At 41.7% G+C, this 71,826-nt stretch overlaps 4 protein-coding genes and 1 long non-coding RNA gene across 8 annotated transcripts; 3 read left to right on the top strand and 2 right to left on the bottom strand.

Moving 5' to 3' along the window:
- Positions 1-5,879: 5,879 nt before the first annotated feature.
- zgc:65811 (uncharacterized protein LOC393524 homolog) lies at positions 5,880-19,902 on the top strand. 2 transcript variants are annotated; one of them, XM_042087023.1, is made up of 8 exons: positions 5,880-6,114; positions 8,979-9,081; positions 9,276-9,373; positions 12,033-12,107; positions 13,983-14,084; positions 14,428-14,517; positions 18,344-18,427; positions 19,203-19,902. In XM_042087023.1, exons 1-8 carry the CDS (start codon positions 6,049-6,051, stop codon positions 19,284-19,286), a joined length of 702 nt encoding a protein of 233 aa, XP_041942957.1. In that variant the 5' UTR covers positions 5,880-6,048; the 3' UTR covers positions 19,287-19,902. The 2 variants fall into 2 exon arrangements, with proteins under 2 accessions (XP_041942957.1, XP_041942956.1); XM_042087022.1 differs by having other exon boundaries at positions 18,789-19,902.
- A 5,869-nt stretch (positions 19,903-25,771) lies between these two features.
- LOC121705533 lies at positions 25,772-41,433 on the top strand. The gene is made up of 4 exons (XR_006030826.1): positions 25,772-26,562; positions 27,535-27,722; positions 33,899-33,901; positions 41,423-41,433. It is a non-coding gene; the product is annotated as an uncharacterized LOC121705533 (long non-coding RNA).
- On the top strand, positions 33,331-38,859 carry LOC121705532 (epithelial membrane protein 2-like). Its single transcript, XM_042086557.1, has 5 exons — positions 33,331-33,438; positions 34,963-35,045; positions 35,589-35,697; positions 37,241-37,381; positions 37,710-38,859. Exons 2-5 carry the CDS (start codon positions 34,968-34,970, stop codon positions 37,868-37,870), a joined length of 489 nt encoding a protein of 162 aa, XP_041942491.1. The 5' UTR covers positions 33,331-33,438; positions 34,963-34,967; the 3' UTR covers positions 37,871-38,859.
- LOC121705531 (germ cell-specific gene 1-like protein) lies at positions 39,005-43,863 on the bottom strand. The gene is made up of 5 exons (XM_042086555.1): positions 43,499-43,863; positions 41,299-41,346; positions 40,843-41,007; positions 40,427-40,538; positions 39,005-39,976 (listed from the first exon to the last, which is right to left on the bottom strand). Exons 1-5 carry the CDS (start codon positions 43,800-43,802, stop codon positions 39,442-39,444), a joined length of 1,164 nt encoding a protein of 387 aa, XP_041942489.1. The 5' UTR covers positions 43,803-43,863; the 3' UTR covers positions 39,005-39,441.
- A 3,523-nt stretch (positions 43,864-47,386) lies between these two features.
- On the bottom strand, positions 47,387-61,588 carry tcf20 (transcription factor 20). 3 transcript variants are annotated; one of them, XM_042086283.1, is made up of 6 exons: positions 61,088-61,588; positions 48,988-57,500; positions 48,784-48,877; positions 48,323-48,372; positions 48,090-48,189; positions 47,387-47,795 (listed from the first exon to the last, which is right to left on the bottom strand). In XM_042086283.1, exons 2-5 carry the CDS (start codon positions 56,305-56,307, stop codon positions 48,130-48,132), a joined length of 7,524 nt encoding a protein of 2,507 aa, XP_041942217.1. In that variant the 5' UTR covers positions 56,308-57,500; positions 61,088-61,588; the 3' UTR covers positions 47,387-47,795; positions 48,090-48,129. The 3 variants fall into 3 exon arrangements, with proteins under 3 accessions (XP_041942217.1, XP_041942218.1, XP_041942219.1); XM_042086284.1 differs by having other exon boundaries at positions 47,387-47,790; XM_042086285.1 differs by lacking the exon at positions 48,090-48,189.
- Positions 61,589-71,826: the final 10,238 nt, after the last annotated feature.

Genomic DNA, 71,826 nt, shown 5'->3' with positions numbered 1-71,826 from the left:
GCCCTACCCTCCTTTTGGGGGGTCCATTCCAGCGGGGGGGCTACAGATCAAAACGAAAAACGATGGTTCCATGCTATCCATGTGGGGTTACATGCCCACCAAGTTTCGTGTACTCCGGTCTTTCAGTGTCCCGGGAATCATTGACAGAAATTTGGGCATGCGGGGAAAAAAAAGAGAAAAAAATCTGACTAAACCTATATGACCGCCGCTTCGCTGCTCGCTCTTGAGCTGTTTGCTCATTTGATGAATTTATGGGGATGGGAAAAGCATATGTGTAGATGAAGGAAAGTTTCTCCTCTCGCTTGTTGTAAACAAGTGTTGCTGTAATAACAGGACAGTAGAAGAGTTTACCTTATGAAGGTTTTTTCCCTTATTAAGGTTTAATCTATTTGATAATAACACTACGCTATTGGATTTGATTTAAGTGAGGGTTGGTTCAAGGGTGTAATAACTGTACTAATACAAGTGTTTTATGTTTAGCAGTGGTATTGGGAACAATTGCTTAAACTCATAGTTGCTGCTGTGTCAACTGGTTTGCTTACCCAGATAGCAATTTCCTTTGGGCCGGATCCGCATAAAAGCCATTAGATCCGCCTGTAGCGGACATACGGTATCTGACTGTGGGCCAGGTCTGCTCCTGATACAGGTTTCAGCTCTGCTGGCAATGCTGTTTTATCACCGGTTTACAGATTTGTCCCAGGTCCAATTTCCGCAACTCAACTGGAAGTCAGGAGATGCGTTTAAAATACAAAACACCGATTTGGCCCAAACCTGTGATACGGATATGAGCCGAAGGACCATTTGTTCACAGCAGACCCAGGTGGTAATGATATTAATTAAGGTGCTGATTCTGCTAAATTGACCTTTCCCTACTTCATTGTCAACTGGCTGCTAAAGAAAAAAAAAGGTATTTTGGAATGGCACAAATTTAGAAACCATGGGGGTGCACTATGTTCCCATGGCCACTTCATTTCTACAGTAAGGCTGGAAAAGAAGATATAGTTGGCTCAATATTGATCATATGCTCGTTTCATTATTTTTATTATTACCTAGCAGTGGTAAAAGTAGTCAATTGTTGTTTGTGTCAGATCAAACAGTGCTATGAGACAACCCCATATTCTTGCCACGCATGCAGAAGTCCAAGCAGTAACGTTAATCAAGGATCTTTGGTTTGCTCACTGTCAATCTTTTGACATGATTTGCCAGCCTGGACTAGGACAGCCCAACTTTTCAAGGTAGGCTCTGCTTTTCTGCTTTTTATCTCTGTTGGTTTATTCAGAGACAACAATAAGCAAACGAGCGATTGATAACTTTACTGTAAGGTTATACTATTATTTTCCAGCAATATAGGCTAGGCTACTAGCTTAGCTTGAGCAAAACAGCCATCACAATAACTAGCCTATTTTGGTAACAGCTAACGCCAACAGGATCACTGATGATAAAAAAAACGAGTGTAATTGTGACTTAACCTATTTTCAAAAAGGAATAAATGGCTCATGTTTATTTTTTGTTGTTTCAGATTGACCATGGAGATGACTGAGGAAGACAGCCTGAATATCGATGGGAACAGTGGAATTAACACGACTTAAACTTTGTCTGGGATTGCACTTCTACAGCCAGGTTGTTGAATAAAAAAAATAATAAGACACTTATGTGTAAAGTTTTTTTTACCCCCCCTTGTGTTTGTAGCCTAGCTTATGTTTATCAGTTGAGCTGTTGGGAAAACGTTACGAACTTTAGCCTGGGTGAACCTATAACGAACCTGTTAGCAAATGTGTAGCAAACAGATTTTTCAGGATAATTAGCCCTAATTACCAATCACATTTCACATGTCAAATAAAGCCGGCTGATGTCTGATAAACGGGTCCGTACCACACACAATTAGCGGACCCGTATTGCATATGATAAACAGATCTGGAACACGTCAGTAACACAGACTACCATACGGAACTGGGCCAGTCTTAGCCCTTATTGGTACCAGATCCGTCAAACGGATCCAGACCAATTTTGGACCGATGTGCGTTTGGATGCCGGATCAGGTCCATTATGCATATCCGTGCCGGACGTTGTGGTAGGTGTAGGGTTGCCAACTTTCTGATATGAAAATAAGGAACGGGGTTAGTGTGTGTGTGTGGGGGGGGGGGTTTCGATAATACACTTCAGTACACCGGCATCCACTTCAGTTAGTGGGGGGGGGGGGGGGGGGGGGTTGAAATTATGTATGTATTATTGTACTAAATAGTGCATCATTTTACAAAATTGTGAGCTATTATTTACTAAAATGCGCACATAATGTACTACATTCTATAGCCACTAGCCTACTCATTTTCTATCTGGTGCAAAACAAGAATCATTTCGATGCAAAAACACTTGATAAAGAAATAACTGTTTGTAGCCTATTATACTCAAACCAAATAACTCTGAAAACTGAACTGGTGGATATGCTGTCATAGAAAAAAATATATTGAACATAACAAGCTGCTCCAAAAGCTCTGAATTTGGTGAAGCCTTATTTTATTTCTGGCTTTTTTCTGTCTCTGCAGCAAGTAGGCTAGCCTATTTGTTTATCTTGCACAGATGCACTGTAAAATTCATGACAAGACATGTCATCTCACGCTACGCTATCAGCGTAATATACGTGACTCGCAGTGGCTCAAATGAAAAGTGCATTCTCTGTTGGGATAGTGACTGAGACTGAGAGGTTTGTTATTTCATACAAATCGTGAATTTTTCGTTCATAGTCTAACTTATAATACTGATCTGTCATGGATTTGCACGAGTTGATTCTCAATAATACGGAACAAAATGCGTTCCGTATCAGTTCAATACGGAACACATCTTTTTCCTTGCAAATACGGGACGATTCCGTATTTTACGGAACGGTTGGCAACCCTAGGTAGGTGTGGCCCAGTTCCGTCCCAGTGTATGTTTGCTATCTGGGTAGCTGACTGTTTGTAGTGTGACTCAGCTTAGCAGCTGTATTTTCTTGATAGTAGGGGATGTGTTAAAATAGTGATACATGGTTGATCTTGCTGCATAAGTGAGCACTTTGCGCTCAAAGGGGGGAATGTCGTGGGCTTTATTGAAATCCTTTAGTTTATATATCTTTTATGTAGTATCTTTATTCTGTGTAATATCATTGTTTTGTGAAACTGAAGTCTGTAGTATGTTCAGTGTGTGGGAAAGGAAGACTAGTTTAAGTGAAAGAGCAGGCCTGGCAGAAAATGGCATAGATAAGGTTTGGTGCCAGGAAATGTAAGCAAAACCTAAAGAATGGCACAACCTAAAGAATGTATGAATAACAGGATGAGAGGGCAAAGGTGAAGTTACTTGGTCAGTTATCTGTAAACATAGAGGGTCTTGTCTGGGATGACTTGAAGGGGTATAAAGGCTGGACAACAGCCAGAGGATGTTAGCTCACTTTGCTTAGCTTAGCTTTCATTTACTTGCTTGCTTCACTAATGCTCCGTAGTGCATTAAAGCCATCATCTGCAGTATACATCCACAGTGTGCGGACTTCTTTTGATGTTGTATTATTTAATTTGGATTTGACACCACATATGACTCAACTCGTGAAAGTTAAGGTAAGAATTTATATTACTACTGACATTGGGTGGCGTGTTCCTTTAAGTTAAATGTAAAAAAAAAAATAAAAAAAATTTGGACATTTTGCCATGTAAAAATCGGATGTTTCTGTGGAATGACCCTTAAACCTTTTGTCCCAAGTTTGGTCATCATGGGTCTGCTTGTTCATTTAAAGGAACAGTGTAGCCTACTTTTTATAGGCAAAGTCACATTCGGTAATGAGGAACATTTAGTGTGGACACAATCATTTTACAATAAATGTAATATTTCCTTTTGCAAAATACCATAAATATGACTATTAACCATAAATATAGACAAATTTAAACAACTCTGCATAATCTTCTTCAATTTATGTAAAAAGGACTTTTCATGAAATTAAAACAAACAATAGAATAATGGATCTGGACATATTTCGGTAATGAGAATTCACTGTGATTTTTGGTTAAATTGCTATAAAAGTGTTAAAATAATAATAAAAAGCATCTGTCCTTATAATGTTCTTTAGTGTCTTTGTAGAAAATATCATAGTTTCTATTAATAAAATATTGTTTTTGGAAAGTAGGACCCAGACATGTTCACTACAGCATCATGAGAATCACCCTCCTGTCATTTAAATACAAATGGCAGAAGTTACTGAATGCTACAATGACTTTGTCTGGAATCATAAGAACTGAAACTGATACCTCAAAGTCATGTGTCCTTTCACTTTCAATGGCCAATAATTTCTGACGGATGATGCCTTCTCAGCTTCTGCCTCATGATGGCCATATTTGCATGCAACATTTTTTAACATCATTGAGTCTGACACACAGTGTAAACCCAGTATTACCTTAATAGGGTTGAATGTTATTTAGGCACTTCTACACACTTTCACAAGTTGTTACAAATGTGTATAATTTTGTTTTACAAATTGTCTCTATATTGCCTTGAACTAGGGACCAAAGAAGACTATTATGTCTTCAAGTGCTTGATCCAGTAATGTAGTAATGTGCATATTTATTATAACCCATGAATGGCAAAATTATTTTCAACCCGTATCATAGTGACTTTAAGAGAACCCACTAATCTGTTCTACAACCTGGCTGAATGCTGGTATTCTCCACATTTTTATTTTCCACTAACTCACCTCCAGAGATGAAGAGCATGGAGTTCTCTTGGCTACTGAACTGGCCCAATGAGTAGGCCCTCAGTGCAGTGCTGCCAAGACAGACACATGACATATTTAAGGGACAAATGTACTTATCATGACAGTAAGTTCTCCATCCTTTTTGTGAAGGTGAAGTGGGGAGTCTAAAACTTATTTGTTCTAATGATGGAATGCATCTCCCACTCCCATAATGTAAGACACACTAGGCCAAGTTGTATCCCCCTTTCAGTGAGGCTTCAAATGAAGGCTCTGTTTTCCATGGACCCAGCTTACAGCCAAGATAAGTTATACACTAGATATTTGTTTATTAACAAAATAGCCACTATTTCTGTCATAATGTCAAGAAAATGTACTCTGCAACATAGCAATGGTGGAATTCAGATGGGAAGACAGAGTTTCGCTCATGCCTCCTTGAAGTAAATGAAGGCACCGTAGGCCTCTCATTGTCCACCTGTCCATCGTCCAGCTGTCCTTTAATCAGGTAGGTTGATTTGATCTTTGAAACAGGTGTAGCTGAAAGTCAAAGTCCCACAATTTATTGTTTCTACTGGTGCACGTAACATGGGTAATTTCAACCCATCTACCTGGCTGAGGAGTTGTGCCAATTGGAATCAGCTGGTAAATGATTGGAGATTTTCACACCTCTGTGGCTGGCTATCATGTCTACTGTATGCTGTGAAGGATTAGGCTATACTGCATGGTGTTCAGTGTGAATGAAGAAGACATCGCCAATGCTATGGCCAGGTCACGCTCCTTCATCATGTCACAGACATCAGTAGCTTTGTCTAACAGCTGAATTTTGGCAGATGTCATTTAGCCTAGTGCAGATTTTAATTTCAGCTGAAGAGATAAAAAAAAATCTATTTCACTCATTATTTTTTTCCTAAATGGGGTTTGGGAATAGATGATCTTTCAATAAGACAGATTTAATTCTCATTTTCATTTATCTAGGCTTAAGGAAATCCATATGCCTAATACTGTAAGATAGGCCTAGGCCTACAGCTCCAAAACCTTGAATATAGCTAGGAAATTGCCAATTTCAAAGAAATGAAAACTCAGAACAGTTTCGTTTCTTCGTTTCTTTGGCTGAACACCATCTGGATCACTCCCACTTCATTGGGATATGTTACTTCTCTTCACAGTCCACATCACTTTGCTCCAATCAGAGGACAGGGACAGTCACATGTAACGAAAGCGAGCAGTATTAAGGGAAGTGGTGACTGGTAAATTTAGATACGACACTAAATTTGATCGGAAAACGGTAGACTAGGCATTTCAAACAAGTCTTATACATCCGAAACACCAATTATTCAGCCATGGGAGTGGACGGTTGTGGACAAATGTGCAAATGCATTCTCATCCTTTTCAATGCCATATTTGCGGTGAGTAGGCTACATACACATATTTTTTTCGACTTAATATTGCTATCGACGAGAACACGAATCCAAGAGATAACATATCCTACACAAAGCGCATGGCGTAGGCTATATTTGTTTGGGGAGACATCCATCCGAGTTGGGGTTGCTGCAAAAACATTGTCGCTGTGTGCGAGCCTTTGCGTGTAATGTTAACATCAAAATATTTAATTGCATGGCAGCGTGAGGAGGAGACTGCTGGTCCGCCGAGCTGTTTTGAAATGCATACATAACAATATAACATAACAATAATAATTGTGATTATGATCATTTCAGGTCAAAGACGTTTTAGAAAGGCTGGCGAAGGCTACGCATGCCTTAGGCTACGAAACATGGACGCGTCCTGCCATAGAAAAAATAGGTCCCTGTCTTTCTCAAAGTTTCCTTTTCAACAGGAATGATCTGGGTTCACATGTGCCGCGCTCGCCGCTAGGTTGCTCTTGGTTGGGGTAATTTCGGTTGCAGACCGCAGTCGCACACCAACCAGTCTACCGCCGATCTACCACAGCCATAGACAGTAAAAGAAACCACAGCGTATCTAGTAATATAATTTCTGAGATTTAAGTCAGAATATCTGAAGAAAAGTCAAAATTGAGATTAAAAAGAAATTTTGACTTTAATCTCAGAAATTATCTGACTTTGTTTCTCGAAATGTTTGATTTATCTCAATTTTTGACTTATCTCGAAACATTTTTTTTTACAAAACGGTAGGCCTATATCAGAGCATGAAATTATGAGATTTTTGTTGTGCCTGACGCCGGGTTCAGCGCAGCTCAACATGGAATGTTTTCTGGAGGGAAGTTTAGGCAAGGCTGCACTTGAAATTAGGCTACTGACATAAAAGATAGAAAAGATTAATCAGTTTGCCTCGTTTATCTTGCTTGCCTATCACTGACGGCAGAACGAAAGTAGCCACATTTGTTTTTCTTCTTCATATTATATTGACTCGAGAGAAACTTGACTTATTATTAGGCCTACATGCTGCATATTGTTAGTCAGGAGCAGGGACACTCACAGAACAAAGCACACGCTAGGGAAGTACAGGGTTGGACAAAGCCACACCAACACAAAGGGTCACACAAACGGTAGAACTAAAAAGGGATTCACGCTACACTAAAACGCATACATAAACAGTAAAAAGACACAACCACATAGATAGATAGCAAACATACACTGGGACGGAACTGGGCCACACCTACCACAACGTCCGGCACGGATCTGCATAATGGACCTGATCCGCATCGGTTCAAAATTGGTCTGGATCCGTTTGACGGATCTGGTACCAATAAGGGCTAAGACTGGCCCAGTTCCGTATGGTAGTCTGTGTTGCTGACGTGTTCCAGATCTGTTTATCATATGCAATACGGGTCCGCTTATTGTGTGTGGTACGGACCCGTTTATCAGACATCAGCCGGCTTTATTTGACATGTGAAATGTGATTGGTAATTAGGGCTAATTATCCTGAAAAATCTGTTTGCTACACATTTGCTAACAGGTTCGTTATAGGTTCACCCAGGCTAAAGTTCGTAACGTTTTCCCAACAGCTCAACTGATAAACATAAGCTAGGCTACAAACACAAGGGGGGTAAAAAAAACTTTACACATAAGTGTCTTATTATTTTTTTATTCAACAACCTGGCTGTAGAAGTGCAATCCCAGACAAAGTGTTAATTCCAGTGTTCCCATCGATATTCAGGCTGTCTTCCTCAGTCATCTCCATGGTCAATCTGAAACAACAAAAAATAAACATGAGCCATTTATTCCTTTTTGAAAATAGGTTAAGTCACAATTACACTCGTTTTTTTTATCATCAGTGATCCTGTTGGCGTTAGCTGTTACCAAAATAGGCTAGTTATTGTGATGGCGGTTTTGCTCAAGCTAAGCTAGTAGCCTAGCCTATATTGCTGGAAAATAATAGTATAACCTTACAGTAAAGTTATCAATCGCTCGTTTGCTTATTGTTGTCTCTGAATAAACCAACAGAGATAAAAAGCAGAAAAGCAGAGCCTACCTTGAAAAGTTGGGCTGTCCTAGTCCAGGCTGGCAAATCATGTCAAAAGATTGACAGTGAGCAAACCAAAGATCCTTGATTAACGTTACTGCTTGGACTTCTGCATGCGTGGCAAGAATATGGGGTTGTCTCATAGCACTGTTTGATCTGACACAAACAACAATTGACTACTTTTACCACTGCTAGGTAATAATAAAAATAATGAAACGAGCATATGATCAATATTGAGCCAACTATATCTTCTTTTCCAGCCTTACTGTAGAAATGAAGTGGCCATGGGAACATAGTGCACCCCCATGGTTTCTAAATTTGTGCCATTCCAAAATACCTTTTTTTTTCTTTAGCAGCCAGTTGACAATGAAGTAGGGAAAGGTCAATTTAGCAGAATCAGCACCTTAATTAATATCATTACCACCTGGGTCTGCTGTGAACAAATGGTCCTTCGGCTCATATCCGTATCACAGGTTTGGGCCAAATCGGTGTTTTGTATTTTAAACGCATCTCCTGACTTCCAGTTGAGTTGCGGAAATTGGAGCTGGGTCAAATCTGTAAACCGGTGATAAAACAGCATTGCCAGCAGAGCTGAAACCTGTATCAGGAGCAGACCTGGCCCACAGTCAGATACCGTATGTCCGCTACAGGCGGATCTAATGGCTTTTATGCGGATCCGGCCCAAAGGAAATTGCTATCTGGGCAGTGTGAAGCGTCGTGGGAGCACACAGTCCAGCACCCACATTACAATATGTTTTAGTGCGTTTTTACTGTCAAGTGTCAACTTTTTTTGTAACCATATTTATTTTTTCTGTCTTTCCCTCTTTAGATTGTGGGATTTGCAATGGTTGGTTTGGGCCTTGGACTTCGACTTAGCTCAGAGACACGTGGGCTCTTCGACATTGAATTGAAAACACAAGAGTTTGTCATATGTAAGTGTGGCAACTAGTCAATCTAGTGATGATGTTCCATTAGCTGTCAGTAATAACATCAGCTGTAAGAAATAACATAATTCCAGAATATTTCAGCATGGGTCCCATTTATAGATTGTTTCTAGATCAAATTTGACCAGATTGAAGCAAATGGAGTTTCCTTTAATGTTCTTTTTTAACCCATTGTAACATAGTTGTGGTGGTGTTGATCGTGCTGGGTTCGCTGATGCTGATCATATCCATTTTTGGGTTTCATGGAGCTTGTAACGAGAACCTGTCGTCCTTAAGAATTGTAAGTACCGGTATTCAGATTGGTCTGACCTGGAACATTTTTGTCTTCTCAGAGATTTATAGTAAGATACATCCATGGTGGTCTTTTAAACGCTGTAAAATCATCTAATCACATTCACTTGTCAATTTTGAACACTGATATGAGTATCCAACTTAATCAGTGGTTCAAACAGACACCACTGTTTTAAAGGAACCGTATGTAAGAAATGTATTTCAATTAATCCGAAAATGGCCCTGATATGTCACTAGACATTAAGAAATCATGTTCATTTCAAATACTTATATTACTGACAACAGTAGTCTGGCCAGGATATTGTCATTTAAAAAGTTGCAGCCCTCAACTGATGATGTTTTCATGTTGTGTTTCGGCTTGATGCGCCACCCTCCATATCTACTAATCACAAAGTCAGTAGTGTTTCAGCATCCGGGTTGCCAGCTCTGCCAGTCAGGGGGGAGGGGGAGGGGATTCACCGCACTACAGTAATTGAAAGTGATTGCAGTACCAGTTTTGGCCACAATCTTAAATACGGTTCCTTCAACTACAGACAAGTTTAGTCAGGTTGCTGAGGCAAGTTTAGCAACAACATTATAGTAGGCTAGATCAGAACACCCAGCCCATTCCTGACATTAGGCCTACTCTCAGGCAATGTGGCCTCTCACTGTTCTTTATATAGCCTACCTGTGACAGGTTGCCCTAATGCTGACTGCACCAGTGAACCTATACTGGTGAGAAATGAGTGACAACATAACATGGAGACATAACCTTTCTATCAGCACAGAGCTGTACAGCTGTATGCTGGAAATTAAGTGACCTGTTTTGCATTACACAAAACTTTGTTGCACAAAACCCCCATTAAAATGAGGTTGACATTCAGACAAACAGAGAGCTAGCTCGCTACTCCCTCCCCCTCCCTCCCGTGCAATAGAAACTCTCCAAACACGCATCTCGTCAGTGATTTGCTGAAACAGTTTATGTTTTTATGGGCAAGGTTGGCCCAAGTTGTTTTGTGACCGTTTTTGGAGCCTAGGATGTCCACGGAGAATGCATTTTCTTACAGTGTATTCGGGGCACAGGCAGCTAGCAGATGGTGAGGTTATAGCTGTATGTAACAAAATGTTTTAGCTTAGAAACTGTGTTACATCGCTAATAGCACCTTTAATCTATAGTATAGGGATCATTCCCGTTCAAACAGCCTTGACAACATTGAAATAGTTTTTGGACACAAAATACTTTTTGCCGCAATTTTCTCCTAATGTATAAAAAGGCATATCTTAAGAACAAAATGAAATCGGACATGCCAGAAATCTAAGACCTTGGTGTCAAACCCAACATCTTAGTGTTGAGTTGCTCTGGAATTACCCATAGAGCACTCTGGCAATTTTGTACCACAGATTAAAGGGAAGTTTAGTCATGAGAATGGTTTTCAACTAGGGACAAGGTAAAAAAAAATTTTTAGAATAGTTTGTACAAGTGTTACATGCACACTATAGAGTCTCCCTCCAGACACGCGTTTGCTATTTCGAAACCTGGGTCCCTGAAGCATGGATCACGTGACCATTTCACACTATTGTCAGCATTGTAAAATGATTCCTTTGGTATAGTATCTGTAGTGCAGTTAATTTCTGCAAGTCCAGTAAAGCAGTAAAGTATGGCTCGTTTGCCATGACTGTGTTTACATGCACTTCAGTATCCCAGTTATGATCAGGAATTTGAAGTAGCCTACCCTGGTTTTGTGTTTGCGTGTGGGAACTTCCATGGGTTCCCATTAAAATTAATTGTCAACATACAGTAATGAACACAGTCCTACACAAAGCTTTGGTGTAAAAGAATCTTGCAATTCAAAAGTGCATGACTGTGCTTTACTGTACTTTATTGTTGTTACAACTTTTTTGTTGGTAACTGGGATACTAATGTTCATTATGTATAGGTAACAGGGATATTAATAACCAGGTTTCTCTATGTTCATGTAAACACCATATCCTGAATGTGATCAAAATCGGGATACTGAAGAGCATGTAAACGCAGTACATGTTACATTGACCGCTGGCAGGCTAGTAATGAAGTCAAAGTAAGTCTTGGAGAGTGGAGAAACATCAGACTGTCAAGATCCAATCAGGAAAGGAACATGGGTTTCTGCGTAAAATGTTTACATTAAAACTTTTCTAATGAAAATGGGGACGATAGTGTCTGTGCAGCTCTTCTACACTAATCATAACACAATCGTTTTGGATTACAATGAAAAGTGAATAGTGTGGATATAGGCTAAGGCAGAGGGCCTGTTTTCATGTGAAGATTGCCCTGCATCTCTAATCAGACAAGGTGTCAGTTTTACATTAACAACACTAACTCAACACCAGACTACCCTGATAAATGCCATTATGGCCATTTAAAGCAGATGTCTTTTGACCCAAATAATCTACTCGGGCATAACAGAACAACATTTCAGAAATGCTGATCCTAGAAAAGCTACCCACTCCCTTTGATGCTATCCAAAATAATTTGACTCTGGCTTTTAGCACTTTGTCCATTTAAATACACATGTAAATGCATGGAAAGTCTCAGTGAAGATGGAAAAGTAGCTCTTATGTCTATACATGTGACCAAGTGAATTGCTTGTCATTTATTGTATCTTATTTTCTTGAAATTTGTCTTCATGTAGTTTGCCATATTGTTGGTCATCATGGCAGGTGTGGAGATTGGCACTGGAGTGCTGGTGTTCATGCGCAGCAAAGAGGTGAGGAGGGGGAGGAATTCAGTGGTGGGGGAAAAAACCTTGAATTGGGTGGTTAGAGAATGGGAAACTTCTTCCCATGACCTGCTTTGATAAAGTTGTTGGCAAGCTCCAAGGCCATGTTCTAGTCCACACATGGATTTCCTCTTAGTTTGGTGATCTTTATTTTCCAATACCTACATTCTCTGTCAGACTTTTGATTAAAGTTCTGAAGATATGTATAATATTCTAAATTAAATTAATAAAAGAAATTAATAAGTCATTGTTAATAGTGATTGCACTAATGTGGAAATCATGACAATCTAAAACTTCAATGTGGAAATCATCCACAATCATCAAACTTTAATGTGGAAATCATGACGATCTAACGATCTAAAGTGGTCGTCTGATGAAGGTCATGGGCTGAGCTAAGCTACATAGCAGTCTATGGGATTTTACAGTATCTCCTAATGAGATGATTTATTCAAAAATCTCCTGTCAAATGGTCCTCAAATAGGGCATAGTTCTATGTGTAGCTGTGCAACATTGTATAAATCATTAAAACACATGTTTTGATAATGGCAACCATGAAATAATAGAGGCTTTCGGCTGGAATTATTGTTGATTTCCACCATATGACAACAGTCTCAGTAACCAGATAAGACTGCTCCAGAGTTCAAATTCAGTTGTACCAAAACGTAAGAAATACAATGTATGCGAGTTCTAAGTTTCTTAAAATCGTGGGCGGCTCTAAGGAGCACTGCTGTGTGTTGTCAGTCATGACCGCGAACAGGAAACGGGTATGCTGAATTCTAGACAAAAGTGGAAGTTTCATTACGCTAGTGCACAGCCCACATATCGATGATCTCACTAGATGACTGGGACGCCTAGAATACCCTGCTCTACTGAGCTTTGTTAGAGAGTAGGGAGACTCCTATAGAAGTTCTAACGGGGATAAAGAAAGGTATCTGTAATAAACAAAATAACAAACAAAATAAATTGTATCTGTTGTAAAGTTCTCTATCCTAGGTTCTAGGTTAATGTAGCCTGGGAATACCCATAAAACCTTTCGGCAAATTTGGAATTTGCTCTGGAGGTCCGTCTGGCCAAGAGGCCATTGAAGCCCAATGTCCAATGTCCCTAAAACACGGGCACGCAAATACAATCCCTAATCCAGCATGGGCGTGTATTTCTTTGGACTTGAGTAAACAACTACATTTAAACCTTCGTTTACAAGATTGCTACACTTTTGAAACAATAAAGGCCCATTCACACCAAGAACGATAACGATAACTATAAATAAATATCGTTCTCGTAAATATGAATGACGACGTTCACACATAAACTATAACGATAACGACATGATGAATGATATCGTTGGGGATCACTTTCAGAGCGATTTTCAGAACGATAAAAAGCTAATAGCCAATCAGAACCCATTGAATTTTAACCGTCACATTCATTAACATAAGGAGAGACTTTGTTTATCGTTGTTCAGTGTGAACGCCTTTATCGTTATGGTTATCGTTATCGTTCTTGGTGTGAATAGGCCTTAAGAGTTTAGTGCACCAATTTGAATTTTATTTCACTGCTAGTTACACCCTTGCTGGAAGTCGTAAGTCGAACCTTTTCCAGACCCACTCCCAAATGTACAGCTGTGAAGGTCTGGGTGTTAGTTAATGTATTCCAGTGATTTATTTGATATGTTTTATAAACTGTTTAAACATTTCTGTGGGGTGTCCAGTCTAGAGTACATACAGAGGCCAGTGGGGATAACAGTGTAACATAACCACATAATCACATCGTTAACATTTATATTTTATGTTGCCTGCAATAAAATGTTAAAAACTTGCATAACGTTGCTTTAATGGTTCCCTGTTTGTGTTCCATGGTTTCCAGGTATCTGAGCATATTATCAACCTGTATGCCTCCGTTTACGCACAGTTCGTCAACACTCATGATCCAAGCCTTGCTACCACCCTACGCATTATCCATGAAGCGGTAAAGAACAGGAACAAGCAAAACCCTTGAAACATTCCTAATATAACATAATTTCTTCATCACTTTAAAGGTGCTCAAATCAATGTTACTATGGTAAACGGCCTGTGTTGTTGCTGTTTTTGGAGCATGGGCTGTCTACAGACTGTTTTCTTTTTTTTACACTGTATTTAGGGGACAGGCATTGTAAGGCGATGTTTGCTGTATGTGACAAAATGTTTTAGCTTAGAAACTGTGTAACATTGCTCAGAGCACCTTTAACATAGGCAATCAATTAAACATCTGATCTGCCTTTCAGTGTTATGTCATGTTCTTTATATTTTATGTCATCTTTCTTGTGTTTTAGTTCGATTGCTGTGGGGTTGGAGGGCTACTGGAGCCGCTTGTACGAGAGACCTGTCCTAAAAAGGATTTCTTGGGGACCTTGACTACTTCCGTAAGTACAACTCTAATCACAGAAAACTCACTATTGGGTTGGGAAGGAGCTCAAAGTTTACATTTACATGTATTAATTTAGCAGAGACAAAGTCAGTGTTCAGAAGGTTACTATTAAAATGTATTCCACTACAGATTACTGAGTACACGCCCTAAAATGTATTTTATAACGTATTCCGATAGATTACTAGCCTGACGAGCCAGACCCACATCAAGATGTAGGGTCTGAGAACTCACCATTGGCAGTGCTCAATCCGAGCGGCGGGATAAATAGTTTTCTTTCAAATTCCCTCTGCACACAATAGGATAGCGCTACAACTCATGAGTCCCATGCGTTTTTCCACCAGCGGAACTAGTTGGCTAGCTGATCAAACTTTTGCCAAGTTAAAAAAAAAAAGCCTAACTCGAGTCTCGATTCATAGACCGCTTTTCGCCAGCAGCAGGGTCCGTGTATCATTCGTTCAGTTGATATTCAATTGAGAAATTCAAAATGGAAAAATAAAAAAAAAAATACTTTTTATTACAGTGCATGAAAATGCACTGTTCTGTTATCCGAAGTCTTCTTGTTCTTCCCACCAAATTTCTGCGTCTAATTCAGCTTTAACCGTTTAACGTAGAAACTTCGTTCAAACTTTGTAACGTAGGTCTTGAAAAGGACACGTGGGGAATGTATTTTTCACTTTTGTAAACTTTATACTTTTTGAGATATTAATAAAAAACAAGCTTATTTTTCCCCATAGACTTTGCATTAGCACTATGACATCACAATGGACTAATTAACTTGATTTGCACCTGTATCAACTTCCAGCTGCTCACTACTAGGACCCATCAAAGGGCCAGTTAAACTGATTGCACCTGTATCAACTGCTTTCTGCTTAACTAGGCCAACTCTCTCTGTGTCTCTCCATTCTACAAGGATATAAGGCACATTCCATCCAACTTTCTATCCATTCATCCTCTTCAAACCATTCACTCATCCACCCATTAAACTATACATCAGCATCCATTAAACAATCTGCCTATCAACATCCATTCAACTTTCTGTCTATCAACATCCATTACACTATCTACATTCAACTTTTAAACTATATACTCTGTCTCAGGCTTTAAGCATACAATCTGGCTCTCTTAAAGGAGAATTCCGGTGTGATATTGACCTAAAGTGTATTGAAACATGATACCATTCCAAAAATAATTCAGTGGAAATGCATGGATTCCAGTTTTTTCCAGTAGCAGCAACTGGAATCCATGCATTTCCACTGAATTATTTTTGGAATCTGATCCCTTGTCATACCTGTTTATTCTTACTCGTCGCTCGACTTATCGTGACTAAATTCAAGATGGCTGCAAACGCTAAACTATGTGAAGATACTGTCTGTATAAATCGCCTTGTAAGTAAACTACCAGTGCTTTTTTCAAAGTTCTCAATGTCTCGTTTTAAATGTCAGGGCCCTCGGAAGTCTACCAATGAAGTGTGGAGATACATTGAGCCTCGTAAATGGTGTAAAACAGTGATTTATTTGCATGGCTAGCCCGATGCCGAAGCACCACCATTGAAAAAGCTGTTGATAGCATCGGCTAACTAGCGCCAGATTTTGGAGTGCAGGGGACAAGCCGAGATGGGCTATGAGACATACGTTCACACTCGGTATCATGTTTCGATACACTTTAGGTCAATATCACACCGGAATTCTCCTTTAGGACTACTATTTCCTCTGCCCACAACTGTTTCAAAATACATGTCCTCACTACAATAATTCACTATTAAATAATTTAACTATTTAAACTACTCAACTATTTAACTGTTCAGCCATTTCAACTGTCAGTTGTTATCAACTATGACTCCTGCCAACTGTTTCCAAATAAAAGTTTGTTTGGCATTTTATGTTAATATACAGTATGTTTATATTTTCATGCACTGGTAATTTCCTCGAAATTACATTTTATAGTTTCATTATTTGTTTATGAATGTGATACAAACAAACAAATAACGCTTTTATTTTTCAAACTTTTGATTTCATTAGTTGTTTATGAATGTGATACACACAAACAAATAACGCTTTGTTTTTCAGACTTTTGATTCCATGGTCACATCAAAAGTAGAACGTTTAACAAACGGCCTCAGGGCCAAAACTTGCAAAAAACAAACTGATTTTTATATATATTTTGTCCGATTGCTATGACCCGGAAATTATTTATTGACTTCCATTGCCAGCTTCTGCTTCTGTTTTGCACTGTTAAATCAGACTACCAGTCCAATTATAACTTTACCACACACAATTTAACCTAAAGACAATAGCTAGCCTATATTTAAATGTCCACTTTGACAGAGCGAAAGAATCTTTTTTTTTTTCCCTCAGCCGACAATCTAAACGAATTGTTTTTTCTAACCTGTTGGCCTCGATTTGAATTATTTGCTCTGTTTGTGAATGAAGTTGTAGCCCACTTTCCTTTGATCAATGTGCTTGTTGAATGATGTGTAGTAGTTTCCCTGTCATAGCTATACCTCTTGTCTCTGGTGTAATCTCATCAGAAGTTATAGGCTACTGCAGCTGACTGCCTTCCAATGACGTTGTCAACAACAGATCTGAACTGATAGATCTAACATCTACTTCCGTGCAATAACATGGGCTGATACTACATAGGCCAGTAATTACCTCTATAATCATGGGGCATCATGGGGTTTTTCTGACGATTCAGAACGATTGCCATCGTTGCGCAAGTTGCCCAATTTCTCACTAGTTGTTAGACAATATTTTCTGTCGCTAGGAATGGCCAAAATTAGTCGCTGAATCTAGCAACAAAGTCACTAAATTGGCAACACTGAGCACTGACAGGTCTAGACCAAAGAAAGTGACTTCGGATTGACTTCCAGGTCACAGAAATCGGAACAAATAAATAGGCTTTCAAAATCTGTTTCGGCCCTGAGGCCGTTTTTTAAACGTTATACTTTTGATCTGACCATGTAATGAAAAGCCTGGAAAAGATGTTATTTGTTTGTTTGTATCACATTCATAAACAAATAATTAAATAAATAAGTGTTTTTTATTTTCATTTTTTCAATTTTTGATTCTCAATTGAATATCAAATGAATGAATGATACACGGACCCAGCAGCATCCATCATCTTTGTTTTCAAGTATCAGAGATTGGTGAAGTTAGTTTCACTTTTCCAATGAGTTCAAATAATAGACAAGTGCAAATGCGTGAATGCTATGCTAGGTTTTAGTAAAGCATGGTTTAAGAATTATTCTATATGGTCTCGCAAGCAGCCTCCTTCAAATGCGCTGTTGAATGGCAAAATACCGATGCATTTATTTGACATATCGCGCTTTGCGCCGGTAAAGGGAATGACAGATGTCATTCTCATTGGTTTAAAATGATGTTACGCCCCAAACCACCCATATGACTGATTAAAAAACCTAGGAACACCTTGTTACGCCATGCGCTCCACGTTTGATATCGAAACCCCTCCCAATGTGAACTGGACATCCTACTAAATTTGAATAGACTTTTGACGAGTGACTATGCACTTTAGAATGTCATGATAGGGCCCAAAGTATAATGTTTTTAATGAATTTCAACAGCACAAGGGTATACATGTGCCTGAAAGATCTTCCAGCTTTGGCGTAGCAGCTGCAGTTAACTGTGGGATGTTAGTTTGGGGACAAATTTGAGATCATTGCTGATGGTCACTGTTCTCTCCTCTTTATCCCCCACCCCACCCTCACCCCATACCACCTCTACCTTTTTATCCACTCTCCAAAACTGACTCTCTGGACTGTCTGAAATGCTTCCCTACACCTCAAAACCCCCTTTAAAATGCAGGCCTGCCCCGCTGTGATCTTAAACCTTTTCCAAGACAAAGCTCCACTCATCCTGGGCTTCTTCCTCACCACTGCAGCCCTCATGGTAAGAAATTAGGTTGTCCAGGTCTACACAGGCTTTTGGGCTGAGCTAGAATTAAAGGGATACTTTTTCATTGGCAGCTTAGTCATACTTTGTCCACAACAGGTCACAGGTCTGTAACTTGAAGTGTTAAACTTTATCCAGCTCTCAAATAATACATTTGATGGGTTAGTCATAAATATTATCTATTTAGTACTGCATTTTTAAGATCAAAGCGTAAGTTTGCATGAATACTACCTTGTTTAATCAAAACCTTCCCCTGTGCATTTCTCACTGTCCCTAATGTCTGTTACATTTCTGCTTGCACAAATGAATGTCCTTCACTCCTTGCTTCATCTTTTTCCACATCTCTTTATTCTGTCAGATCATTGCATTGGTTTGCAGCTCTCTTCTCAAAAAAGCAATCAAAGAGGCATCGGTTTCTCCCTATGTGCTCCTCACAACCTCCATCTATAACGCATCTCCAGCTGTTACTGTCTACCCTACCCTCACTATGCCCATAGAAGTGGAAACTTAATGTTCCAACACCCACCTCTAAGCAAGCTACATCTGTAGAGCTTTCCACAACCTCCCTTCACCTTCCCACCCCCATTCACTCGCACACTCCTTTGCTTGACATACGTAATCCCCTTGAGTAATTGGTATTTTCTTAACATTCTAGTGACCTTGGCTAGCTTTTTTTTCTTCGTGTACTGCCACAAGTTGAAATTTACCCTCCCTGCTCCACTCACCCACCCCCCCCCCTTTCATTCTTCCTACTCTTCCTCCTCATCATCAGGTCATAGGCCTGACCTGCTACTGCCTCCTGGTCAAAGCCATCAAGCAGAATCGACAGGCGTACAGCGCGCCCCATATATTCTGAGATGATGAGAATCCCCAATCACTGGAGGTCCTCTCATATCTCAATATGTTCTCTCACCATTTGGACACAATCGAAGATTGCCATAGCCACCTTTATTAGGGTGGAGGATGCTCTTACTGTAAATGGTCCGTATCCCTGTTCATTTTTTACCATTACATTTCTAGTTGCCTCTGGGAAGAGGGACCATTTTATTTTTTGTAAGGCTGTGAGTTCTGAGTTAATCTATAGCTGAGTTGAGGCATTTCTGTGTATTATTTAGTCTTATATATATATATATATATATATATATATATATATCCTTGGTCAAAATGTCTTAAATGATACATATTTTATGTTTGTTCTAAGGCACATTTATTTTTTAATACTTTTATACTTGTTGAAGTTAATTTGCTTTAATGCTACAAAAAAAAAATTAGCTTTCCGCATTGTGACGAGAAAACTGGCTGGTTCTGTGCTTAGATACTGTAAAGGGAAACTAAAGGGAACTAATTTCATTTCACATTGTCTTGTATCACTACTATACCATCTTGGTAAATTCAGCATAGTATGGTACTTTCCGAAACCCATGTGTTGTGTGAAACTGAGCACTGTTAAATAAAATGAATAGTTCTGTGTGGCTTTTGCTGATGGTGTGACTTATTTTCTTAAGAGCCCAAAGGCAACAAAAATATTTTTCCAAAAGAAAAGTCTGGATTTCTCATTTTGAAATCCACCAAAACACCAGTCTATACGCAGCCAGTTTTCCAAACATGAATTAAGTCTAAACCTCCATTTTCACAAGACCACAAGTGCATCTCACACAGGAGGGGTGATTAACTGTTTTTAGCTGACACAGTGAAACACTACACAACACCAAAAAGATTATTCAGCCTCCTTACAATAACTGCAAATAATGCATGCATGAGTGTTGTACCCAACATCCCGGCATTGAAGATACCACCTTGGTCTGGTTTGTAGGAGTAACGAAATAATGCTGTTTTCAGTTAATTATTTTTGTGTCTGCGCATAAGAAATTATTAATTGTATTACCGCTCAGCACAGGGGCCAGTATTACAGGGCCACTGGCCCCTGTTGGCCCCTATGTTGGGTTTTCATGATTTAAAGGGATGTAATCATGGGTTTCATAAGGGTTTATACTATTGCATAGGTTTTCATGTTTTAGAAGAAGTCTTAATGCGACTGCATTTGCTGTGAGCAGGGTGAGGTCAATGTATCTTGTGTAGGCCAGACCAACTGTCGGAGGAGTGGGGTGAGTGGAAAAGTAATGGGGGTACCAGGATGAGAGCATCTCCTCCTTACATGGTCAAGGAAAGGGGGGTGTTATCCAGCTGGTGAGGACAGGACCGGGAGTAGGAGGCCACTGTGTCTTATGAGGGCCTGTCCAGCTAGGAAGAGAATCAGATAAGAAGGCCCTATTTCCCCAAACTGGAAAGAACCAGAAAAACTCAAAGGTTACACTGTTTTACATATGTTTTCTATGCATTAGACTGGTTTGCATATAGTTTTATGTATGATGGGAAGATGGTTTCCACCAATGTAAGCAGCCCTGCTTAATGCTTATTGGTGAAAGGTGTTTTTGGAGATGGCTTGAGAAGGCGGCCCTGATCCTTGACAAATGCCTTAATAGCTGTTTTCAGTTCATTTTTTGAAAGTTATTACGCTGTCAATATCTTGTACAACAGATGTAATAGGGAAATCTAAAAGACTACCATCTCTAGCAAAAACTTCTTCTTTGTTGTAAACAAAATCAACCGAATTGCGTTCAGAATGGCTAATACTGCCTTCATGCCGTTTGTAAGCTTGGAGGACCCGACTTTAAAATCCCGACCTCCCAAAAGAGTGTTCATGATATTAGCTCGGAAAACAAATACGGGAAATGCATAGAAAAGTTAATAGAACTGTTTACTATAGTTTAGCAAGAAGGAAAATGTCTCGGATGAGTGTTTCTATCTGTAGTGTTAATTTAGTGATAAATTACCTTGCCTGTTTGTAATGAGTGCTCACCAGTCCATTATTGTATAAAGCCGTCCAGACAATTTCATTGGTGCACACTGCGCCCAGGTCTCAGGCGGGCATAGAGGCTTCTCAATGGAGCATGTCCAGACCGAATTTCCCAACCTCAAATTTTGTGGACGGGGTTATATTCGGCCTGACTTCCAGGGGTGTGTTTCCCAAAACCATAGTTGCTAACCTGTCCTGTCACTAGTTGGTTGGCAATGGGAAATTGCATTGCAACCAACAAAGTTGCTAACTTACTGTAGTTAGCAACTACGGTTTTGGGAAACGCGCCCCAGGCTAGCATTGCATATAAAGTAGCATATGCAAATAAAATTGGGAGTAAGGATCCGATAATTCCATTTTTTCCAAGATATTGCTGTCTCTCTCTCTCACTCATTCAACTGTGTTCACTGCCATACTTATACAAGATCGGACGCAAATATGGCAGCGTTCTCCTTAAGTGACGTAGTTGGCATCTTTGAATTCAATGGGCTCTATTTTGATGATCAGAAATGCGGCTCAAAGCCCGACGCAAAGCTTATTCTTATCTTACACCCAGCCAGTGGCGGATTTTCGCGTCATGTGCTTCACTTTTAGCTTTTACTTTCCACTTTTATTAAGCCTTGGGCCCAGGGGTGTGGCAGAAGGTGTGGTCTGGCGCATGATCCAAAATTTGCTATCTTACAACCTCTAAAAATCATTATGCCACAGACCAAGAAAAACCTTGTCTATAGCGAATGGCGCATAGAAAGCCCAGCTGAAGATGCACGGTCACGAGATGTAAGCAGCAAGATTTTTATTCAATCATTCGAACATTATCGGGGTAGGCCCTAATTGTTGCTTTTTTCAGGATATGTTTTCAATGGTAACCCCTTGTCAGTCAATAGTGAAAGTAATTAACTGTAGAACTGTTTTGTTGTTGACTATGAGACCACAGTGAAGTTAGTTTCATTTTGTTATGAGTTCAAATAATAGACTAGTGTAGATGCCTGTAGGCTATACTCTGCTATTCATAAACAGGTTTTAGTAAAGCATGGTTTAGTAGTGGAATAACTGTTTCATACGGCCTCGCGTGCAAGCAAATTCCTTCAAATGCACCGCTGACTATCAAAATACAGATGCGCTGTTTGAAGTTGCGCTGCAGACAGATGTCATTGTCATTGGTTTAAAGGATGCTACGCCCAAAACACACCCATTAAGAAACATAAGAGCAACTTTTTTACGCCAAGCACCCGACGTTTGATAACAAAACCACGCCGAATGTGGACTGGACACACCCCTAAATGTGTCCTTTTGTAATAAACATTATTTATGTACATACTGTAAACAAATGTAATTTTAACTTCATCAGCCCGTCTGCCTCATATTTGCATTAACTGCTGTGCCTGGTAAAGACACGCCTCGACCATTTGCAAATCAAGTCTTTTGTCATGTACGACGACCCAGCTTTTGTCTTATGCCAGACTTCACCATAGGTGGTCGGCGCCAATTAATGTTTCATGTTTTCCTCCGAGCCGGCTTGTAATAAACCTGGGAGCGTCTCCCTTTCTTAACACATCTCAGTTCGGTTTTGTTTCCACGTCATTTTTAATTCTCACCACACTTTCGCCTCTGACCATCCGTTTCTGATCGTCAAGATAGAGCCCAAAATATGCCGGCTAACATGTAAACATCTATAACATGTATTCTATCTCAACCCTTCCCATAACCACTCATTTACGGTATTGTGGCACATAGTTAACAATGAAAAAGCAAAACTGAGGCTCTGTGATCGCAGGTATCTTTGACGTGTTCAGAACTGCACGAAATTTGACCTCTAGGATCACTATGACACCCTCTGAATGCATGCTGAGGTTTGTGGAATTCCGTTCATGGGGGGGCATACAATAAATTAATTTATGTGTACATTTAGTGACAAATCGCCTGCGAATGGTGGTATGGATGAAGTTGAAATGTACACACACACACACACATAAAGACACACACACATACCACACACAGGCATGCACAAAGACACACAGGCACACACACAAACACACCATTAACCCCCCCCCCCACCACCACCTCTCACACACTCACAAGCGAACACACACACACAGAAATACACAGAAGCAAACACACTCATTTACATACACAAAAATGGCAAGAGTAGGAGATGGAGACAAGCGTGATTTATTTTTGCAGATTGAATGCGCAGGGCTTGGCGGTAGTCATATTTTGTACCGCTCTGCAGTACATCTACTTCTAAATATTGCTATAAACAGAACATGGGCGGAATATGGTGTGCATGGAAACATAGTCAGTGAGTGTTTGATTCAAGATAAACAGGTGTGTTGAATGCTGTGTTGTTAGTGCAAGTGCAGATATGTGTTAATGTACCGGGGGTATTTTCAACGAAAAACCAACCACACAGGATATTGATAGCATTGCAGACTTCTCTTCGTGCACTTTAGCCCCAGTGTTGTCAAGATGAGTAAGACAGCATGCACACAGAATGCTTATCTGAGCCATGCTGCAGTGTCAATTTTGATGCAGGGCTGATTACTTTTAGTTTTTTAAAGATTTTGAAAACACCTTTGTTTTATATTAGATTAGATTCAACTTTATTGTCATTGTGCAGAGTACAAATACAAAGACAATGAAATGCAGATTGTGTCAAACCAGAAGGGCAAAAAAGCAGAAAAGTGCAATGTGATATACAAAGTATATACAGGTGGTGCAGTGTAGACAGTAGTATACAGTTGGTTTACAGAAGGTGGTTTAGAGTAGTATAAATTAAATATACATATTTGCAGTGTATTAGCAGTGTATTACCTGTGTATTACCTGTAACGCCTCCCGCAGAAGGGTGGGGTGAACAGTCTGTGGTTCGGGTGAGAACAGTCTTTGATGACGCTGCGCGCCTTACGCTGGGACTATGAATATCAGTTACCAAGTCAGCCTGTGTTTTTAAAGGTATTCAATACAGTTTCAATATCAAAATGACTTTGAAACTGTTATATTAAGGTAAAAAAAACACTTGCATAGGATGCCTGTCCCCTCTTGACTTACATAATTGCACTATATGTTAGTGATTTAATAGGAAGGTACCTTTCCACAAATGCATACATCATAACTTTAATGGTTCTTGAAAATCCAGTAACCATTACACTTGAACACTTGCAGGTTGTTTGTGAGTATAACATTTTGGAGCAATGTACAATACATATGGGAAAAGTGTATGTATGTGGGGGTGAACAAATGATACCCTCTTGTGGCAAATTTGTAAATTACATGTCTGTGAGAGACATTGCTTTTCAAAGTCGATTCAGCATGTTCATGTTCATGTTCAGCACTTCAAAGACTAAATATAAACACTCTGTTGTTCTGGTGAAATGTAGTAAATGAGAACTATACACAATTTGCCTTGTTTTTAACACATCTCTGTGTCCAGATAGGGACAACACAGTTTGTTGGCATTTTTATTTGTTACACAATATGTGTTAAAAACATTCATTTTAAGAGTGTATGCATCTTCACAACCTGTTGGCCTTACTACGACATCTATATTCATGTCACCATGAAGGCAGGAGACCTTAAAAAAAAAGTATAAGTCATTAAAAAATAAAGGGAAAGATTTTCTAGTGAATTTTGTAAATGTACATTTCAGGACTTGACCAAAAAACATGGTTGAGGCAGCAAGAATCTGAGGGGGCTATATTTCCATTATGGAGGAAAGTTCTATGCTTCTACAAAGTTCTAAAACTGTGAGTGAGTGTTATTCCCTTACAAAAATTAAATGTTTGCGGCAGATTTACAGCAAACTTGTGATGATATTGGATTTGTGGGAAACAAATGAGTTCACTATAAAATATTGCCAGAATTTACCAATGTTGGCCGCTGAGAGGCAAACTTCCAGCAAAGTTCTGGCAACAAAGTGTGTTCACCAGTGATTTGCCACCACACTCAGCCAATAATGGCAAACTTCCAGTGAACTTCTCGTGACAAACTTAATTTGCATATGATATTGCTGCAATAATTTGCGGCAACTGTTCGCTAAAAACCTGAAATGTCTGTAAGGGTTTCCACAAGTCCATCAATGGTATACCTAGCAGATTGCCTAACTGGCTGAACTGAAAAGCCTTGAACTCTGGCCTTGTCAACTATCCAAGCAGACCTTAAAGGCAGTGGAAGCACAACAAGGAGACACTCTATTGACACTCTACAGTCACTGATTACTTCGGAAAAAGGTTTCAAATTGTAACCTCTTAATTTCCTTTCTCCTCCTTTCTCAAGTCTTTGACATGGAAATCAACCAAATACTGCACTGTAAGATTCTTGTTTTCTTGCACTTCAATTTTTCACAAACACAAATTTGACATAGTCCTATACTAAAACATAGTGGTAATGCTCCATAAGCACTAAATTAATAAGTGTGGTTGTACAAAGGACCATTGTAAATGATGCATTTATATTTCACTTGTGGTCATTGTGGATTAAGTAAAATCACGTTGCCCATATGAATGAAATTCTCATCACAGAGCAGCTGATTATTATTATTAAGTTCTTCATCTTCAGCTTCATCACATCAGCTGTGCAACTAATTGACATTTTTACAGGAGCTCATTTGGCAAATATTCTTGGTGATGATTCCTCATTGTATTCAGAGGGACTTGTGTGGCACAGTATTGTGCACAGTATTACATGTGTGCAGTTTTTTTTGTTTAAAACGTTCAAAAATGACCTAGACATATCAACAGATTGTGAAGACACACCCGTTTTGACCTAGTGCCCACTAAAATATAACCACTAAAATTAGTATGCAATCCAGCTAGTGTTGTAGTCTCTTGTAATACCACTTTGCACCATATGTAGTGCTACAATATATTAAATACAGTGCTAGTCAACAGAGGAATGAATGTGGCTGTGGTGACGATAACTAGATCTTACAGAATAGCACAAGCTGTCGTCTGCAAAGAAAGGTGAATGTAAGTTTTTATAGTCTTAGTAAGATTAATAAGTCATTTTCATGGCCGCCAGCCTGGCTGACACCAGATCGCTGCTCAAATCTCAATTGAGATCAGAATGGGTCATGGGACATCCTAATCCCACCTCCTAATTAAAGCGTGAAAGGAAACGAGGACAGAATGCAACAAGAATGGAGGAGTCAAGGACAGACAGACATGAGAAATGCAGTAAGGGTCAGATCTCTGTTACCAGATGAGATGAGGAACAAGTGGCGAGAGAAGAGTGGTGCATCCTACGCATCTTTAGTCAGAATGTGCGATCATTGGGCCAAGGTGAAAATCTTGCTCTGTTTTTCATGTCTGTCAACCTTCAATTTAAAAATCACCTAGAATGGAATTTTTTTCCCCTTGGCTTTGTTGAATAAGGAGAGTTCTATGCCTGGCCACAAAATGGGATACACAGTTGTTTCCTCCTTTATCTAAATCTCAAACTTTGAAATGACCATTACAAATGGGCGAGTCTGAACAACAAAAGACTGTGAAGTAAATAAAGACTGTGATGTAAATACAGACTGTAACACAAATCATCCTTTTGATCAGCCTGAGCAGTCTTTGGCTGCAAGGCAGCCAATTAGCGTAAAGCTCACTTAATTATGCATGTAGGTGGTAAATAATCATGAGGGGGCGCTAGATATCTGCTAAAATCAGCTGCTGGCCATTTTATTCCCTAGCCTAATTGTAGGGTTGTGAATGGGCTTGTGAAATAGTATCTGAGCATACTTTTGACAAACCAAAGTTTGCACACCTTCTATGTTAACATAAGACAACAAGGTAAAACACTCCGATCATCCATTCTATGTCAACTTTGAAATAAATGTATTGCAATATATGGATGGATGACAATGAAAGACCAATCATACCAAGAAAAGATATTAATATACGCTTTAATTGTCATCGTTAACAGAACCAATAACAGATTTTTGTTTTTGTTTTATAGGTATATAATAGGTTTATATTTTTAGAGTCATGTATAGGTCAAGACTTTCCACAGATGTGGACATAAAGTAGCCTAAATTAATTCAGAGCTGAAACTTCTTAAAATGCTGCTTTTGAGTCAATTGAGCATACAGCTTCCATCCATCATACAGTATCAGTCAAGCTTTGAACTGAATCAGGCTATTTTATGTCTGAATGTGTACAGAGTTTTGTAGAGAATACATAGCCTGGCCCCATCCTAACCTACATGTCTTTTCAGGGAGATAGTCTGGAACACCATAATTCACTAATGTTTCCATTGGTCTGCAGATTACCTGCCCAATCAGCAACAAGAGGGGATCGAAAGTGGCAGTGGTAAGTGGTGGTAGCAACACCTGCAAACATCAAAAATTGCAATCGGAATAGTGTGTACATTTATTCACAGCAAAGGTAGGCCAACATACATTGTTTCCTGACTGCCAATTATGTTTATTGTCTGTTTGTAAAGTTTAGGCGAAGTAGGAGGTAACGTTAGGAAACCCTGATCAATGTGATTGGTTAGGCTGGACCAATGATTTCAAAGTTAATGTCTATGCCCATCACCATGCTAGAGTTGGAAAGGATTCTCAATTGTGAGTGTCCAGACTATTCACAAAGTAAATGAGTTTGGTTTTAACCAGGCTAGATTAGAACATTTAGGCTGTATAACAATGGTCCGTTTATTGAGATGATGCTGAGATGAAGAGATGAGGCTGCCACTTCATCAATAACTGAGTGATGCATGAGAAATGAGACATTCTTCATGACATTGAGCTTCGAACGATTTGTGGGGCAAAATCCAGAGAACGGAGGACGCATGTAAATAGGGGAATGAGAACCCTGATGACCCAGATGAATTGACTAGCCATCACCATTCATGAAATCAAATGAGCCTTGAATTATTGTGATCAATATTTTGTTAGTCCAAAGAACTTTACAGCAGTAATCTAATTTGAATTTGTATTGTTTCCTGATATGACAGATGTTTTCTAATTTTTTATATTTATCTGTTTACCTACCATTCACCATCTCATACCAAAGTAATATGTTAGGAAAACATATGGGATCCAGACTTAACACACATTATAGGTTATGCATTGGCACTCAAAAAATAACTGCCTCAGGGTTGCATTGTTATGTGAGGTCTACAAATACGGTTGCTTTTGACAGAAAACATCACATACAAACAAACACCACCCACATTTTGACATTACTAATTGAAACTGTATCCATGGTGGACAATTTCTAATAGCCAGGCCAATCCCTGACTGTTGTCCCCCTGCTACTCTACACTAGAGGTCAGCAGAGCTATGTTAGACACATCTGTTGTTCTCTCCAGAGTGTTTCAGCTGCATTTCCCCTCGTGGAGCCTCTGGGCAGCCCAGCCCTGTGTGAGAACAGAACAGTAAGGAAGTAAGGTACAGTGGCAGCTGAAAAAAGCTAAGCTAAGCTAAGGGTAATGAACAAACAAACATAAACCGTTTTAGTGGAGTATCTCTGTAAGATTCATTATTAAGTTTACTGTGTGGCGATAGGTGGTGCAATACCAGCTAATATATGCCGCTCTATCTCTGTCTTAGTTGTACAAACATACGCCATCACGCCGTCACCCAAAAGCATAACCACATGCATTCCCACACCCACACACACATAAACACAGTACAAACATAACTTTTCTTTATGATTGATCCACAAAAATGAAACTCCTTCATAGTGTGTACACTGTTGTCTGACTGAACAATACCACAGTAAAGAAAGACTGAGTGAGAGATTAAGAGAGTGAGAATATGAGAGAGGAGAGGGGGTGGGGGATGATGGGTGCGGCTGAATGATGACTCATATTTTGGGTTGCCTAGCTACTGCGAGGAGCTGTTTTCTTTTCAAAGTTTTCAAACCAAAATATGTATGTCTGGATTTCATTGACAGAAAAAGGCTCAGTGGCTGTGGTGGCGAGGGGTGTGGCACAGAAAGAATAGGAGGAGCACGGCCGTGTTCTAGGCAGAAGACAACGAATGATCATCCAGAGTTTAATGTGATAAAAATGTACACACTATAAAAAGATGAAGACCAAGCCAAAAGGGGAAGCCAGGGCAAGGGAGTGGATAAAAAGAAAGGGGTCACCATGGCAACGAACAGCCTAGACGAATACGAGTAGTTTTTCTTCTTTCTGGAATGTAAATACTCCCTCAAACTTACCAACTGAGTGAAAGACTTTGGCCTTTTCATGTGGTAAAATGTTTGAACCAAAACAATGTATACAGTCAAGTGGATAGGCATGTCAAGGGCAAACACAGCATGAAACATAAACAAAAACTGAGACGGTACCATTTTTTCTTGTTTTTAATCATCTTTATCTTTGATGTATGGCATAGTGAGTATGAAGTGCTGCTAGATGCAGGGGTAAATTTGGAAGAAAGTAATTCAAAAACTGAGAAAAAAGCCCATACTGAACATAGACCACATTTTAAGGCTCAAGCAATTATCATTATGTTAAATAAATGAACTCAACACCGTAGTTTTTCCATGTTGACTTAAATCAAAAGGGAAGTTTCATTTCAATTTTTTTAAATAGTCCTAGGACATTTGTGCATGGCATTGTATATACTAGCCTTTGAAAACTGGAAAAGTTGTCAGATGTCCTGACTGGCTTCTCCTGCATGGTGAGAGATTAGTCATTTTACTCTCTGAGAGACTTCAGATGAAAAACAAAATCTCAAACTAGTCACTGATTACTCATGTGCAAATTATGTTTTCAGTGGTAAGAAAAGCCATCATGAAGAAAGCATTGTATTTTCTTAACTGACTGTGCTTGAAAGGTTAAATGGAAGTGTTCCCATCAGGTCTGTCACACCCTCATAGTACGCTCAGTTCCAACAACCTGCAAGTCCTCATCTGACTGAAAAAAAGTGTTCTTTGTAGGATTTCTTATTCCGGCTGTGTAGCTGGCCAGGGAAGGTAAGGTCTAGCTGAGACGTTAAGTCTTTGAACCTCTACTTGATATTGATTCTGCTACTGGGCCATTCTATTGTGTTTACCCTTTCATTGTGCATCTACAGGACTAACGCACTATGAATAAGCTATGGGCTGCAGACTACTACAGAAGGACAGGAATGGAAACCCACATTAACAGGAACCAGACTTAGCAAGCCACTGGGCCCTCGGTACTGAACACCCGCCAGTTTTCTTAAGGCCGGAGAGGCCACCATTCACACCACACCCGACGGAAGACGGAGAGGCAAGCTGTCCCCTTCGAGGAAAATGGGAAGTAGTTGGTTGCTTTGGATGTGCCAGCTGTTCTGTTGGCAGAAGTTGTGTGTGTATGTGTGTGTGTGTGTGTGTGTGTGTGTTTGTGGGGGCGGGGTGGATGGGAGTGAGCTTGCATCACAAACCCAAAGAGTTCATGAAAAAAAAAAAGAGAGATTCTGTATTTCGCCATACTGTGTGTGTGTGTGTGTGGGTGTGTGGGTGTGAGAATAAGTGGACGAGAGAACATTGCACAATCGTGTGTGGGAAAAGGGAAAACAGGTAAGTTTACTACTGTTTCCACAGATGGCGAAACACCATTACCCAACATCGTGATACATAGTGAGGTTTTATCAACTTTGTTGGGGGGGAGAGGGGGGTTAGGTATTATTTCATGTTTTTATCTAGATCTACTGTAGCAGCATGTTTATGACTAATGATTGATAAGGCCAATGAAAAGGAAGCAAATATAAACAGAAACCATCTAAGTCTCCAGTAGTCAGCTACAATAGTGGAGCTAGACTTAGTGAGGGATGGATAGAGAGGGGGAAACCCTTTACAATGAGACAGTTTTATGGAGGAGAAAAAAGGAAAAGAAAAGGGTGGTTTTTAGTCACGCTTACTCACTTGGCGTGCAGGCACTGCTCATTGTCCTGCGCATGTGTGGAAACATTCTGTCACTGAGGCTAGTGAGTAACCCCACAATTGAGTCACATGGGCACTGAGACTACTCATGCAGAGTACTCTCATCGAGTAGTGTAACACACCCTCAAGCATTCCCATAGTCCCAATGGGACGCAGAGATTCCCCACACCTTGGAAATGTTCTGCACAAGGATGATATGCAACTCTGCTCTTTGCCAGATTCGGTTTTCCGTGGGCCCTGTTTGTGCTGTTGGAATATGAGTTTGTGTTCGGCCATTCCAGTTTACTGATCGTTAGAGAGGGCCACACAAAGCTGTGATTGTCCAGGAGGCAGGCCGTGTAAGAATGGCCTCGGCAGCCAAGCCTTTCAAAGGTTACACGCGCACACAATTTACATGTTATGCCTGATAGTCAGCTGGGTCCTTTATTTCGGACACACCCTCGCCCTAAGCCCCTCAGAATTGAAGGTTTGTGTGTCTGTGTAATTGTCTCTCTTGCTCTTTTTCTGTCTGTAAGAGTTGTTTTTGTGTGTGAGTGTATGAGAGAAAGATAGTGAAAGGCAGGGTCTCCATTCAAGCTAGCTATATACAGTTTGTAGTGTAGATATGGCCCCACAAAATTTTTCTTTTCTTCCAGTCTTTTCTATGAGGAACTTTCTAAATGTCTCTCTTTCTATCTCTGTAGGGCTGTTTGTAAGAGTGAGAGATAGAGAATGTGTGTGTGAGAGAGAGAAGACTATTATGAGGCTGTGTCTTGAGTAAGAGTGAGAGATAGAGAATGTGTGTGTGAGAGAGAGAAGACTATTATGAGGCTTATGAACAGGCCCCATAGGCTACTTGTAATGGTAGTCTTGTTGACTGACATGCAAAACAACTAAACATAGACCACCTTGGTAATAATAAACAAGTTGCTGCTTTGGGTAATTTAAAACTGTATAAATGAAAGAAAGGAACATGCCAACTTTTTGGGATGGTGTAAGCTCATTTTCCAAAAAGTGGGTGTATTCCCAAGTTGCACTGGTGTTGCTTAATGCAGTGTCCATATTAGCAAGACTTTGTGGGAGCGACATCTGAGGTTGAATTGAGCGAATTTGGAATACAGAAAAGGAGACATAGTGATTCTTTCACAGAAAGGAGGGGGGGGGGGGGGGGGGTCATCATTGGGCATGATGAGTATCTGCCTGAAGCCCTAAGGATCCTACCCAACTGAGGTCAGAGCATAACAGAATGCCACAAGCCTAGGGTCAAGGTCAACATATTGTGCAGGCAAGCTGCTCTTCAAAGCAGTGGCAGATCTCACCTGACCCCCATCTAACCCATCCATTCACCCACCAGCCACAACCACCACCAAAGTGAAAAGGCGGCTGGGACAGGAACAGCGTGCATTCACTTTAACGCAGTTAATAAGCCAATGCTTCAAAGCTTTAGTCATAGTGACATTTGCCCTTGGAATGAAAATGATACATTTTTCAAAAATGTGCTGCTCTCTCTCTCTCTCTCTCTCTCTCTCTCTCTGACATGCCCTCCCTCTTCCAGTTCTTCCCAGACCAACTACATTCTTTCGTTCTGACTACTCCTCTCTGGCAAGGATGGGAATGAAGCGAGGAGGAACAGTCAATGGATTGGAGAGCAGATTGTAACGCTACACCCAAATCCTGGGGCGGGCTGTTATCACACAACAGCATTGCCATGATTACTCTGGGAGCTACACTGGTCTCCATGGTAGCACGGATGACTTTAATGACAATATTTTGAGCTTCCTCAAGCGCCAATGAGTCATATGGCTTCCTCTGAGCGCTTTCCTGGACAACAGTAGTAAACAATGAGCATTACAGCGAGACAATATTAGGGCGAATTATAATGGCCCAATCTCTGTTAGTTAAATAGTGATGTGTTACAGTTAGAGATGTATTCATTTACAATGAGGTGAGACTTTGCTCACCATAAATCTATTGTGCGCTTCAATTTAAACTTCAAATAAATCAATGCGAGAAAATATTACCATGGAGTCACTATGGATGCAGCTCAAATGTTTTTCTCGGCTTTACCCACGCCCGCCATGAATTCTTTCATGTAGGCCTATAATAATCCACTTGAAAGTCAAAATGTATATGTTTCGTGTGTGTGTATGTGTCAGAGAGAGAGGAGAGGGGGAGGAGGCTGTCTGGAGGTTGGTCAGTGGGTGGGGATCGTTTTGGAGAGTTTGAGTGCACGCTCATATGAGGCGGGAGTACAGTGGGCTGCAAAGTTGTAAAGGAGTGCGCAGAAGTCCTGACAACAGTTAAGAGAGTTAAGAAGCATCAAACAAGGTAAGGCTGTTATTTTAGAAACGCGTTAAAATAGTCAACAAAGAAATGCATGGAACGATTAAAAATTGACTACCCCTATAGGGTATTTCTATTCCTGGCTTGAAGTGCTTATTTTATTGCTTTAGGCTATAGCCTAGTTTAGTTTAAAATAACATAAACTTAAAAAGTAAATTACCGGCTTTATCGTAATTTGGTTTGCCAAGTGCCAAGGTGATTTGAGAACAGCTCGTGGATTTTGGCTTGTTGAAACATTGTGTTTCGAATTACAGGTAAAAATGACACATATTCAAAACAAAATTGTCGTGTAATTGAGAGTTTCTGAACTAGGAGGAGGCTACGCCTTAAATAAGCCTCACTTTAACGCTGGTGTGAAATCATGGGTGAAGTCTCGCAAAATCAGCGCACGCCCTTTCAAGTGATCTCGACACATCATGTTCGTATGTCAATATTCTTAGTCTAGGATGTTGGTAAATTTTCCATTTTGTTTTATCTTGAGTGAACTTTAATAAAACGTATTTTTGTCTATGTCGGGCTGCCATTCTATCTTACACCAGTCTTCAATGAAATAAGGGTTTAACTTCATTTGAAGAGGGACAGGGTACCTTCAACAGAGCCACTATTGTGAAGGCCTGCACAGGTCAGTCTTAGGTTGTTCCTGCTGGGTATAGCACAGGAATGTATCCTCTCAGAACGTTTCAGTGTCGGCCTATGCAAAATATTTACGCAGACGTTCGTGCAATCAATGTGTTAATGCCATTTAAAGGCTGGCATTTAACACCTGGGAGCGCCATGTGAGCCTAGCGCCTCAGCCATGATCATGATGAATCGTAGTTGTTTTGACGGTTTGGATAAGAGCTGACTGTCTCTATATTGTCATTGTTGGTATGTGGTGCCTTGGGAGATAATGACACGTAGGCAAGTAAATCAGTGTATACATTTGATTTCTTTGGTTTTGGTTTTTACATGTGTGTTTAATGTTTAATACCATAGCATCACATGTGTATTTGAGAAAGTTTATAAATGACTTGAAGTCTAAAACATATGAAGTGCATCTATTGGAGGCCGACCTTGGGGAGGTGTCTCTGGGCAGGGGAAAGAAAAGGTATTCTGGGCGGTTAAGGTGTGGCTTTTTTTTTCAATAGAAAGACCAAGGCAAGTTACAACACACCTTGTCTACCACCACTCCCCTGCCATTGTGAATATCACACATCCTGTTTTAATACAGCAAACAGTCAAACACTCCATTTTAGTCTACTTAAATATGTTGTGAGCAGTTGATCTAACGCACAGCTGATAAACGTGCTAATAAATAAGTTAGAGTATAAAGTCATACGCTGTGCAATGCCACACCCTATATAGGGAGGCAAGGTTGCAACATGTGAGTTTAATTCTGTGGGGCAATTCATCAACCTCCAAATAACATATTTATTCAGCAATGGGGTGTGTTCTGTTTGGTTTAACACTGCTAAAAACCAGTTTCTCCTCCCTATTTAATCTCATGCTCTCTCTCTCTCTCTCTCTCAGTCACCATGTTGGTACTTCTAGCTGGAATCTTCCTCCTTCATCTCACTGGCATCATCCTCCTCCTTGTGGCGACCATTAACAATGTAAGCACACACACAAGCATCACATTATCACATCTCCAAATCTCCTCACCTCAGTTCTCAGGTGAAGATTTACTGTGATCCGCTAGATGTTGGATATTGTAGTTAAAGATATGATCTACACAGTCTGTACCTGGAAGGTTCATTGAGTGTCTCATATCGTTTACCTTGCTGCATTTCTCAGCTTGCTGTCATACCAGAGCTGTGACAAGTCTGTCAGTGTTTCATCACTGAAATCTCACCTTGAGTGAATGAGTCTTCATGTTTGAGTGTCTGTGTGTGTGATGTGTGTGTGTGTGTGTGTGTGTGTGTGTGTGCACTCTTGCCAAGCCGTTCACATGCAGGCACACGCACACATGTGTGTGGCAGTGCAGCAAATACCGGACACCACTGGAGTTCTGTGCATTCCTCCCTGAGACACCTGTCTTTCCTGCTTCAGGAGATCACGCCCAAACATGCTCCCACACACAAGAATGTGAAAGAACGTGAAAGACATATTGTCCATTATTGTCTTATTCCCCTCTCCCTGTCTGTCTCTCTCCCTAGGCCTGGTGGGTCACAGACACCATCTCCACTGATATCTGGGCTCGTTGGGTGTGGATGAATGGAGCATGGAACTATACTGACCTTCCTGATATCCACACCTACAGTGAAGGTATATTTGAATATGTATATTCTGACTGTAGCCTCTGTATCACAAGAGATATATATATATATATATATATATATATATATATATATATATATATATATATATATATATATATATATATATATATATATATATATATATATATCTGTTATTACAAATACAGATTAGGTTTGGCCCATAGTATCCAGCCAGAACTATTTGCTCCTTCTATAACCCTAAGGTAAAGAGGGTTATAGAAGGAGCAAATAGTTCTGGCTGGATAGGCTACTATGGGCCAAACCTAATCTGTATTTGTAATAACAGAATCTTACACTCCACACATTTAGCATAGACAAAGTATGCTTATTTTTTGTTCATTAGGGTAAATCTTTGTTGGTGTTTTACACCTGTTTTTCATAAGGAATTATTTGGCCTACCACAATGTTCACAGTCGGACTAGATGCGATGGTGTGTAGTTGAGGCACATTTTCGTGGTTCTTAAATTGTTATTGGGATTATTATTAGTTTTAGTATTAGTATTAGTGATTAGGAATTAAGAGATATTCACATTGCCAAACCGCATTATCATTTATTTCATTGACTACAGAAATGGATTTTTCAAGTTCCCCTAGCTCTCCTCCTGAAATACATGCAACAGAAGTATGTAGTATTACTGTTAATTACTGAAGAAGTAGTACTAAATGTGGGTGATTGGTTGGTACGCACAAACACACTGCTGGAGGGTTAAGATATAGATGTGCTTGGCTGGGAATCGGGGGTTCAGTGTAATTGAGTGGGTGTGCTTTTGTGTTTCAGTTATTTTTGTGATTCACATCATGTCACACAAGCTTTTATAGCAGCTCTGCAGCTATGACAGTGTTTCTGCTCCTGTTTAGAAAATAGATTGAATATGGAGGGCTGAAATGAAGCTGTATTGCTTTGTGATTTCTGTGTCAGACAATAATTATTTAGTGAATCACAAATCTGAAGTATGTTGTGACAAACCAGCTACATATTTTTGCTGGGATTTTAAAGGGAGGGCCCACCAGTCAACGCCAAGTATTTCAGAAGCAGCCATCTCAAAAGTCTTAGACAAGACTTGTGTTGGGTGTGTCCTTATAAACACTCCAACAGCTATTCTTTCATTAGGGTGTCAGCAGAGGCTTCTCTCTCACAGAATATCATAACCAACATGTGCATCACGCCTCATGATCAATTTTCAAGTTAGTTCTGAATTCCAAGTGGTGTTGATTGGGCGGTGGTAGTGTAGTGGTTAAGGAGCTGGGCTAGCGTGCAGTAGCCTGAAAGTTGTCAGTTCAATTCCCGGCTTCCACCGCTGTGCCCTTGAGCAAGGCACTTAACCCCAAGTTGCTCTGGGGACAATGTGATCCCTTGTAATATAGCTGACATATGTAAGTCACTTTGGTCAAGAAGTGTCTGCTAAATGTAATGTAATATAATGTAATATAATGTAATGTAATGTAATGTAAATAGAAAAGCTGTTGTGTTTATGCCAACATCAGTCCTCCTGGTGAAACTCAGTGTCACTATCTGTCGCCCCCTACAGAGTATCTCCAGGCAGTGCAAGCGAGTTCAGTGCTAGCTTGTATCTTCTCCATCCTGGGCCTCTTTGTATTCGTGGCCCAGCTTTTCACCCTCGACAAGGGAAGGAGGTTCGCCTTCTCTGGCATCTTTCAGCTCCTAGCCTGTAAGTATCATCCCATTCACATGCTATGTCCTACTTATGCTTGTTTTCTGTGTCCACACACAGATACGTACCTTGTGTTTGTAGGCAAAACACACTTTCACTTGTCACATAGCTGGAATTTTACCTCCATGCACTTGACATCCATACAAACAATTTATCTCATATGTAGTTATTTGAATTCTCATAAGCTAATTGGCTAACATAAAATCTCTTTTCTCTCTAACATAAACTACTCTTTTCTTTCTCTCTTTCTCTCTAACATAAACTACTCTTTTCTCTCTCTGTCTCTCTCTCTCTATTCATTTGTTCATCCCTTGCTTCCACACAGGCCTGTGCATCATGATCGCCGCGTCCATCTACACAGACAGGTTTCACAAGAACGAGGCCAATGGCTGGTATGGCTCCTCATTTATCCTGGCCTGGATCTCCTTCGTCCTCACCTTTATTTCCTGCATCATTTACTTTGTTCTGCGCAAGAAGACGGCGTGAGCCTCCGCCCATGAAGTGCACTACACCTAACAAATGATAAGGCTTGATATTGTTTGATTTCGTTCTGCGATGTGTTTTTTTGTTTATGTTTTTGTATACATGTAAAGACGGATATATAGGTGGGGGATTTGAAGAGGTTGTATTTTTATACCTTATCCATTTTCCACCATGTCATTTGATTAATGTATTAATTATTTCAAAGTGAATACAATTTTAATAGCATTCAGAATTGCCAGATGGCGCCCGCGATGGAGAAAGAGAGATTAAGAGAGAGAGAAAAGCGAAAAAAGAAGGAGAGCAAGAAACATATTATTAAGCCAGGGATGCATCACTTCAGACGTTCTCAAGCTATTATCGCATCCTGCAAACATTTGATTGATTTTTCAATTATTGCCCCAAATAAAACCAAGTCAAGCCACGCAAAGCCCTGCAGGAAGACAAATAGAAGACTCTCTTGGGTGTGGAGAATAGAATCCAATCTCAGAGTGGGAGTCTGTCCCCATCATTCTCCCCGGCTTAGTGACTCACAATACCCAACAATACTGACTCTATGGGAACAAGCCACAGGGTTGCCCTCAGTGGCACTATATAAACTAGTCAATATATGTGCACAAATAACAGAACAACAAGTGTAATACTGTATGATAATAATAATGACAAACGAAACATTAATACTAACCTCAGACTCTAAAACTGGATAGGTCAACCCGTGAAGTGTTTAAGGTTAAGCTTCTGATAAAAAGCTTTGTGGTATTCTTTTTTTTAAATGAAATATTGAGTTGGACAGGTGAGGAACACTGTTAGGAGGTACTGGCGTGATCCTTGTCTACTTGACCTTAATCATGTGTCTCCATTTACCGCACTCTGACTCACGTGTACATATGATCGTGTTTTATTTTCTTGTTCGAGCGTTGTATACCTAATACAGACTTTTGTGATTTTTGTGTCATGAGAATAATAATTTGTATTAAAGCTTGAATCATTTTGGACATATGGGCTGAACATTGTTTTAATTGTGTGCAAATTTTTGCTCGGTCACTTCATAAATCTCACTGCTGTAGTATTTGGTATATCAGTGATGTAATATTCAAAAACAAATACAGTTACAGTGATAGCATTTAAGCCTTGCATAAAAATGACTCGTGTCTTAACTCTCTTTATTATGGGAAAACAGTAGGGGTTAGAAATGGCCAAAAGTGTTCACTCTCTACACAGCATGACATTTGATCTGATTCGCAGGAGAAAACAGAAGTCATGTTGGGGCTAGCACACACACTTGAATCCCAGTTGAGAGAGAGGTCCATTCACCCTTGTAGTTGTGCTATGTTTTATCTATGCATAACCATAAACAGTACAAGAGAAACGTAAACATATTGCTACTTTACATACTACATCATAAATGGCCCAGAAAAAGAAACCGTGCCGTCGCCAGACTTTTTCAGTCTTACATTAGTGAGAATTATAACCACATGTGTGTTGTCCACTCATTGCAGACAAGGCTCAGGGCCAGACTGGGGTAGTTGTGTTGAGGGTTGGTACAGTAGTGATGGTGGTGGGGTTACGTAGGCCAATCAGAGTGGGCTGTACTCCTCCTCGGAGTATTGTAGTGTGTAGCTGTGGCCGGACACAGACGGCGAAATGGAGGGGGAGGAGTGGGCGGCTCTGGAGTAGTACGGGTGCTGCAAGGGATGCAGCGCGGGAGGCATGGAGGCCTGGTGCTGCAGCAGCTGCTGCTGCCGCTCCTGATGCTCCCAGCGCTGCTGCTCCTGCTCCTGCTCCTGCTCCTGCTCCTGCTCCTCCTGCTGCTGCTGCTGCTGCTGCTGGAGCTCGGGGAGGGGAGAGGCCAGGGTGTCCCCAGGGGAGGTGTTGTAGTACGGGGAGAGGGGAGACAGGGGCGGGGAGGGGGGCGACGGAGGTGGGACCGAGGGCGGAGGGGGAGGGAGGCTGTAGTAGGTGGTGGGCGGGGGCTGCGGGGGAAAGGTGAAGTTGCGGCAGGGGTAGACCAGGGACTTGTGCTTGGGCCCCCGCATGATGACCTTCTTGGTGTAGTTGTTGAGCGTGGAGACGCCCGAGGACATGCAGAACAAGAAGCCGACCCAGGCCACGCTGAGAGACAGAGGATGAGAATGAGAAACAAAGAGGGACAAAAAAACAGAAGGGGGGCAGAAAGAGGCAACTAGATGAGAAGAGAGTCATCTCAAGTGCAGTTCATTTGAGGATGCCTTCACTCATGCAACAACCAAAGAGCCCTTGAATGAATTGACGGAGCTCCAGACTCACATGAGAGGCCCTTTGATCTTGAGGACCCCACAACCCAGTGGGGTTATTGAGGGAATTAGAAAAGTGTGGATAAAAACTAAGAATGAGCAAATGCTGTGTATTCACCAGGGCATTGTAAGTGTATACTGTGGAACACAATATTTATGTATATTTTTACACAGTGTAGGCTGTGTGTGTGTGTGTGTGTGTGTGTGTGTGTGTGTGTGTGTGTGTGTGTGTGTGTGTGTGTGTGTGTGTGTGTTTGCATGTCTGTGTATCTTTGCAGTATCAACTCACTAGAAACCCCAGGAATAGAAATAACTGTGTGGTTTGAAGTCCTCTGGCCCAGTGGAAACAGTGACATGGAAAACCTGCATAAACATCATGTGAGCCACCATGCCAAGCAGCCCTGGGAGAAAATGAGAGAGTGAAGGAGAGGGAGAGAGAGAGAGAGAGAGAGAGAGAGAGAGAGAGAGAGACAAAGAGGGAGAGAGGAAGGAGAGTCAAAGAATGGGACTACTCATGGAGCTTGATTTTTCAATATATGAAACACTTACACACTGTTGACACATGAAACACTTACACACTGTTCTTACACATTTTTTACCAGTGAAGCTAAAAATTCTGTGTGTTTGTGCCTGTGTGTGTGTGTGTGTGTGTGTGTGTGTGTGTGTGTGTGTGTGTGTACGTGCGTGTGCGTGTAGTAAACGTACCGCCTAGCACAGTGAAAACTGCAGAGTAGGCATTGACCAGCTGACCCCAGCGCTGTGCAGCAGGGAACCAGGCAGACAGACACAACTGTAGCAGCAGCAACATGGAGCTGATCAACAGCAGGCCTATGTACATGAGCTCCATGACCACCGACAGCCATAGAATTCCTTCAAAGAAAGAGAGAGAGAGAGAGAGAGAAAGAAAGAAATGGGGGATATAGGGAGAGAGAGGGTAAGACAGTAGAAAGAATGAGTAGGAGTATCAACAGAGCAGCGCCTGCATACACAGTATATTTAGACATTTGAGAGACAGAGGGAGAGCGCCTGGCATACAGACGATAAGAGAGGCAAAGAACAACCTCATTACTACTGGAGGGAAAGGCCACGGAAAGAACAAAGGGCGGAATGCTTTTACTGTTGGCTTGGGCTTGAGTATAGTGAGGTAGTGCGCACATCTACCTCTCTCTGATGCGGGAGTAAGAGCATTGAAGCTGCGACATTTCTCTTCTGCAAGAAAACAGAGAATTAGAGTGAGAGAGAGAGAGAGAGAGAGAGAGAGAGAGTCAGTGCAGATGCAAGTCAGGGAAGAATCCCCTGATTAAACAACACTGAGTCATCAGCAGGCGCATGATCAATGTGCGTGATCCCTTGGCTGCCATCCCTAATTAATCCTCTCTCTGAGGATGGATGTGTGTGTGTGTGTGTGTGTGTGTGTGTGTGTGTGTTTGCGCGCATGTGTCTGTGCGTGCTTGTGCGTTAATAATGTGTGTGTGTGGGGGGGGGGGGGGGGGGGGGGGGGGGGGGTGCGTGTGTGAGCTTTTAAACAGCTACAGCAGTCTGGGTTTGAAGCAAACAGAGACATCTCAGAAATGTCTGCATTCATAAATAAAGGACTCTAGGAGCTGGCAGTTCCCTCTTCATATTCTAACTCAACTCATAACTCAATCAGTTAGGACTGTAGGGCCAAACAGAGACCAGATCTGTACCAGAGATGAAAATGAGCCCTGCCAAAGACAAGGTATGAAACAACACAGAATACAGGAACTTGGACATGACCAAAATAAGATGGATAGGGCTGCTTCATTCTTGCTTTACAAACAGAGCCTCTCTCTCTCTCTCTCTCTCTCTGCCACTCTGTATTTCTATAAAATTCCTTGTGCATTGCATTTCCTCTAAATAATCACAGGAGAGAACAGCTTAGCCGCTGCTGAAAACAATGCAATAAAACAAGGTCAGGATTTGCAGTGACCGCCTAGGAAAAATCTATTTTGCACCTTTGCATCACACAGTGAAATGTTGAGTGCTGGTACCCTGTGATGAAAATATACATGAAAAAAAGAATAAAGAGAATCGAGGACACAACAGAGAGAAAACAAGTACGCATCCGAGAATCCACAACCGGCAACCGTTCTCTGTAACGGTATTCACACTAATCCATTCTCCCACCTAGAGGAAAATCTGTCTCTATCAGCTTCTCTCTAGGCTGGGCATAGGCTCGGACCAGTTATTCCCCCAGGGCTTTATTATTAAATTAACCTTTCTCCTTTTCTGCATATAATCCATAATTGAGTTCCACTGTTAGAACCCAAATCTCCACGAACAGCAGGGTGATAATAATCCTCTTTAGAGGACCTTTGGCATGGACACATACAGCACACACAAATACACATACATGGACAAAGGCATACACACACACACACACACACACACACACACACACACACACACACACACGCACACTTTCTTCACACACAATTTTTCTGCAGGACCCTAGTATAAATACCTGCACACATATTATGCAGAGTGGTACTTATGTAAGCAGTCACGCACACATGCAGATGTATGTAACACATATCCATTGTACCTCTCTACTGTAGTTTTGTCGTTCTACTGCAACTTATTTGCCCTCTTGAACCCCCACAGGTTATGTGTGTCCTAGTCTCTTGTCTCTGGTGTCCAGTCCGGGTGAGACTAGAAGGCACTAAACCAGCTGAGGTCATCAGAAACAATAAACTGGAAAAACTGTTTTGAAAAAAGAACCACTGGAGCACTGTGTCCCACAAGGTTAGGAGATCTTTGGATGACATTATCGGTCAAACACTGACCTGACCTATAAGGTCGACATCAGTAATGCCTCCCCCAAGCAACACACACACACACTCACACACACACACACACATTCCATCTATTTCTTTCTCTGTCAAAAACCCAATATAAGCCCAATATATCTGTTAATTCACACACACAAAGAAACACACTATGGCAGGAGAATCATCTTACATTCAGAAACAGTTTAGACACACACACACACACACGTGCGCACACAAGCAAGCAAGCAAGCAACACACACACACACACACATACACACACACACACACACACACACCACACACACACACATTCTATCTATTTCTTTCTCTGTCAAAAACCTAATATAAGCCCAATATATCTGTTAATTCACACACACAAAGAAACACACTATGGCAGGAGAATCATCTTACAGTCAGAAACAGTTTAGACACACACACACACACACACACACACACACACACACACACACACACACACACACACGCGCACACAAGCAAGCAAGCAAGCACACACACACACACCCTGACCCCCCCCCCCCCCTGCCCCAAACACACACACCAGCTCTCACCGTAGGCATCCTTGAGGATGTTCTCCTGGCAGGTGACCCACAGGCCTGAGTGAAAGGTGGGGAAGACGAAGCGGTCATCGCCCGTCTCCCAGGAGAACGTATCATCAGCGGCCGTGCCATTGCTCAGGTCCTCCACCTGGATGCACATGAGCTTCTTGACAGGGGAGCAGAGGGGCTTGGGCATCTTCTGGCTGCCCTCCACCCAGAAGGGGGCGATGACGGCCGCCGTGCCCAGCAGCAGTGACACCAACGTCAGCACGAAGGTGAGCCGCGGGGAGCGCAGGCGTTCCAGCAGAGACATCATCGGAGAACTGGGAGAGAGGAGTGGAGAGAGAGGTGGGGAAGGAGAGAATGAACTGATAGGGAAAGAGGACAAGAGAGGAGAGGAGAGAGAGAATGGAAAGATAAGGAAAGGAAGAAAGGAGAGAAGAAGGAAAATAGAAGGGAAAGGAGGGACAGATGAGATAACAGGAAGAAGAAGGCACAGAGGAATGAAAGTCAAGGAAGAAAAGTTGGATTATGAGAGAGGGATGAAGACTGGGAGAGAGAAAGTTTCAGAGAACAAACGTAAGAAAATGGGAGAAAAAAAGAGCAGAGGACAAAGACAAAAAAATACAGGGAGATTCAGGAAAGTGATTAAGCAAGAGAAGCAGTTCAGGAGAAAAGAAGAGGAGAATGTGGAAATGCAAACAAGGATGAAGTGAGCACTTATCTAACCAGGACGACTCCTTTTGAGCATAACCACTCTCCGGTGAGCCCGTCTTTAGATCACTTGTCCCTACTGACAGTAAACACTAGAAAACAGCAGGATTTAGACAAATCCTCTTCAATTTATGTTGACCAGTCTATGCTCCCTGTGATTAGTTATTTCAGATGTGTGCAGTGCAGGGGAGAGTTTTAATCTGCCCCGGGCCTATTGTGAGGGAGGTAGACTTGATTAAGGATTAGGAGGCAGAAACCAAACCAGGACAAAGTGGATGTATGGGCATGAGAATATGAGGGAATGAGGTTGGACAGCCGAGGGTGGGGGGAAGGAAATGCAACTGTGGCCAAAGCAATTACAACAAATCTAATCAAACACCACACTATACTTAAGGGGGTTGACATGAAGTTCATCAACGTGAATTTAACAAAAAACACATCAAATTCAAATTACATTGTGCCTTTACTTTGCCATACATGCATGCTGTTATTCGGCGCCGATGATTAAGCAGAGCTTAACATTATGTGCTTGTTGTTTGAAATGTCGAAATAACAGGTAGAACAAAACAATGTCCATAATAGAAAATCGATATTATTCAACTTACCGCTGGTCATCTAGCCCTTCTTTTCCCCATGAGCCATGTGGAGATTTCACCTGGGGACTGTGGAACCCCTCCCCTCATCCCTGTATTTAATATCTCCTGTCAGCACACACCCCTTTTTGACCTCCATGGTGTGTGTGTGTGAGTGCAGCCGTTACTCTCCATGGGTCTCTTTTGTCAGTGAGTCTGTGTGTGTGTGTGTGTGTGTGTGTGTGTGTGTGCACACACAGTTTTAAGCTCCAGTCTACTTTAATCCATCGATACAGCAGCAAATCCACACAGGACAACACTGTTCAATCTGCTCCATATTCCCTTAAATAATCTCCACTGGCTACCTTACACCCGTCTGACTGAAGCGTTTACTGCATTAGACTCTGTGATTTATTCTATCTGCACTGGCATTAGAGCTAAAAGAAAAACAATTCACAAAAAAATAAGTGCAGAATGGCACAGAGTAAAGAAGCTATGTTTCTTCCGCATAGTTTTTCTTCATGTAAATCAATGCTTTTGGTCCACTGACTGAATACAAAATGATAAAATTGAATATGAAATGAAATATTGAACTCATATATAAAATAATACAAGAGTATAACAAGGAGACTCATACAGCAGTTAATTATAATCTATTAACCTTGTTAACCTAAGGCCTGAAAATATTTCAGCTTAGTTGATAGGTTGAAATGTTTTACATACAGGCATAATCTACCAGTCTCAATGGACATTTCACACATCATGTAAAGACATTGTGAAGTTCTCAAGAGTCACCACAAGAGGGAGGTCTGAGGGATGCCATCAGACAAATACCAGTACTCTAGTAAACCCCACATGCTGAAGCAGTGACCCTGGACAGGGAAAATCTGACATTAATTCTTGCAAAGCAGTAGAGAAGGGAAAAAGTACTCAACAGCAAACCATACTGATGTGAGGTTAGCGTAAGTTCACCCACAGCCCTCCACCTCCTGAGGTCCCAGCATCACTCCTACAGCGCAGTGCCACTAGCTCTGTCCAAACACAGTGGGTATGCCTTCAGGTGTGTGAATGGGAACAACGTGCCCAGGCACACACAGGAATAACAGGAATTCATGCTGAAACAACAGTCAGATGGGTTTAGCAGCCTTATGCCTTACTGAATATGTAGACACATGCTAGCATTAAGTACACTGATCTTTCACACAGTGGAGATGAATTCAAGGCCATTCCGTTGGAGTTGTTTCAGCTAACATTGAAAGATGACATTGACCAGAAAGAGAGTTTTTGTTTAATATCATGTTATGACGGGCATGGTAACAGAAGCCAATCCTTTTTTGAGACCAATGGATGCCTCTGATGAGGCTGAAATGACAACTTCAGAACTATAACAAGCATAGTGCCATTACTCCTGAAAATGATAAGTAATAACAGACTTCAGTTTGCATTCAGTAGAAATGGGGAGAAAACAAATGAGTAGAAAGAAAAGAGAATAACTTTCTTTTTTGTAACTGTATTCATGATTCATATACATATTGACAGTTTGTTTTCTAGAACAACAGGTTTTCAATATGGTCATTCTTCGTGTTTGTGTTTTTTTACAAGAATAATAATAATAAAAAAAATGATAAAGATAATAATACCATGTGGGAATTTACTTTTAAGCTTATGGCAACACTGTTTTTTTTCCTCATGGATATATGTCTCTTTCTGTCCAACACTGGACAACTGTTACACCCACCCAAAAGCACTTTTGATTTTGTGACACTTCAGCTTTGAGCAAAGTCAGGGGAATCCGGCCCTGCTTCCAAAACAAAACAAACGCAAGAAAAAGCTTTTGTGAAACCAACTCCCCATCCCCTTCCTCTGCACAAAATCTCGCAATGATGGTTTAGCCTCACCAACTGTGGTCAATGATACTGGAAATGCCAGCATCACTGAAGACACCTGCTCACCCTTAGAATCTAGCATCCTTTTACACCAGAAGTGCCTTTTTTCTCCTCTTTCTGAAAAATAATGTCCATTTCATTTTCATGTACACTTTCTGTGCTGTAAAAATCGTAAGGATGAAAAATAAGAACACTTTGCAAAGGACCCCAAAAAATGGACAGACACAGACACAGACACGCATACCCACTCGTCACAACTCACAAAACTCGTACACACACAACAGACACACTTCCAAAAGGCAATAGATTTCCATTCTCCAAGGCAATAACGTCTCTGTGGCAACTCAACCCCGACATTCCAAATGATGTCGTTCAGTTTCCCCTGTCCTTCAGGAATGATGGGAGGTCCTGATGAGTGAACGGATTCCAATTCTGAATTCACCGTCAAGTCCCCTCATGGTCACGGTAAAGAATGATGCAGCTTAGTTTCATATTCTTCCATTAGGATTTAGGAGTAGAATACTGATAGCAAAATAATAAGGACGATTAAAAATAATTATACAGAGGTGGATTATGATAAGAAAATACAACATAACATACGTGTAAATACACTGCCTCCCTTTTTGATCTGTTGTCTGTTAAGTTCAGCCATCTTAGACTGGCCCTCAAAGGGCTTGTCACCCAAACCACCCACCCAAACCACCCACCCACACCCCCCCCACCCCCCCCCACACACACACACACTCAAAAGAATTGCTGGACAAGATAATGTGAACGTCAAATAACAACAGTGTTGATGAAATCACAACGGAAATAGTCCCAAACGTACACAAATCGAAAGCTTTAGAAGAGAGGCAGTTTGTCCATTTTTCTTCCTCAAAAGGCAAAGTTCCTCTTTGGAACCCTTCTTTTGACATTATGTTTCCTCCTCCATGATGCTCGTCTTTGTTTTTATTCCTTTGTCTGTATTGACAGGTGTAGTGAAAAAATGCTTATTTTCTTTTTTGTCACTTTGTAAGATCTTTTCAAGAGTCATTGGTACTCCATTTTAGTGTTGTTTTTACATTCTGCTCATCCATACACCATCCGCTCCAGTTACTCCAACAGACAGCAGAGTCCTTCACCATCATAGCTGACCTTGGAAACACAAACCAAGGCAATTAGCGGCATTCACTCAGCACACTCACCAAGTCTGACTGAAAGATGGAAAATGCACTCTGAGAGAATTAGAAGGTTTCTCCAGGTAAAATACACTACTACTAAACCGATTTAAATACTACAGGGATAAATGTGACTGTGTTCACAAAATGGAGATGTACAAACACTGAAATTGAAATACCTCAGTCAAGTCTCCAACTGACACTACTCAGATGTGTGAGACACCAAAGATTTCTAGAAAAAGGTTGATGAGCTAATGACATTGATACTCACATGTCCAAACCTTCTGTGTGAGTACATCCCCTCTATGAGTTCAGCCTCTCTCTGACTGCTCCAGGTAAATAACCTTAGCTGGTCTACTGCTCTGAGAGAACTATACATCACAAACCAAATCAAAAGAGGAAAATCATATTTGAATCCTCAAAACAAAAAACCTTCAATATAATACTACTCCACAGTCATAATATAACTGGACACTTTATTGGAGTAACTGGTCACTCACTTACCTTGTGCTTTGGACACCTCAGTGAAAAGTTTTCTTCATTCATAGAACAGTCTGGGTGTAGAAAACAGACTAAGCATCAAACCCTAAGCAGATATAACACAATTCCACAAATACAACAGAAAACACAATGTCTTGAAGACACTTTACAGAAGATGGTAAACACAATGTTTTGATACATTTGATGAGAAGGGACCCTTGCTTTGTCATCCTTGCTTTAGCAAATCATTTAGGCACAAATATATTAGTTGACTGCTTCACATAAATGTACAGTAAAACAGGAATATGTATTAAGATTAAAAAGGAATTTCATCAACTTCAATTTCAACACCTCTAATCCTCAATGCAATGATTGATATTCCCCTTTCATAAAGCGATGCCTTCTTATGATTCAAAACATTGTCATTGTTACTGGAAATATAACAGGTACTCCTTGTCAAGAGCATTAATTCCTTGTGGACTCACCTGCCTCTATACCACAAATGTAGTGGTATCTCAGCGTACAGCCTTTGCTAAGGCAACCAAGGGTTGCGCCAACCATTTCACAATGAGAACAATTCTAGAGGTAAAATGAGTAAAATTATAAAGAAGCACACACCAACCAGCACATATATACATAAATATTATTCATTCATCATTCTACATCTTAAGCCACAAATGTATACTCACTGTTTCTCTGGCACCGTCTAGCATCTCCTGTAACCCATATAGTTTTCCACTGACCAGAAACACCCCACTTGCCCAGGTTATGCATCCTTCATGCACCCACAACTCCTCTGGGTCAAGGGGCACTTGAGGGAGTTGGGCAAGCTGGGCAAGAGGACCAAGAGAGTCCAGGGAAGGGGGTGGAGGCTGGAATGGCAATGAGGCTTTGTTGTTGCTGGGGATGGTTCTGGGTAAATCTTCACCGGATTTGTGCCTGCGCTTGAATCGCGGATGCGAGGTGAGTTTCCTGTGTTGCGGCCACTGCTGGGCATCGTCCGGTTGCTGGTGTTGGCTTTGTGGCTTCGGCTCACCTGTGACCTCATTCTGCAACTCTGGTGGTTTCTGTGGTTCTCTTACAGTGGGTGTTTCATGGGTCAGTTCCCAATTGTGCACTTTCCTGTTGATGGTGGCACTGGCAGTTTTGTAGGAAAGGAAGGGCATCTCCTCACCTGCTGCTGGAGAAGCTGTGCCCACGGTGGTAGCAGGAGATGTTGGGTTGGTAGCATGACTAGCTGTACAATCACTATCTGTTGAGGATTTGACATTAGCAGAGTCCAGTAACTGTGTGTCGTTTGATGTTGATTCAGCTGAATTAGACATCACATTTGGTCCCGCTGTGCTGGCTCCAGGTTGAGAAAGTATCTGCTTAATCTGGGGTTGATTCTTGGGAAGTTTAGAAGCATACTCAGAGGGATAGTACGGGCCATACAGATCTCCAAGATGTTTATAATTGGCCCACTTTTGACAAAGGCAACAGAGCAGACGACCAGTGTGTGCTGTTTCAGAAATCACAGGCCCTGGGAGGACATATGAAGACGAGGGCAGAGCTTTTCCTGACTGAAGGGCTGAGTCGACCTGTTCACTGACCTTATTTTCTCTCATTTTTGCCATGTCTTTGTCTCGCTTGACCATTTGAGCGAGATTTGAGAGAGTGTCCGTGCCACTACCACCGCCTTTCCCAGACTTTAATTTCTCCTCCTCTGCATTAATGATAGTACACACAGCCCCAAGCTCAGCAATCTTCCTCTCCACATGTATATATGGAGAGAAGCCGTTGTTTTGTTTATCTAGGAAAATCCCTCCTGCATTTGCTCCTGTGTTTGTTGGGTCTGGCTCCTCTTTTGAAGTCACAGGCACAGCTCGCCGTCTCCTCCGTTGCCTGCTGCTTGGCACTCCATCTTCACTGTCTTCTTTTCCCTTTCTTTGTCTGTGTTTGCCAGATTTGCCAGTAACTTCAGTTTGTGTCTCCTCCCCCTCTATATCCACTTTCACTGCTGCCGGCTGAGCAGGTGGTGCTGATGCTTCTGAGGGTGCTGGGATTTCTGGTGATGCTGTGGAGATTGTAGGAATCTCTACCTTGGTGCTGGCAGAGGGAGCAACCTGGGGTACAGTAGAGGCTGCAGCAGGAGATGCAGCCTGAGCAGTTGTGGTAGAACTAGGGGTCATATTCTGCTGTTGGTTCTGCTGTTGCTGGGCACGTTTTTGCTTGTTCACACTTCCAACTGGCCTCCCCTTTTTCTTGCCAGAAGGAAAGTAGCCCTTGGGCACAGTACTCTCTTGCTTGGAATCAGACATTGACATGCCGCTTCTTGGAGAAATCTGATGCTGTGATCGGGATAACAAGTGATGTCCTTGACCATGGGCCGGGGAGGTGCCATAATAATCACTACTGGAATATTCATCAAATCCCATACCAGTTTCCTGTAGCTTTTGTCTCAAGAGGTTAGCAGCAGACTGTTCTCCCCTTCGAGTCTCCAGTTGCTGGTAAGTGTTTGTAAATTGTTGAATATCTGACAGGGCAGAAGAAGATGGAGGTGGAGAGCCCTGGACTGGACGAGGCAATGGTGGTGGAGGTGGTAAAGGCCCCAACAATGTGAAATCCGAGTGTATTCTGAGGTCATCCTTGTCACTTTCACCCACAAGAGATACTGGAGTCGCTGATGTACCCAAACCAAAGTCAAAATCCGACTGCAAGCCTCTTAGCGCACCACAAATTGAACTACCAGTGGAGCTTTCTTTTAGTGAATCATATGCAATTATTGATGAAGGCCCAGTGTCATCCATTCCTCTGTATGCTAAAACATCATCTAAAGACTGACCATCTCCAAGATAAGGAAGGCAACTGCTGTCCCCACTTGAAAAACGTGCACCAATATCTTGGTCATCAGAACAGTAAGATGGTGCTTCTGTATCTGGGTAATTTGAGTCAGAATCTCCATGGCTGTTGTAATCACCCCCTTTCTTCACACTTGGTGTAATTTTTTGCACTATGGCCTCAAGTTTCAGACCCCTTCCCTTTCTTGGAGGCAATACCTTTGTTTTTCCTTGTGAGGATGGTGACTGAGAATTGGGGGTAGGGCAAGAGTTTGGAGAAGGCAATCTGGGACGAGTTGTGTCTGAATCACTTTCATTTTGGTATCTGGGATCAGCATGGGAGAGTGGGGATTGATATGAACTTGGTCCTGTCTTTTGAGTTCCATCCTGGTGCAACCTTTTAGCAGGTATTGGGGAAATAAAAGAACGGACTCTCCTCCTCATCATCAACGGGTTTGGTTCCCCTGACCCGCCTGTTCTGAACTGACGGCCCTGGGGAGTACCTTGGTTTCCACCAGTGCTGGTTGTGTGACCAGTAGAATTAGTGACAGAATTAGAAGCTGGAATGGGAGGAAGGGGTTTCCCTGTGTCCGGCATGACTGCCCGAGGGCTCTTAGTCTCTGGGTGTATGGATCCTGCAGTGGGTTGGGCAGATATTGGCTCAGGAGGTGCTGCAGAAGCAGGCTGCTGGATCCTTTGGGAAGCGTCTCCCTCCAGTATTCCTCCTCCACTTTCTCTTGCTGCAAAGGCTTCCCACATCTTCATATCATAGAAGGCTCCGGGATATTGTGACTGTTGCCTAGGTAACTGAGATGAATTGGTCAGGCCATCTGTCGGAGACATCATTTTCCGCTCAGGTTGTTTTTGAGGTGCGTGAAGGTCAGAGTTGGGCAGCATTTCGCTAGGTCTGTTGGGATTTGCTGCCCAGTCATGTCTGCCATCACCATCGTGAGTGTGGTGGAGGGAGAGGGGATGGGGATATCCCTCTGATTTGTTACTGAGCTGGGATTGTGAAGACGTCACACCGTAACCATGGTAGGAGGGATTATGCCCTTTACTCAGCTCTGCATTTCCCTCTCTACTGTCACCATATGGATAGCTAGTGTATACAGATGCATGGCTCCCAGATACATCAAGTCCTTGAGGGCAGGGCTGTGGCCTTCGTGGAGACATCAAAGGGTTTTGGATGGAATGATGGGGAGCTGGGTGTGGATGGTGGCGAGTGGTGGTGGCAAGATCAATGCTGCCACCACAGGTCCTATGATGGTTGGAATGTATATCTGCAGATGGGACAGCACATTTGCTCTTCTTCTTGGTAGCATCAACAGACAGATCTTCTCCACTTTGATTTGTGGCCTCAATTGTGGTGACAGGCTCTTCAGTTTTTACTTCTGGCTTATCTCCTGATAGATCCTTTCTGTTGTCTTGCTCGTGTGTTATTGCAGAAAATGTCTGTTGTATAACTGAAGCTGCAGGTGTCCCAAACTGACTCATCTCTTGCTCAGGAGTTCTTCTAGATGGAGACACATCACATATAACTGAGCGTCGCTCTGAGGATGGTGACAAAATTGAAGCAGGTTGTGTCTGACTGGTGGGGGTCACACTGTCAGCCAGCCGATCAACTTCCTGTAAAAGCAGCTGTTGTACTGCTGAAGGAGGAGTGGTCAAACAGGACGATTTCCTCTGTGGCAAGGAGTAGTCAGCTAAATTGATGTGCTTTGGGGGAGGACCTGCAGTCAAATCTGTGGGCTGTTGCATGTGGGAAGACTGATTTGGTGATGCACCTATTCTGCTCTTCTGATCAGAGGAGCCACAGTGCATCCCCTTTAGTCTCTGCGTTTCTGGATCCCATGAAGAATGAGGCAGTCCTGGTCCTAGATCATTCCCAGAGCCCTGGACCTGATTCAGAGGATGAGGCTTCCCTGTGGTCATTTCTGCAAGTTGAACCCCACCCATGAGAGCTGGAGAACTTACTCCATGAGGTTTCATGCCTTCCATCATGCCATAGGGATGTCTAGGTTGGTAGTGGGGTTGAGCCATGTTTGGAGACTGCAAGTGAGCATTAACTTGTTCAGGACGTCCATACCTCCTGTCTATGTGATAGCCTTGAAGGACCTCTTGTAAAAGGCTAGGATACGGTTGTTGCATCTGAGAATTACTGTCTTCAGGTCTTGGTCCCATACCCATTGCTCTCCTCACTTGAGCATCAAGTGCCATGATCCCAGAATTCTTTCTAGGTACAGAGCCATATGTTGGCTGCAGTTGATTATATCCTTGATATCTTGCATTCGCTGCCATCCCTGCTCCTGGACCCATTCTACCTCTGTTCTTCATGCCCATGCAGGTATTATAGGACATATCATGGTTCCCATACTTATAAGGACCCATATGTGAAGACATTTGTCCAAAGTCAGGTTTAGAGGATGTGTCGTACTGTCCAGGGTATTGGTCAACGGGAGCATCACCATCACCGTTGTGGCTGCGTGAATCTCTAAGGAACTTCCTGTCTTCAGGAAAGTTCTGTTGACTAGAGTGCAGAGGGCCGCCATATTGTGGAGACAACGGTGTATTTTCAGGATGCTTTGACATTTCAGGTTGATTACAGTCAGGGCGAGTTGACACAATTACACCAACTCCTCCATGTTGTGGCTCAGCAGCATTCAAAGTCCTGTCAGATACAAAGTTTTGGCCCTTGTCTGGCCTCCCTTCCTTGTTTTCATTTTGTTTGGGGCTTAACATTTCCTCCTTACAATTGCCTACAGTCTGCATCTTCTTTGATTCATCTCCTTCAGGAAGGCCTCCATGGTCTCGTCTATGAACATTTTCCCATTTTTTGTTTGCCTCTTCAGTCTCAGTTTTAGTGTTCCTTTCCATTTTAATTTCACCCGGTTCCCTTTCTCTAACCCCATTTTTAGAGTCAGCATTTGTAGCGTCAGACTCCATATAGCAGTTAGATAGTGAGGAGTGGGATGGGGAGGGAGTCGATGATGACGTTATGGAAGAGGGAGGAAGGCAGTGGGGTAAATTTGGACTAGGCTGTGCAGAGGGCATAGAAGGCGATGAGGATGATGAGGGGGTCTGATTTTCAGGTGTTTTTGTTTGAGCTCCACCAGCACCTGAATACTGAGCTGATGACTGTTTTTTAGAGACTTCAGTGTCAACTCGAAGTGGCAATCTGCGGCAACTTTGCTCAGTTGGATGCTGGGGATGAGCGGTGGTCTGTTCTCTGTGGCTCTTGGGGGGAGGGTAATAGCTGTTCGGTTCAGACTCATTGCTCGTGCCCCTCATTTGCCTCAATCTCTTCGGTTCGCCATCCGAGAAAATCTCTGCCTGTTCCTCTTTGGCCTCTGCAGTTCTTTCTGGCCTGGAGGAGAGATCTTCAACCACTTCTCTGTCAGAGCTGCCACCATCACTAACTGCCACTCCACAATCTTCTTTCCCAGGGCCATGTCCCAGAGCACCCTGGGTCTTTGATTGAGAGGAGGGCACAACTTGTGACAAAGACTGGACATTGGGGTGTTGTCCCCCATCTTTGCCTCTCTTGTTGGAAAGCAGAGAGTCAGTCAGCAACATGTGTTGTACTGTATTGGGTAAGTTAGCCACTTGAGATGTAAGGGCATTTAAACTGTTAAGCCCAGGATCTTGCATGATTTTTTGGGGGCAAGAGGGGTATATAGAGGGTGGCCCTTCTTCCCTAGGTGCTGCTGCTACCTTACTACCAACTCCAGATCGGCCTGTGTTGACAGCAGGGTGACCGCCTTTACCACCAATGCTACTCCCACAACTACTTATGCTGCTGTTGGAGTGGGGAGTTGGACTTAGCTGAGGCACAGTCTGCAGTAACCTGCCATGACTGTGACTGTGGCTGCTGCTGCGAGGGTTTGAGAGGGAGCTCTGAGATGGTGGCTGTACCAGGGAAGCAGAGGCATTTCCAGAGCCTTCAGAGACGCCCATGAGGGGTGAAGAGGACGAGCTACAGCTGGGAGACTGCACGGCTGACGCAGCCGGCGACGGATTGGATATGGGGCTAAAGTTTTGCTGCATTTGGGCTGGTTGGGTTTGCGAGTTCATGGGAGATTTTGAGACCTCTTGAGGAGTTAGTTGTGGCATGGCAGGACTAGCCAACGGAACAGAGGACTGGGAATGCTTTGAATATGCATGACTTGCCTGAGCTGCGTGAGGCTGCATTTTTACAGAAGGGTCATAGCCCGTTGCCAAACTGTGCTGGATGTTGCGCTGGCCGTGGCCAGCATGTTTGTGAAGGGAATGGGACTGAGGGGAAAACTGTGGATGGCTGGCAGGGTAGGGCTGGCCCATGCTCTCAGATGGCCCTGTGCTGTTCGATGGGGCAGGATTGGAGTGGGTGGGTGAGCTGTTTACTTTAACATCGATGGCACCACTGCCGCTGCCATCATATCTGTGTGGTGGGGAGTTGTACATTCCAGCTGATCCTGATGGATAGTGTGAAAACTGAGGGGGTATTCTGTGACTGTGCAGAGGGTAAGACCTGTGAGGCTGCCCTTGGTGTAGTGCCTGGTGTGAGGGGTATTTCTGGCTGTGCTGGCGTTGGTGCATGGGGGATGCTGACACTGGCTGCATAGAGGGGGCCTGGCCCATGCTGTACTGCTGGGAGGGGGAAAATGACCCTGCACCACTGCTACTGCTGCCACTTCCCCCAGACACAGCAGAGGACCCATAGTCCAGGGGATATGGAGACATCATTCCTGAGGCCGAACCTGACCCCACGCCATGTCTGTACTGGTGGGGCATGTGCCCGTCCATATTTGAGTACCCAAAACCTGTGCCATACCCCATAGCCCCTCGTCTGGTTCTGTCTCTACCACTCACTGAGAAATAGTACTCCATGTCTTTTCTGTAGGGGTTGCTATTGCCTCCACTGTGGGGGCTGCTTTGTGCCACCACTTCCCCTGTTGCTCTGCTTCTTGACCCATATCCGTGCATGTGAGCAGCATGGCCAGGGTGCTGCTGCCCGCGATGAAGCAAGTGACCTTGACCATGACTTTGAGGGTTTGCTTGGGCTTGCTGTTGCATGACAGCATACTCCTCTATTGATCTTGGGGATATCTGAGGTTCCCCTGAGTGTGGTGGATATGGCGAGCCAACCATGCTCCCACTCCTGTTGGTAAAGCCAGGGTGAAGAGAAGCAGGACTGTTGGGAAAGTTTTGCATTTTTTAAACTTTGTTTGGGGCTTCTGAAACTTTTCAGACTTATTTATGAGATATCTGGAAGGGACACCTTGTGAAATGTTCCAGGACCAACAGCTTGTTCAGAGAGCTTTTCTATATGGGTTAAATATAGAAGATGTCACTGAAAATTAAGTGCGTAAGTGTATGAAGTTTCCAGCTGGTTTTCACAAAATAAGCACAAGTTCATCACAGCCAGGAGATACTGACGCAGCAATTCATGGGGCAGCCTGGTAGTAAATATATATCTAAAAAACAACTTTGAAGAGAGATTCTGAAGCTGGAAATGCAATGACAAAATGTGTTGTTTTTGTACGTTTGCAGGTAAATATGTTGAACCTTACGAGATGGCCTGAAAATAAATAATTGAGAAGTTGAAGCATTGAGTTCAAATTTCCACTGACAGCAACCGAGGGTGTGATGATGTGTAGTGTAGCAGCAGTTACATTCAGAAAAACGTTGCAGATGTTATTATCTCTATGCAGCTGTTGAAGTTTGGCACACACACACAAAAATAAAAGTTTTTTGGTGAATGGAGTTCAAAAGTACACCAGTTCTGTTAGATGACCTCAGAAAGTCAATTACATTGTCCCACCAGAAAAGGTGAAAAAAATTCAATGTGGTCACGCTGAAAATGCCCACAAGGGAGTCAACATAAGTGTGACTGCAGTCACTGCAAACTGTCAGTTCTGGCAAATTGCACACAAATGCTGTTTTCAGGTAGTTCTATACGCTTCTGTCTAGCAGCCCAGCTGTCAAATGCTAAAATGACCAGTCCTTACATATGTTCACTGATATTAATGGCAATATGATTAAATAGATTTCATGGATTTCATTTCTCTCCTTTAGAATACTGCGAGTGAACTGTATTTTTTGATGTTTAAAAAATTCTTTGGTCCCCAGAAATCCTTTTTTTCTTTTGCACTCCAATTTTGTTGTTCTTCCCTTTTTATTTGTTCCTTGCTTTATAGTGTGAACATCTGATTCTCTGATATATTCCACACTGCTTCGTTGTTTTCCTTCCATTCATTTAAAAGGTCATTTGGCCTAGTTCCTCTTCATGTGGTACCATCTGAAGGTAAGGCTTTTCATTGTGATCACAAGTCTGTTTTCTGTCTTCAACAGTTAGGCCTATGTCAATGTAGACCTTTCTTTTTGATGAGAAGGGAGGACACCATCTGTAAAAAACACAAGTAAGTATGAAAATATTTGTTCCTCCAACAACATAAAAATGACATACACTGCAAAGTCAACATTACTCTGGCTAGTACATGGGTGAAAACCAGCAGACAATGAAGGCTTGCAGTTATTCATCTAACACCTAAAAATGTGAACTTTCCTTGACCGGAATATTCTCATCACCCAGATCCATCTTCCTTGCTATGGTAAACTGCAGATGCCTTAATTTTTCATGTATGACTATCTAGTAGTACTGAACATTGTAGTCAGACATTTTCATTCAGGCATTCTATATCAGAGAGATTACCCTTTGCACCATATGGTATTAACATACAGTACTATATGATATGAAATATACTGTAAGTCTATGACATAAGATCCCTCTATAAGTTGGTAACAACATTCAGAAAGGAATTTCAGAAAGGACACTATTAGCAAAATTACACATGGTTATATTCTTCATATTGTGGCATATCATCAAGTGTCCTATGTCACCTCTCATAGAGTATCACTCGTTATAGTAATGTATGTGTTTTACTTTTTATATGTTTTGATCTCAAAATCTTCATATTGAAATTAAAGAATATGATTTATAGTTGTTTTCTTAGGTTTTCATGAAAGGTTTGCACAATCCTATTTCCATTCATGTATCCATACAATGCCGTGCCGTTTCAAGTGAAAGGACACAGACTAAACACATTTATGTAGGCAGAGCTGTCATACATCTCTGTACTGTAAATCCATACCGCAGTAGAGCTAAACCAACTAAATTAAGTGGACAATTTTTGGAGAATAATCATCCAAGATAACTAAAACTCTCTCTAAACTCACTGGTAATTTGTTTGTATGAAAAGAGGAGTATATACAAAATGAAAAACATCAACTAACTAGGGATCGGTAGAGGCCTGCAGTAGAGGACTTTTGTCTGCTCAAAACAACAATCCATTCCCACTGAAATTCAGCACTACCAGCTGCAACTCCACCCCTGTTACAGAATATATGCCACGACTGACTGTGGCGCCACTCTACACATGCCATTCTGTGCACTGTCGGTGTGGTCATTGGATATTCTGATGCCTTCAGCTAGATGACAGACAAATATACTGCTTCAGAGACTAATGACCACATAACAAGAGCCAAAACAACTTTGCCTGACTCGACTCATACCTGGTCATCAAGGTTTATCAGAGAAAGAAACAGTAATGTGTATCAGATAATGTTTTCATCTGCAGTGCATGGGGCACACAATCTGTTGTACATTTGTTGGCAATACTGCAGTCATGGTAAGAAGAGGACCCTAAATAAATGTCCTTATAATATGCAGTTCTCCAAGACCATGTCCTCCTTGCTGTTGATCATCACAACTTTGTAAAACTAAACATGGAACTAATCTTAATCTCAATTGAATTGTAATTATTTCAATGACATAAGACATGTTAAACAGCCTCTATAAAAGCTCTAATCTGCATGACAGTTTTTGTTCAAATTATTGTGGTCAATCAGCCTTCCATTTAGTTTTTGTCAATGTTTATTTATTGTCTACACCCTCTTAAATCCTAAATTGCTTCATTTACAGCTGAGAGCTTTCAGTTGCTTTTTCAGTCAGGCAATTCAGCTTTAATTCAATCACTCAATGTTGTGCAATTTCAGTCAGTAGAATGGTGCATGTTATTTAAATCAACGAAACTGACTTTTTGTCCCTCTTCTGCATTATTGAGACACATGTAACCTCAGTCTTGCTACAAGTTCATGACACCTTTCCTTTTAACATACTAGGGCTAAACAGATTCACAAACACTACAGATACACATCTAGGGGTCAACCACACAACTGATTATGTGCCAGCTGAGTATTCTAACATGTAAAACAGATATAAACACTATATGGGTGGACCTGTGAAAAGTATGATCTTGGTGATGTTAATTAATAATCTTGACATGAACTTGAATTCCATCCTGTGCTGAGGACTTCTTATTTACTGAGGCAACACACTGCATATGTATATTTATTGTAATCATGCTTTCAGATAAATACTGGGATCTTGATAAAGTCCAAAATGAAGTTAAATTGGCATATTACCCCCATACGCATATTATATATTTAAAATCCCCGTATTTCACAAAAGAATTTAATCGAATTCAACATTATTTTTCCTTCACAAACACCAAACACAGGTGTTGTACATCTGATTTGAGATTTGAGTTTGCAAAGCCTTGTGCTTAACTGCCTGAATGGATATTTCATTAGAGCCAAGTCTAATTAGGGGGTGAGGCAACCTTAATGGGGTCATTTGTCATGAATGAGTTTTCTGACACATGTCCACGATGTAACATACACTAGGAATTACTTTATGGCCAATGCCTTGTAGGAGTAAAATGGGGAAAACAAAAATAGGTTGGAATGCTCAGTAATATTGACTAACTTCTTCCATTTCTTTCCAACCAGCATAAGCCAATAGGCCTACTGAGAGAAAGGCCAATCCTAGGAATTTGCTAGGAATTTCCTAGGAAATTCGTTGCCCCTGCCTGTCAGATTTTACGGCATGTAGATCTTAAAGGAATAGAAAGGTAAACAGCTACGAATTACAGGCAAAACGCAGACACTTACAAAATAAATATCCTATTAATAAATGAGATTATGTTGGGCGCCCCAACATGATTTGCATAGGAGGATGATATGGCTCTGTCACACGAGCATAGTCTGGGGTCATGCAGCGTAGGTCAGAGGATTGTGAAGTCGGGGTGAAGACGGACATCAAGCGTGAAAGGTTCTGTCTGACGTCTCAAATCACGTTTAAATTATATTGCACAACAACAAACGTGGTCAACAATTGACATTACGCATTTATGTAACTGCCTATCGGTACTGGGCTATGACCTGACAAGCCAGATTGAAATGACTAGCCTAATTTGAACTTGGACAACGTTGTAGAATATTATACTGAATGGATGCCAAATGTATGTGCAATTGATGATTTAGCAGTCTGCTAACTGGCTACATTAAACACGTAGCCAACCCAAGATGCCGTTATTTCTGCTGCAAAGGATACATCGTAAAATGTTCCCGTTTACTAATAAATGTGGTCTAGCTTTGTTTGTAACAAATGGTTACACTGCACCTTTTGCGTATCATTGCCTAATGGCATGCAGATTTCGAGGAAGCTATGGCAAGCTGGCTAATTATCTAGATAGCAACCGCTATTGCGTATTGTGCAAAGGCTGTGGCTACAATGTAGCCAGCTTGTAACCCATCATACCAATTCGCCTTTGATTGTGAGGTAACATTACATCCAGTTCAATGATTACAGTTGCCTGTCCATTCTTATACGAAAACGCACTGCATAGGGCCTGCCATTGTTTACGTTGCCAAAAGAGAAAACTATCAAGCCACACTGTGCCAGAATTAGATTAATAAAAATAAGGTGAGCAATGGGCTAACACAAATAACGTTATTTAGCCGTGGAAGATGATGTTGAGCTGAGGGACAATCACCACTGTTAACCCAGAATTTAGGCTACAAAATAGCTTTGCAATACAAACATGATGGAGAAGAGAAGGACTTGGACTCTTATTATCTGAATGCATACCTGAGAACGCTGAAGGCCCCACGAGAAGTGAAAGGGTGTTTTGTGTGATTCCCGCTGCTGTAGCAGGAAACCCCGGACTTGAGTCGGCTGCTCCGCCGCTTTTCGCTCTCCGTCGGTCGTCTTGACAGCCCCGACCAGCGGCGGCGAAGTCGGGGGCCCCGTCACACTCTCTGAAATAAGGGGCCGTTCCTCTAAAAAAATCTTTCTTTTGTCCTTACCTCTAAAAATAACAACAGCACAATCGGGGTGCCTATAGGTCCCGCAACCAGTGAGGTCCATACACCCCCGCCCCCTTCCCACTGGTTCCCTCTTCTTCTTTCCTTCCCTCACACACCGTTTAGGTGAATCCACCTAGCTCGAGTTAAAATTACACGCATTGCTGCCGTGTAAACTGTACAGCTAATGAATTCCAACATCTGCATGGGCAAATAAGTTGTATGTCCTTCTACAATGTTGCAGCCCTATGTACATTGGTTAATCGTTTTCGTTCTCTGAAAACTGATTTTCCCTTTTTTGCAATTGAAAGACCGCCTTGAAATTGCACACACACTCATATTCTTTCACCCCCTCCCACATCTCTCCCTATTACATCCTTCCATCTCCCCTCCCATTCCCCATCACTCCTGTTTCAAACATTTTCCTGCCTTTAACCTTAACCAAACTGACCAAAGCTCCTAAATAGCTTTAGTAACTTCATTGTTCCACAGATGTCCTGAAATTGCGCACTGCCTAACTATGCCCATGAACACAGGGTAGCCAACAACGGATGTTTATAACGGTATACTAAGAAAAAGAAATGCACCACTTGTTGAAAAAAAAACAACAACAAAGAGAACTTGAAAATATGTCCTTAGCTTGCATATTTTCATGTTTGATCCGCAGTTTAGACTATTTGTTCTGTGTCTTCAAAGATTATTTAACCTGTTCTGGTTAAATTAAACATTATGGCTCAGCTCCTACATGTACTTCCAGCACTGAAGCCAGATTTGTGAAACTTACTGGAGCTAACTTTTTAATGTTTTGTCAGTTTAACCAAAACAATCATGCAGTCCTCATGCCAAGATATCCACCCTGTGTACCACTTTGTTGAATAATAATATACAAAAACACTTGTCCTAATACAACAAACACACCGATACCTTTTGAAAGAAGACTTTCAAATGAAAAGCATTAACCAATATGCCGAAACAGAGCCTGACATTTTCAGTACTGTCATTGCAGTTCAACTCTGCATGCAAACAGTCTTCAGTGTGGAGTGTGTTGCAGTACTGGTAAACCCCCACCCCCCTCCTCCTCCTCCTCCTCTGTCCAATTCAGTGCAGTCCTGAGCATCTCTCTCGCTCTGCACTGATCTTCAGGATCCGCCATAGTAAGGAACCGCTCTTACTGTCTCAACACATACAAACATACATAAAAAAAATTCTGCATCTTTCTCTCCCTCTTTAAACCTCTGTGCAGTTTTTTCAATCCCTATGCAGATACACGTCCATTTCCAACAAGGTTGCCATAGCAACTGCATCACAGAACTCTAACTGTGGATAATTTATAGGCTACGTACTTATGACACTCACACACATGCGTATATGTACTAACTTGCATGCTTCTTGTCTTTCCTATATCACACACACCACCATACATTAACCAGTCAGACTTCAGACTTACAGGAAGGAAGTGCCAAATATGGCAAAATATATGTAATAACTCTTAAGTGACCACACATTAATTATCTGCTTCTACTCTAGGATTGCTGTCATCGTAGTATTTTGCAACAACAAGCAATATAGTCACTATTCTATGGTAAGGATGAAGAAGTATAGGGTAAGGTAATGGATAATGAGAGAATGAGAGAGAGAAAGAGAGAGAGAGATGATTCTGGTTGTCTACCTTAATTGGATCTCCTCTGTAAATTAGCAGCAAAATCTTATACTGCTTTTTGTACATTCAAATATTTAAAATACAAATACAAATATAAACGCATCAAGATTAGTACTTTAGCACACAATTTTACACAAAATGGCCAAGTTGAAAACACTATGATATACTGTAAATGCATGATATAAATATGAGTGATATACTACACAACATTATGCAGCAAAATATTTTAGCTGGTATAGGGGAGCATGGTCTTCAAATATGTTATTATGCGAGATTTGGACAAGCAGACATTTGTTACAAATGCATACATTCTTCCATTTAGATTGGAATGTTTCCATATTGCTCATGATGTACTTGAACATGTACTTCTGATGTGATCATATATCTCATATATGTCCTGCAGATGGTATTGTTTCCCCTACTTGCCTTTGTGTATTCTCTCTCTCTCTCTCTCTCTCTCTCTCTCTCTCTCTCTCTCTCTCTCTCTCTCTCTGTGTGTGTATTTTATTTCTAACCTTAACTCCATACATCTGCTCAGGGTCTGTTTTCTCCCTTAAAGTGCTAATCCTAACAATAGAGTGGCAAAGAAGCAGATTGCAGCTGCAGTATACTGATGAGATGGTCTAGTGGTACAGCATGTAATACTCTAGATGGCCACACGAGGTCAGGGTAAGAGAGATAATGTCTTATCACAAAACCTCAGACAATGTTTAAGTTGTACAGATGGACACATTCAAGGCAGCTAGTTATTTTGTGGGTGTATATTGACAGTAACCTGTGTTTCAAAATATGATGATACTTGATTTTTGGAAAAAGTAATCTTCAATCTAGGAAAAACATTGAGCTTGAGTCTCTGACACCAAAGGCTAAAACATAAAATTGGTGAATAAACCTATAGTACTGGGAATGTGAAATATCCCTTTAATTTTACCCAGTGCAAATGAGCCTCATTAGAATAACAGAACTTGGAGGGCAGGAACTCATCAGTGTTATTACTGCTGTGCTACAAAGTAATAAAAACATGAATACATTAAATGAAATTGATTCTGTAATGTCGCCCCTGACTGTTTCATCTTTCTCTCTGTCTCTCTCTCACAAATACACACACACACACACACACACACACACACACACACACACAGAGAGACTTTCTGTCTGTCTCTCTCCTACAGGGGGCGGCATCCCTCCACATTCCTGCATCTCCCTCACAGACATCTCCCTCTCACTGGGCCAAAATGCCACACTCACTATGTCGCCTAGCAACCACGCAACCCTGCCTCACTGCCTCGGTCGCTACGGATACCGGGTGGAGAGAAAGAGGAGGAGGAGGAGAGAGAGTGATTGAGAGAGAGAGAGAGAGAGAGAGAGTGTGTGTGTGTGTGTGTGTGTGTGTGTGTGTGTGTGTGTGTGTGTGTGTGTGTGTGTGTGTGTGTTGAGGGGCGTCACAATGCTTTGGCATCCCAGTAAGTCCTTACCCAGTGGAGAGCATGGCATTCCCCTGTCACAGAGGAGACACTATCAGCAGGTGTGTGAGCATGCGAGAGGGTGTGTGTGTGTGTGTGTGTGTGTGAGAGAAAGAAGAGAGAGAGAGAGAGAGAGAGAGAGAGAGAGAGAGAGAATAGGCAGGCAGGGAGGGCTTAATATCAGCATTGAAGGAAAACCAGGAAACACAAACAACAGGGACAGATCTGGTCACACATCCATGAACCTAATGACAATAATAATGTCTCACAGATGGACAACAGACTCCCATTAGATTACGGATGCTTAGCCTTGCAGGTAGCGACGGCGCGGCGTGGATGTCCGCCTGCCTTCTGCCTGTGGTGGCCACTCTGCGCCCACTATGACTCACTCTGAACACCTTCTTACTGCTGACTTGCCCCCCTCTTTCTGCAGGTCTGGAGTGCCCTTTTAGTTTGATGGACACTGAGTGTTGCCTGTCCATCGGGATCTCAGGACCGCCCGCCTGACAAGCTATGGCTGTGCATCTGACTGTGTATGAATTGCAAAATCTGTCCAGGAAGCCATTACTGTACCCCTACATTCATTCTGCACAGTTCTGTGTGTGCGTCGTGTTGAGAGAGACATACTTCAGACTTTTTTTTTTTTTTTACATATCAGTTGTGATTAAATTCTTCTGACAGGCGTCACCCTACAGAAATGACACGAGGTTCATTGTTAATGATGTTCTATAAAGGAATTCTAACAGGACAACATGGCCAACGTGACTCAAGCTTGACTTTGATTGGCATCAAATAACAGCAAGACTTATTGATGCCTTGCTCTAAGGATCACAGTCTTTTGTATCACTCATCCAAATAGTGCCTCTCTATATTAGGCAGGTGCCAGCACAACACATCCCTTGGACACGAGGTCCGTGAAGTCCTCACGTGAAAAAATGACCCTTCCATTCTTGCATGAGGTAGTTACCCTGTTTAACCCCCTGCCTGATGACAAAAAAAACTCTGCTCAATAGCTTTTCCTTCTATCAGAAATGCAGAGGGGAATATGTTAGGCTGGGTTGCCGCAGTAACCATCTCGCCAGTTCCTCTTTAACCCTTTCCTCGCCGATCTTTTCGTCACCTTCTGTCTTTCACTCTCCCAGTGTTCTCTCGCTTATTCATGTCCTTACACTCCATCTGTCTCCTCTTTCTCTCTCTCTTTCACTCCCTCCATCTTTCTCTGTCCCACACATGCAAAAACACGTAAACTCTCACATACACACACACACACACACACACACACACACACACGCGCTCTCTTTCTCTGAGACAGGGAATGATTAACCCTGTGGATCTATGGTTCAGCCTTGTATAAATCTTCAGACTACATTCTCCATCTTCAACTCTCTTGCACTCAGAATGGGTATTTGACTAAGCCCACCAACATCCACCAGCGAGACACGCAGTGGGCTCCCAAACTACTCCTTCATCTTACTTTAAATTACCCTCAAACAAAAGCGACACAAAGCATTTTTGAACGAAAAAAACAAAAAAGCTGCTATCAGAGCTGCCTCTGCTCAAAATTCTTTCCAATGATTACACGGGCTATTTGCGCCAGAAAGTCCAGGAAACAAAGCCAGACAAAAGCCCTTTGTATGTCTCTGATAGCACTTCATCCTCTGAGCTGAGGGCTGGATTGATCTGCTCTGAGCACGCTGCACCTTACTGTATTAAGCTCTCTCTCTCTCTCTCTCTCTCTCTCTCTCATTGTGTGCATTGTATTGATTTTCAACCATTCTATTGCTCAGGGTTGTCTCACCATTTTTAACTCTGGTCTTCTCCTTACTCTCTTGCTCATACCAGTGTCTCTCTGTATCTCTCTGTAGGTCGCTCAGTGTCTGCGTGTCTATCTATCTAGCTGGTGCTTAATGTGTCTGAATAATGTGATGTTAGGAGTTAATAGTTTACATACTACACATTTACCCATCCATCCAACCCTTCCAACGCTCATCCTGATGCAGTGGAATTAACTGACTCTTCCCGACATACAAACATGCATTATATGTTCATAATGTAATTGCTTTTTAGAATGTTGTAAGAATAGCCGAAGCCTGCTGGTCATAACGTTTATGGTAAGTCATTCTGGTAGGAAATTTCCCTTTCAGTGTTAGCAAGGGAAAGGTATGGAAGGTACGGAGCACCTAAGTATGCATATTCTGCAACATTTACCAGTTCTAACCCAATTTAGAGTCAGTGGAGTTAAATTGTCACAGCTCATTTAGTGCTGGAATCAATGTGGCAATTAACAAATGCGGCACAGCTGCCTGACACAGGTCCTCATAATCTGTATTTGTGTCAGAAGAACAACAGATGTTAATGGAGTGGGCTGTGTCAGTCACATCCATTTTTTGTGTCACATGATCACATCAGGTACAGAGATACACTAAAACAGTGCACGTCACAAGATTTCGAATGATTTACAAACAGACGTCTTCTTTGTTTGTGCTTCACTGACAAAATTCCTAACGTTGGCCGTGTGGTAGCGTTAGGAACAATATATCTAGAATGTTGGAGGATGAGGAGGATGGAAAAGCTCAGCACTGAAACAACCATTAGCATCTCAGTAGTAATTGATTCATGATTCCATGAGATGACATTACATGTAATCATGTTCCTAAGTAAAATGGTAGAAATGGCTGCCTATTAGGCTTTCAGTACTACAGAAATACGTATGTGACAAACCTGGGATGGCCTCACACAGAGCGGACTGTTGCTGGTTTACTGCTCTTGCTGCAGGATTCTTGTGAACATGAAGCTCTTGATTAAAAATAGTCTAGTGTCCAAAATGTCCTGTCTGATCACTAAGTAGTTTTAAGGAGGTTAGTTTGGGTGATACTATAACAAGGTATGAAGATAATTGTGCCATACCCACTAATATACAACTTAATGTGAAGGTGACCCTTCAGGAGGTTAGTTTGGGTGATACTATAACAAGGTATGAAGATAATTGTGCCATACCCACTAATATACAACTTAATGTGAAGGTGAGTCCTCCAATGCACACGTCCACAACCTACACAATCTGGCAGGAATTATATAGCCATCCTCAAAGATCACATAGATAACATTGTTGCTGATCAGATGTGTGCCTCTGTCTCTACGGTGACATTAGGCTGCTTAGTTTGCCTAATTGCACCGTCAGCTGGAGCCACTAGTCAATGCCAACAAATGTCCTTCTCTGCATTTTTACGTAAGTTTGTGACTTTACCCACTGGACTATGAGCAGCACTTCTAATGGCAATGGATCTCTTTTACACACTGACTCTGTGTCTGTGTGTGTGTGTGTGTGTGTGTGTGTGTGTGTGTCTAAATAAGAGAATAAGGAAGCCCAAAGGCATAATTAGCACCTTCATGCAGCAGACTACACTCGCTCCACTGTCTCCTAGAGACACTGACCTCGTAGTCTGTTGGGGAATCTTGCTGTAGCACCAGATTTATGAATTGTTTATTAGTCATAATATATTGAAAACACAGTTCTTTGCATTCAACTCTTTGCATGTGAAAAATCAGATGATGACAAATCCCTGATATCTCCACCCCCACACCCCACCTCCTGAACAGTCTGGTTTCTAGGCAACAGTTAATTGTTTAAAACATATGAAAATGTGTCACAGAGGACTATAGGACTGTGTAGGACTAGGATGGGGAATGAGAGGGGGTGGATCGATGGAGACAAGGGAGAGGAACTGGTGAATGTGCGTAAACCTTCTCCACAGTAGATGCCTCTGTACATCAGGAGCGACAGAAAGAAAGGATCAGTGTGCATCAGTAAAGAACGACGAGCCACCCATCCCCAACCCACAATATGAATGGCTGCAGCAGACTGGCTAAAGGACTGGATCCACGGTCTATAAAAAAAGCAGTGTCACAGTGCAGATTCACTTCACTAGAACTTGAGAGTGAAAGCAGCACCTCCACTGTCACCTGTTCCTCTTCTTCTTTTAATGTCCTGGCCCATCCCTCTCTCTCCCTCTCTCCCTCGCTTTCTGTTCTCATCTTCCATAATCCAGTGACCTCGCGTCCATAACTCACCAGTCTCTCTCTCCTTTTTATTACACACAGCTCTCTCCCCCCACCCCACCACCACCATTCCCAATAAGTCATGCTGACACACAATATAAGGGGCCTTGGAGAGACAGAGGGGGTGGGAGAAGGGAAGAGAGGGGAAGAAAGGGAAGAAAAACAGAGATGGAGGGAGAGAGAAGAAGAAGAGAGAGACAGCGAGCAGAACAGAACAGAACTGGGTATTAGGTGGGAGTTAAATTAGAGCACTTGTCAGCCTGGCCTTCATGGTGGCCTGGGTCTCTGGCTTCTGTTTCCTCTGTTCTCTCCATCTCTCACCTCTCATATCCATACATCTGTGTTTCCCCTCTTTCATGATAACCACTCTCTCTCCTCCTCCTCCCCTCTTCCATGATAACCACTCTCTCCTCCTCCTCCTCATATCCATACATCTGTGTTTCCCTTCTGCCATAATAACCTCTCTCTCCACCCTCATGTCCATATATCTGAGTTTATTCCACTGCATTAACTTACATAGATAGATACAACTCCACATCTTGAATTTCCCCTGGGGATCAATAAAGTATCTATCTATCTATCTATCTATCTATCTATCTATCTATCTATCTATCTATATCGCTATCCTTCTCTCCCCCCTTTTTTCACTCTTGTCCTCTCCCTCTTCTCCCCCTTCTCTCTGTTTATCTATCACTCTCTTCTGCGGGTCCTCTTGTCTTGGCTCTGAATCACCTCTTGCCTCCTGGAGGTCTCTGTGTCCTGCCACCCCCCACCCCCCACCCCCACCCACCCTGTGTATGGCACAGGTTTCCCACACCTCACCCCCCACCACCACCACCACCTCCATCAATATTTGATAAGCCTTGCTTTCCAACGTGACTGAAAAATTAATAAGAGTGAAAAGAGGAGAGGTGCGAGTGAGTGAGCGAGGGAGGGAGTACTGAGGCAGCAGAGGGATGAGGGCGAGGAGGGGATGATGAATGACCAGGGGATGGATGGATAGAAGGATGGATGTCATGGGTGGATGGAGAGAAGGGCAGAGACCCCGGGACAGATAGAGGCACATGATAGACAGCCCCGGAGGGGGAGATGGTGCAGGATTACAGAAGCCTCCCACTGAGTTAAATATCTGATGATCTACGACTCAAACACACATGGGTGTGTATAATGAGTTTTCTCCGAGTACCAGGCTCAATGTGCTGTGTCGACCTCAGAGTCCATAGGTGTCAGCTTAGCTGATCTTTTTTTTTTTTTATCAGTATTTCACTTTCATACAGAGTTGATTTAGAGAGTTTGTACACAAACCCAATATAAAAAAGCAACCTTAGGGGTAAACAGAGGGAACTTCCTTCAAACAATAACATTGTTTTGCACATTAATATTTGACTGTGTTCTTTCAGTTCAACTGATTATAAGTAGCTTTCTATGTTTTGACATACATGTACTGTATGTTTACACCTTTAAACCTTGCATAGTTACAAAAACAGATTAAACAATCCTTGGACATTGAAGCAAAACATGTCAAAATAAAAATGCATATATACCCACACATGGTACAATTAATAACTATATTCCCTCATTTGCAAACTACAGTGAATGACAGATGATTCCTCTGTCATCCTCATAAACACAGGAGAGAGGACAAGAGAAGACCAAACACACAGATGGGCAGACAGGAAGAGGCAGCAAGGCTCAGTCTAGTCATCTGTTCTGTTTGCTGCTTGTGTGCTCAACACTTTTGCCTTCAGGAATAATTTCTCCGACAAGGTCTTCATCATAAAGTAGTTTACAATATGCAGATTAGGTGGACAGCCCTAGGGCAGAGCAGCAGAGAGACCTCTTCTTCGTCTCAGAACTAGATTCAGTGTGTGCATTGGTAGTGCATATATCAGCGCACAGATCAAATTAATGTTGTGTTTTTAGTGCTATAGAGGGAGAGCAACAACAAATTTTAGAATACGATAAATACTAAATGCACACACTAAAGACAACAAATTCTAAAAGCAAAGCACACTAAAAAGCAACAAATACTGACAGCAATACATACTGAATATGGATTAATTGAGGAAAATCTCAAGTATATACTTCCATCTGTTAGTCGCTTTGGTTAAAAATGCATCAGCCAAATGTAATGTAATGTTTGTTAAAGACATGTGACTGAGCTACAACTGTAGGCTAGTGACAGAGAGTTGGATATGCCCACAGACTTACACCCACACTGGCACACCTATGCCCACATCCATATGGTACTGCAAACCCAGAAACAGTACAAACAGCATAACAATGAGCTCCCTTTCTTTAAAAAACATGCACCCAGAGTGGAACACAGAGCATATGCAATAGAGACAATGCATAATAAACAGATAATAACATTAACAATGAAAGAGTTAAAGGGGGACAAAAGGTATTAGATGAGGATGATACACCTTCAGAAAGCATAGAAATGTTATGAGGCTTGAAGATAGGAGCAGAGAAAATAAAACACCATCCCAAGACTTAGCATTTTTTATTAATATTGAACACTTTTTAGTTTGTTCATCATGTACAAAGAGACAGAGGTCATATTTTAGAACTTATCCTCATACATATCAGTAGTATCCTTATTACAGGTACTGTACCATGATGAAATATTTTTTGCAGCTTTTTGCAAATGGATTTGATAATTTGTCATTGAGGTTTACATCATTATTTCCTTGCAAAAAGTGAAGGAATAAGTGTAATCATTCTCTCTTATTAATATATACATAATCTGTACAATTACTCATTTTTCTTTCATCTCCTCAGCACAATGTAAAAATTTTGGTAACATTTCAAAGGTACAGTAGGGCCACAAAAGAGGGGAAGAAAATGGCCATGAACACAATGTGTCGAGTTAAGTATTAAAATGGACTTATGTTACATTTATGGCATAAGATGCCACTGGAGCAGGAGCATCATGGGGGTGGGGGGGTATGGTGTAGTCTGTGATACCAAACCTACTCCTATGACTGTCACCCTCCATTGAGAGTGATCCAAGTTGTGTAAGCAGCAGAAAAATAAAGATGTCTATCTTTTAATAGCCCAGTTTGATTCTCAAATTATAAACAGTTTTGTAATTATAGAATGTTTAGGGAAAAAATCATATATGAGTTGAAATGGTGCACATTTAGCTTTAGAAAGCATAAACAATAGTTGTCAACATGCACACAGACATTCAACTTGCACATCTGGTTTGGTAAAGAAATCTCAGACAGGAAACAATAACTACTGTGCTGAATGGAAAAAAAGTGTTTATATTGCCAACTCCCCACACTTAAAACTTATGTACAACACGTTCTTGGTATAATTACCTATAACAAAACA

Source organism: Alosa sapidissima, chromosome 3 (assembly GCF_018492685.1).
Source record: "Alosa sapidissima isolate fAloSap1 chromosome 3, fAloSap1.pri, whole genome shotgun sequence".
NCBI classification, from domain to species: domain Eukaryota; kingdom Metazoa; phylum Chordata; class Actinopteri; order Clupeiformes; family Clupeidae; genus Alosa; species Alosa sapidissima.
This window is presented reverse-complemented; position numbering and strand designations above follow the sequence as displayed.

Coding starts and splice junctions, on each gene's coding strand:
- zgc:65811 (XM_042087022.1), top strand. CDS start 6,049: ATGGGAGTGGACGGTTGTGGACAAATGTGCAAATGCATTCTCATCCTT. Junction 6,115..8,978: donor TTTTCAATGCCATATTTGCG/GTGAGTAGGCTA, acceptor TTCCCTCTTTAG/ATTGTGGGATTTGCAATGGT. Junction 14,518..18,343: donor TGGGGACCTTGACTACTTCC/GTAAGTACAACT, acceptor TTTAAAATGCAG/GCCTGCCCCGCTGTGATCTT.
- LOC121705532 (XM_042086557.1), top strand. CDS start 34,968: ATGTTGGTACTTCTAGCTGGAATCTTCCTCCTTCATCTCACTGGCATC. Junction 35,046..35,588: donor TTGTGGCGACCATTAACAAT/GTAAGCACACAC, acceptor CTCTCTCCCTAG/GCCTGGTGGGTCACAGACAC. Junction 37,382..37,709: donor CATCTTTCAGCTCCTAGCCT/GTAAGTATCATC, acceptor GCTTCCACACAG/GCCTGTGCATCATGATCGCC.
- LOC121705531 (XM_042086555.1), bottom strand. CDS start 43,802: ATGATGTCTCTGCTGGAACGCCTGCGCTCCCCGCGGCTCACCTTCGTG. Junction 41,347..43,498: donor CATCCTCAAGGATGCCTACG/GTGAGAGCTGGT, acceptor GTTTTCTTGCAG/AAGAGAAATGTCGCAGCTTC. Junction 40,539..40,842: donor AGTTTTCACTGTGCTAGGCG/GTACGTTTACTA, acceptor ATTTTCTCCCAG/GGCTGCTTGGCATGGTGGCT.
- tcf20 (XM_042086283.1), bottom strand. CDS start 56,307: ATGCAAAACTTTCCCAACAGTCCTGCTTCTCTTCACCCTGGCTTTACC. Junction 48,878..48,987: donor TAGACGGTGCCAGAGAAACA/GTGAGTATACAT, acceptor TTTTACCTCTAG/AATTGTTCTCATTGTGAAAT. Junction 48,190..48,322: donor TGAGGTGTCCAAAGCACAAG/GTAAGTGAGTGA, acceptor TGTGATGTATAG/TTCTCTCAGAGCAGTAGACC.